This window comes from Canis aureus, chromosome 23, assembly GCF_053574225.1.
Source record: "Canis aureus isolate CA01 chromosome 23, VMU_Caureus_v.1.0, whole genome shotgun sequence".
In the NCBI taxonomy this organism is placed as follows: domain Eukaryota; kingdom Metazoa; phylum Chordata; class Mammalia; order Carnivora; family Canidae; genus Canis; species Canis aureus.
The window spans coordinates 3,153,343-3,218,004 of NC_135633.1; the positions used below are offsets into that span (position 1 = coordinate 3,153,343).

The 64,662-nt window shown below is 43.2% G+C and overlaps 1 protein-coding gene and 2 long non-coding RNA genes across 3 annotated transcripts; 1 reads left to right on the top strand and 2 right to left on the bottom strand.

The window, feature by feature from the left end:
- Positions 1 to 3,144: 3,144 nt before the first annotated feature.
- FIBIN (fin bud initiation factor homolog) lies at positions 3,145 to 6,002 on the bottom strand. The gene has a single exon (XM_077866163.1). The coding sequence runs from the start codon at positions 5,412 to 5,414 to the stop codon at positions 4,779 to 4,781; it is 636 nt and encodes a 211-aa protein (XP_077722289.1). The 5' UTR covers positions 5,415 to 6,002; the 3' UTR covers positions 3,145 to 4,778.
- Positions 6,003 to 6,701: 699 nt separating this feature from the next.
- On the bottom strand, positions 6,702 to 7,824 carry LOC144294505 (uncharacterized). The gene is made up of 3 exons (XR_013361868.1): positions 7,596 to 7,824; positions 7,379 to 7,488; positions 6,702 to 6,990 (listed from the first exon to the last, which is right to left on the bottom strand). It is a non-coding gene; the product is annotated as an uncharacterized LOC144294505 (long non-coding RNA).
- Positions 7,825 to 19,024: 11,200 nt separating this feature from the next.
- Positions 19,025 to 33,989, top strand: LOC144294506 (uncharacterized). Its single transcript, XR_013361869.1, has 3 exons — positions 19,025 to 20,176; positions 20,868 to 21,019; positions 32,895 to 33,989. It is a non-coding gene; the product is annotated as an uncharacterized LOC144294506 (long non-coding RNA).
- Positions 33,990 to 64,662: the final 30,673 nt, after the last annotated feature.

Here is a 64,662-nt window from a genome sequence, read left to right on the forward strand (position 1 = left end):
AACAGTGTGTTACTAGGGTGCTAGTAAAGCCACAATGGCATTTATATTTCACAACCAATTATTATTTCTTATCAAGAAGATTCTAATAATCCTCCTCTGAAAAACGTCCCAAGGAAATGTGAGCACGCTACCTATTTAGGGTGACTTCCTATCTTTAGTGGTTTTCAAGGACATTTTTATTACTTGCTAAAATGGTTTATAATCTAAGTTTCGAGGCTTCGCTCAGAAAGCGTTGAGCCTATTTCCTTAGCAGAGTTATTTATAAACAAGAGTTTAAAAGGCAATGCGAAGTATGTGAGCTATGGAACAGCCTCTCCGTGCTGCCTTTCGTCACACACCTCCACCGGCAGGCTTTTGTGGCCTTGGCCAATGCAGAGGCTAGCCTCATCTGGTGTCCTTTATCGACAGACGCGAGATAGATACCCATGGAATGTCTCAAAGTAGGTATACGGAAAATTTCACGTGATCGGACTGGGAGAGTGGGGAGTCATGGTATTTATCAATGCATCACACAGAAAGTTTCAAAATTCTGTAAACACAGGAGCCATTCACCTTCGGCCACAGGTCAGACACCTGAACTGCTGTAAGATGCCGGTTGACTGGCCTACAGGGACAACGTTTGCAGTAGAGAGCTGGTGGTCCCAGTGGACCCCTACCCTCCACATTCTTCTTTTATTTGATCTGTACTCCGCTAGATAACCATCAGTTTAAAAAGTGAAAGTATAGAAGACATCACACAGTTTGCACCTTGTGGCAATTACCTTGGCTTTCTGGGCCTCAGTTACCAAACTAACGATAATAATAACTAACATTTATTGAGGATTCACTCTGTGTCAGGTACTGTTCAAAGCACTTGGCATTGAATAATTCCTTTTCTTTCTTTTTTTAAGATTTTATTTATTCATGAGAGACACACAGAGAGAGGCAGAGACACAGGCAGAGGCAGAAGCAGGCTCCATGCTGGGAGCCTGACGCTGGACTCGATCCCAGGACCCCGGGGTCACACCCTGAGCCCAAGGCAGATGCTCAACCACTGAGCCCCCCTGGGGCCACAGATTAATTCCTTTTCTATGCTACTTTCCTTACACAGCTTGTTGCTAGAATTAAGGGAAGTAATTCAGGCAAAGTTCTTAGCACAGGCCCTGAGCTCTCAAAAAATTTAGCTATTTTCTTGTTGTTACAACTAACTAGAAATTATAACAATAACAAAAATGCCTTCTACTCAGATAAAACTTCAAGAGGCTTTTTAAAACGTTTAGTTGGGTTAAGTCCCAAAGGCTTGGTGATATCCCAGAAGCACCCACAACCTAACTCAGCACCAGACACATGTTAAGTGATTGATTAATATTATAAAAATAATAAATACCCTAGATTGTATGGACATTTTGGTAAGATTTCTCAGGGAAGAAAGTATGTAGCTTTCTTCAGATTCTCAAAATATTATTTCATGGTCTGAGAAATCAAGAAGCACTCCTGAAAAGAAGTTGTCACCTGGCCAGTAAGGAAGTCCTAATAAGCATAACAAGGAAGTGGGGAGGAAGGATCCAGTGGAGCTGGCTCCCCACCATGAGAGGATTTGGAAAAGCCTGTGGATGCCGGCCTCTGGGCCTCTGGGCCTCTGGGCCTCTGGGTCTGTGTCCAGGATGGCTCACCGCCACCCCCACCCCCCAAACTGGGAGATTCTCATTTACCGTCTACGGCCATTTCCAGGAGACCCTGTGGGATTACTGGCTGTACGTCTAGCCTCGAACGGATGATTCAATGTCAGATCATTTCGTTCTGGTTTTGCAGGAATCATAGAATGTTCGCGCTGGAAAGAACCTCATACATAATCTGTTTCAGGGTTTTCAGATCTGTAGCAGATGTGCCACTGCTTCTCTTTCTGCACCCACGGGAGGCCTCTCTGACTGCGGACACACTCTTTGCATCCCTGCCTTTAGGCCCTTAGCATAATCGTGCAGCTCAGCGGGCACCGATTGATTGAAATCAGAGGCACAGGGCAGCCGGTTCTCCAGCCGCATCCTGTGCTCAGTATTCTCCTACTACCGAGGGGAAAACTGGAGAGACGGCATTTGACATGTCCACGGGTTGGACGTGAGTCCTGTGAAGTGAGTGACAGGAAAGGTTTGAGTTATTTTTTTTTTTTTTTGGTTTGAGTTATTAAGTGTTGTGACTCCCAGCTACAGTCATTTGAGCGCCAAACACTGTCTCCTTTGCCTCTGCGGGTTTCCCCTCATCGTTCATAGGCTACGGACGGAAACCCTGTCCAACCTTCTCCTCGCAGCCCAGGATAGGGGCAGCTAAAAACAGGCTCCTGAGGGATGCAAAGAGCCTACAAATGATTATTCTAAGTATTATCCCATGTGTTGTTCTTTTCTCTTTTAAACAATGAGGGAGCTATGCAAAGGTTCGGGCCCCAGCATCCTTGCAAGGAGCAATGTGGGAAAGTTCTGTACTTAAATCTAAGAGACCCGGAGCTGTTACAACACGTTGTCAGTCACTTTCTGGGCCTCAGTTTCCCCTACAGTAATAGGAGGATATTAGGGACACATCATAGGGGCAGAAAACGGGATTCTTTGTGTATGAGAGAGAAAAGATGGCTCACCGTCGAAGGGGAGATTATGAACATTTATTTATTTTGCTCTGTGTGTGCGCACATATGTGTGTGTTTGTGTGAAAGGAAAGCATATTCAAGGCGAGAGGGAGGGGCTAGGGACAGACATGAAATAAAGTGCATTTCCACCTTTTAAAGGCATCAATAACATAGGCCTGGTTTCAAAATTATGAAGCCTCGTTAGAGCTCCTACAAGCAAGAATGGAACCCTCCGTCTGCATTAGAGGGAATATAACTTATGAGCCTTGTCATAAACTTTTCCAGGTGCTTCTCTGGGAAAAACGGGGGGTGGGGGGTGGGGGGAATGGAGCTTTTAAGCAGTCCAGCAGAGATCAGCTTCTCGCAGGACCTAGATGTTTTTCTTTCGAGTCTGGTAAGGGTGGCCAGGGAAGAGAGGGTGGCTCAGTGGGTAGCCGCCCGCCATACACTCTGAGGCAACTGGCTTAAATCCCACCCTTCTGGTGCCTCGTGCACTGCGCCCCTGTCTGCAATAGGAAAGTCACGGATATCAATTAGAAAATAAGCCAGTCTTACACGAGAACATATTTATTGGCTGAATAATAAAACTTAGCTCAGGAGTTACTAGGATGAGAATCCCCCCTTCTCGGAGTACAGGTTTCCCATAAGCACACAGAAGCGAAGCCCCCAACGCAGGCCCGGTGCATGGGTGACCCAGGCCTCGGGGTGTGTTCAAACGAGCTATCTACTTGTCTCCCTAACGGGCTGCGGCTCTGAGGGTGCAGGATACAGCGAGCGGCAGGCGGCGGGCCCTGCGTCACCTGCGCCCACCCGCAGCCACCTGCGCCCGCCTGCGCACCTGCGCCACCTGCGCCACCCCAGCGCCGGGCCTTCCACGTGGCCACGTGAGCTTACGCGCACCCAGGCACCCGGGGCGTCTCCGCCGCGAAGGGCGCATAGAGTTTGCAGGCGATGCGCCTACGAAAGCCCCCAGAGTTAAAGCCCAGCAACCCCAGAAAGCCCCCACACTAGACACAGAACCTTGGAGACCCTGGTTAATAAATAAGAGAGCCGAGGAGAAGGCGAGGCGGCGGGGCGGGCGCCCGGGAAAGGGCCCGGGGCGCGGGGAGCGGGAGGGCGGGAGGCGAGGCTGCCCTGCGCGCCGCGGGGTCCAGGGCGGGGGACGGGGTGGGGGTCCGGCGCTCCCCGCTGCATCACCCGTGTCCTCGGGTGCGTGGCTGCGACGGGTGCGTCTGCGGAGCCCCGGGCCCTGGGGGGAGGGGGGTGGAGCCGCTCCCCGCTGCATCACCCGAGTCCTCGGGGACGTGGCTGCAACAGGTGCGTCTGAGGAGCTCCGGGCCCTCGGGGGAGGGGGGTGGAGCCGCTCCCCGCTGCATCACCCGTGTCCTCGGGTGCGTGGCTGCGACAGGTGCGTCTGCGGAGTCCTGGGCCCTGGAGGGGGAGCCGCTCCCCGCTCCATCACCCATGTCCTCGGGGACGTGGCTGCGACAGGTGCGTCTGAGGAGCCCCGGACCCTTGGGGGGAGGGGGGTGGAGCCGCTCCCCCTGCATCACCCGTGTCCTCGGGTGCGTGGCTGCGACAGGTGCGTCTGCGGAGTCCTGGGCCCTGGGGGGGGAGCCGCTCCCCGCTCCATCACCCATGTCCTCGGGGACGTGGCTGCGACAGGTGCGTCTGAGGAGCCCCGGACCCTTGGGGGGAGGGGGGTGGAGCCGCTCCCCCTGCATCACCCGTGTCCTCGGGTGCGTGGCTGCGACAGGTGCGTCTGCGGAGCCCCGGGCCCTGGGGGTGGAGCCGCTCCCCGCTGCATCACCCATGTCCTCGGGGACGTGGCTGCGACAGGTGCGTCTGCGGAGCCCCGGACCCTTGGGGGGAGGGGGGTGGAGCCGCTCCCCGCTGCATCACCCGTGTCCTCGGGTGCGTGGCTGCGACAGGTGCGTCTGCGGAGCCCCGGGCCCTGGGGGTGGAGCCGTTCCCCGCTGCATCACCCGTGTCCTCGGGTGCGTGGCTGCGACAGGTGCATCTGCGGAGCCCCGGGCCCTGGGAGGGGGGGAGCTTCCCGCGTCCTCGGAGCCCCGGGTCCGCGCAGGAGCGCGCCCGCCCCCGACGGAGCAGGTCCCGGGGTGGGGGTGGGTGGGGTCGGGGCGGGGGTCGGGGTGCGGGGGAGCGCCCCCGCGGCCGCCCGCACCTAGGCCTTCAGGTGCTCGTTCTTCAGCCGCCCGAGCCGGGTGCCGTGGCTGCGCACGGTGAGCGCCAGCAGCTCGTACCTGTCGCCGAGCCCCGCGGCCACGGCGAGCGTGTCCTTGAGCAGGGCGGCCGTGCGGCGCAGCATGCCCAGGAAGTCGTCGCCCAGCCTGCCGTCGGGCCGCCCCGCCTGCTCCTGGCCCTGCCGGAACTTGCTCTCCAGCTCGGCGAGCGAGCGGTCCGAGAGCGAGTAGGCGTCGCCGATCTGGTGCGACTCGCGCCGCAGGTACTTGCCGTAGCTCTCCTCGCCGTCCAGGTCGTACGAGATGCTCTTGCTGAGGCCCTCCAGCACGCGGCCCGCGTCCTCCACCTGGCGGCCCAGCACCGTGAACTCGTCGCGGAGGCTGAGGCTCAGCGCCCCGCGGCCCGGGCCCGCGTCCCCGGGAGGGCAGCGCCGGCGCTCGCTCACGCGGAACAGCAGCTGGCACTTCTCGGGGTCGTCGTTCTCCTCGTAGTCCCCGTCGGGCACGAAGTAGTGGTGCAGGGTGCCGTTGGACATCTCGGGGTACAGCGGGCCGTCGAAGTAGCCGCCGCACAGGTGCCAGAGGACGCCCACCCAGAGGAGCCCCAGGGCGCGCATCCTGCCGGGCCGCGAGGATGCTCGGCGCGCGGAGCTCGGGGCCCCGGAGTCAGCGCCGCCCCGGGACGGCGGCCGCCGCGGTCCCCGCCGGCTGGCTGCGCCCTGGCCCCCCCGCCCCAGCCGGCCTCATGTGGCTGAGCCCGGGCGCCTGGGTCGCGCGGCCCCGCGGCGCGGGAGGCGCCCGGCTCCGCGCCTCTAGCCGCGTCCCTAACCGCGTCCCTAACCGCGTCCCTAACCGCGTCCCTAACCGCGGCTCCAACCGCGTCCCTCTGCGCGCCCCTGCGCCTGCGCGTCCGCTCGGGGCTGGAGCTGAGCCTGCTCTTCCCCGGGCGGCGGCGGGGATGCGGGCAGGAGGCGGGACCCCTCCTCCAGGGCTCTGCAGCACCCCCGCCCCGGCTCCCTGCCCCTCTCTATCTCTGGGAGGTCCCCCCTCGCTCCTGAGAGATGGAGCCTCCGGCTGCACAGGAAGGCTCTAGTCTTCTGATAGGACCTCAACCTCTGCACTGGGTGGGAATGTGGAGCTTTTCCTTTGGCTAATGATATCCCGAGGATCTCTCCGCTCTCGAATTACAGCTGGTTTCGTCACTTGGAAGCCAGGGAACAAGTTTGGAAAGAAACCTCTCGCCAGGTCTCTGTTATTAAAGGTACAGAATCTTTTTTTTTTTTTTTTGGAAGACTGGAAGGGAAAATAGAATTTAAATAGAATGAGAAAATAGAAACTTAAAAATAGAAAATAGAATTTAAAGCAGAGAATGAGAACACGGTAAATAGAATTCCCACAACAGGAAGACTGATTTGCTATTAATGGATGAGGCGGGGGGGGGGAAGGGGGGTGACCCCGGAGAAATTCTACTTCTCATTTTATGTAAGGACCGGTCAGGTTGGATTCGTTAAGGGTTTCTATTTTTATTTATTTATTTATTTATTTATTTATTTATTTATTTATTTATTTATGATAGTCACACAGAGAGAGAGAGAGGCAGAGACATAGGCAGAGGGAGAAGCAGGCTCCATGCACCGGGAGCCCGACGTGGGATTCGATCCTGGGTCTCCAGGATCGCGCCCTGGCCCAAAGGCAGGCGCCAAACTGCTGCGCCACCCAGGGATCCCAGGGTTTCTATTTTTATCATGAAAATGTTGGTGACTTTGAAGGCAAGTTTGCAAGGTTGTGTGGAAATGCTCACTTAGTTAAAAGTCTCAATAGCAATACTTTGGAAGCAACAAAATATAGAAAACTGAGTGATGCACGGTTGCCAGTATGTACAGGAACACAGGCTGAAACGAAAGTTTGCCTATTTATTTTATTTATTTATCGCCAATTTAATAAGTAAGTTGACAACGGAGATAACTGTTGCATCCTGTGCAACCCCATCCACGCTAAGCGTCCGCAATGCAGCTTTAGCCGGACGCCTTTGCGGCTACTGCCTCTCTAGAGATGCCTTTGGAAGAGCGTAGGCCTGGCACTGTCATGTCCATTTTCCAGGTGGAGAAACTGAGGGACGTGATGGGAAACAAATTGTTCGTAGTCGCAGAGTCAGACTGCAGTGCAGCCAGCACCAGGGCCTTTTCATTTAACCTAGAAAAACAAGGTATTTTTTGTGTCAGCAGGCCATATTAGTTTCTGACCTATGACTTAGTGGCGACCTGCCACCCAGCAGGCTAAGTCGTGTTAATGAGGACAAGCTATTGAGCATCTACTCTATGCAAGAGTCTATTTTAGATACTGCTAACAGAGCCGTGGGCGGAAAATATATAAACAAACACTTGCCCTCTTGAAGCTTATATTCGAAAATTAAATGACTGTAAATAAAGAAGATAGACTGCACGTTGACAGCGATGGGGTTGGAGAAAAGACAGGGAAAGGATGGGGAAGTGAAGGCGGCGTTCCTCTTTTTGTAGTTATTTCCCGTCTGCCTTGGAATGTGGCTGAAATACTCATGTGAGCGGCCTGTGTTAGCACTTACCTTCCTGTCCACGTCATAAGGGACTGGTGTCATTCAGAGCTTCAGTGCCCTGCAGTTCTGGGACTGTCGTGCTTGTTTCCGTCACTTTCTGACATAAACAACCCAGACGCCTGAATACACAAATGAGAAGTCTGGTTAAGTTACTGGATTTTTTGTCACTGCGGTGCCACAGGCATAGATTTTTTGAGACACGTTGACTGCACATTTTGATTCTTACCCAGATATTTGGCATCGTGAAAACAATGACAAAAGGAGTTTTCTTAGCGACTAACGCTAACCAAAAACACCATGACTTATTTTACTGCATTCCAGCAGGAAACTACCACCTTCTCCATCGGAGAGACTGGACTGTTGGACTCAAGAGCCGTATGACTTCATTCTTTTTTTTTTTTCCTGGGACATTCACAAATGACAACAGATGGATTCAACTTGGTTGCTTGGCCAAAGAAAGGAAGAAGAATTTACTCGGATTCACTCCACTTCTTGCACAATCCTTCCCTGGCTTACTAACCAATTCAATTAAGCAAACCTAAATTAAGCACTTATTACTACGAGTCCCCCACTCCGTGCACGTGTTAAGTTAGCTATAGATGCAAAGATGCGCAGCAAGAAGTTTCAGCCTACAAAGAGTTTGCTCGCAGGTTAAAGAGTCAGGCATATATACACAAATAATCATGATGAGAATGGCTAAGAGTATTTATTTTTTCCTACAATTACCCCATCTAAATATATAAACTCCATGTCATGTATCAGGAAGGCATCACTCTGGTACAAGTAACTGAAAGTCTAATTCAATCACACTAAAGTGAAAAAGGAATTCACTGACTTACAGAAAGTCTGTAATTAGATTTTCAGTCTATGCCTGGTCCAGAATCTAGTTTCCCTCTCGCCATTTTTTTTTTTTTTATTCTACTTCCTCAGCTTAAATTCATTCTTGGGTAGTTCTTTTCATTGGAGGTTCCAGGACAGCTCCCAGTGTCTCCTGGGGCTACGAACTTCCTTGTTCAGATATAATAGGAATGAGGGGTTATGCATGGCAGGTCCTGCCAATCAACCTCAGTAGCCTTGTTGGTTTGATGGGACTCATTAATTCATCCTTGAACCAGGCTGACTGTAGTCAGGAGTTTGGGATTGGCCACTGGGCTTAAGACAATAAGGGCCCGGGTCAGTAGCTAAAGGCAAGGTACCATGAAAACTACATGGATGAAGAGTTGAAGGTCTTATTTAGGAAGGGGGTAGTATGAGAATGGATTCTGGGGAAGTAGCTACAAATATTTCCCCTAACCCGTGCATTTGTCTTTACCAACCACTTTTGAAAGATACCAGCACTCGTTTGTAGTTGTGTGCCTTCAAGTATTTAACAGCCAGCTGTATGCTCTTTGTAGCATTTGCTGATTTCCATGGTGTGAATACACTCACCATGCCTGGGTCACTGAACACACAGTCAGGAGGATGTGTGCAATGGCACACCATTACATAGCATTTCTATCATATGGGTCCCTTAGATCCAGGTAACCCCTAAAGCATAGAAAATAGTAAAATAATTACAAAGTGGTGAGTTTTATATATGCATTCCTTTAATTGTAATATAATTTATTTAACTACAAGTTTAAATAACAGAATTTTTAATAATGACTGTGTTTAACAACTGACTTGCAAAATTCCCAAAAACCTAACCATTGGCTCTCATGAGCCAGTGCTAGTCAGCTCCAGCACACCATGGCCTTTTGCACTGTTGCTTCATCTTGTTCATTTTTAAAAGTTACTTATTATAAGGGTGCCCCCATATGTGCCCAATCCCATCTTGGGCTGGTCTCCTAGAGTCAGAGTTAAAGTGGGCTTCTAAGGATTGGCCTGAAGTAAATGCAGCCAGAGGAAATATCCAAACCCAGACATGCAAGAGAGAGGACTTGGAAGAGTAAACTCGAGAAGTACCATCTGCTGATAGGGACGATAGTTGAGTCTAGGGCTGAAAACTAGAGATGAAGTCAAAGGGCAGGAAGTGGGTAAATTTAAGAGTAAAGGAGGACCCCAGGGCAGTGGCCAGAGTCATGGAAGTAGGTAAGCGCTGTCATCCAGTACCAGCTGCTGATTTGCGATCCTCACCATGTGATGCAGCAGGGTTGGCTAGCTCACAGCTTGTGTATCCTTCCTTCTTTTCAGTGAACTTTAAACTCGTGTTCCTTTGGTCCAGTTACCACTTCAGAGAAAGAAGCAGGAAATCAGGCTGGGACCATCGCTAAAGACCTCTAAGACTTCTTAAGCTCCACGATGTCCCCCTGCCAAAGAGCTTGGTGATCCCCTGACCATTTCTGATTATGATACTAGTGGAATTTTTATAGAAAAGAGGCTTGTATGAGATGAGGTCCCACTATGAGGTCTGGAAACCCAAAACGTGTCTCTGGGAAGTGGAAGCTCTCACTCTCAACAGCTCTCCTCTCCCAAACCATCAGTCTGAATCCCTGGACCATGTCAGAGAAGAAACAAGAACAAGGAGTTAGCTTGGACCAGAGTAGAAGTTTTGGGGTCGGAAAATGGAGAAAAAGAGGACAAAGAGGGTAAGAAGTCCCCAGTACATAGCACTTTGGGTATTATCTTTTCAATTAACAGCTAATCAGTAGCATTTATGAAATCTTCATTGTCTACAGAGGGTGGGAAGGAGAAAAGAAGAGAAATAGATGAGAAGAAGGAAAAGAGAAAATTAGGGAAGGAAGAAAGGTAGCAAGCAAAGGAGGAAGAAAAGACAGAAGGAAAAAAGAGGAGAGCGAGTGGGAGAAATTCTGGTGATCTAATCTCCTGTTTGTCCAGTTGCTCAGTGAAGTGATTATTAGTATTTGCTGTAAGAACATTGATGAGGGCAGAGCATTATTTAACAAGAACAGTCACAAAGTCCCTATGAAATATGGTCAATAAAACACACCCATGAAAACGTAACGGGAGGACTTGCACGGAAATAAGTGTATTGTGGGAAGAGGTCAGTTCTCCCAGTCGGTCTCCATCGGTAGAGCAGGCTGTGATATGCTGCGTAACAAACATCACCGACTCGCTACCACCAAGTTCAAGCCTGCTGCGAGTCAGGGTGACCCAGTGACTCCCCTCTACGCCTTAACTATGGTGGCATTTCCTCTGAAAGCCTCTCCTTCGTTTCTCAATTTTAATCCGTTTTCCCTCTCGGTTTCTTTTATACCACTCTGGTTTTTCCCTCAAGGCACTTTCCATTGTTTATAATTGTAATTTAATTTATGTGTTTGGTTGTTCTAGGTTCCTCTCTCAAGCTTGATTTTCCCTACGGAAAGACAGGGGCTATGTTCCCTTCCATCTCCCCGGTGCCTACTACAGTGCCTGGATCACAGGAAGTGCTGAGTGACTATATGTCAACACCCGAGGCGAAGGTGGTCGCTTTCTATTGTGTTTCGGCAAGTTGTTTTTTTGCAGCTAGTGTTTCTTCTTCTTTTTTTCTTTGTCTTTTTTTTTTTTTAATTTAGATTCAATTAATTAACATGTAGGGGATTAGTAATTTCAGAGGTAGAGTTTGGTGATTAATCAGTTGCACTGAGGTTAGTGTTTCTTTTTTCTTTTCTTCTTTTTTTTTTTGAGGTTAGTGTTTCAATGGCACTTTTTTCTTCGTTCTTCTATTATGTGTGTTGCATTGCATTGGATTGTCTCTGAACTAGTCTGTCTTCCTCACTTGACTGTGAATTCCTCAAGGGTAGCGGTGTATTTTATTTATTTACCTTTATATTCTCTGTGATCAGCACAGAGCCAAATCTTGGTTGTTGTGAGAGTTAAACTGTAGAATTTAAGGAATTCTATTATTTAATGATGGTCAGATAATCTATCTATTTGAGTACATATTTTGTCTGGCAAACAGTCAGGCAGTGATGTCTCACACTTAATCTGGCAGGAGGGAAGGGAAAAAGTCTTGCAAATTCCAATATTCAGAACATTCAGAAGGGAGTATCACTCAGAAGGGCGACTTTCGATCCATCCCAAGTAAACTATGCAGCAGTCTGTACACACGGTCAGCGAGTGTTCTGGTCTGTAAGCTACAGAAGCATCAGACCCACCCTGCAGAGTAATTTGCTATTTGCCTGGTAAAGATTTTCACTTTGCTTCACTACTGGAAGTGCATGTCCGGGGTTATAATCCAGCCAGGTCGGAGAAGAATCAAACCTTGTCTGCTTCCCCTCTTTGAGCAGTGTTTTATTTTTCCTCATCATCTTAATTATAAAGACCAGAAGAATTGCAGGAGATGAGAAAAGGCAGAGAGATGGAGAAAGAGAGAGGATATACCAGCTTCACTTTGATTCTGCAAGCACTTAGTTCAGCAACCACATGGGAGGACGAGGAGGAATAGAAGCAGCTCTACAATCTGCTGAGGTTGTGGGGGACTTGGGGTGCAAAGAGTATGCAGGTGGAAGTATACGATGAGGGTCAGACGAGAGGAACCTGCAGAAACTGTGATAATTTGACAGAGTGAAAGCTCACGTCTGAGCTTGGGAATAGGACAAGTGGCATGAAATGTTTAGGCCGAGAGCCACTGACTGAGGTTACTGAGGAACAATGGGGCTGAGTCAGTCCCCTGATTCAAGGAACTCTGCTAGTTCTGGTCTTAATAAAACCCAGAAAGGAGTCCACAAGATGGCCAAACAGATGCCCCTCTGAAATCAGTTGGGGTGTGGTGTGGAGGGATGTGGCAGGATTAGTAATAGCGTTTCACTGTCTTTGTCAGAAAACAGGAACATCTTCCCTGCTTGTGTTTCTTGGTTCTTGGCTGCCTTTTCTCAAGATCTTGGAGGTTTTAAAGTTGTCTCGCAGTGAAAAAGTCCTTGATTATGTTTTGAATCCAAATCCAGTTTTTAATTCTAGAGAAATGCACTGGAAACAGATGATAGGGGCTATTTTGAAGACGAGTCAAAATGGGCTTGTCAGTGTTGCCTTTGGGAGGAAAAGTCTGAATGCATTTCAGAAAGCTTATTTCCAGATCCTAGTCCCAGGCTGGACCCAATTTCCTCTGCTTCTTATTTTGCAGTTTTGTTTATGCTGCCTAATGAACACCTACACTTAACTTCTCACCCCTGTTACCTCCTCCTTTGGTCCTTATTGCTGATGACCCTAAATGTTGAACAGATGGAGGCAGAATAGTAGCCTCATAGAGACATTTGCAATGTAACAATTTACTTAATAATGCCTTCAGGCATTGAATCTGTTTAGGGCATGCACGTTCTCGGTTAAGACTAGGATGCTCTTCCATCTGAACTCAGCAAATATTTGTTGTTGGAGGTTTTTAAGCCAACGATTATAAGTGAGCTTGTCAATTTAATACTGATCGTATGTTTTGAACCATGGACGCAAGAGGGCTCAATGGGACAGACTTAAGATACAATTCATTAGTGTGGTTAAGACTCTTCAACAGGGTCTACGGATCGTGTAACTAGAGATTATTTAGATGGGGGAAACATACTCATTGGCTGATGACCTTTTCTGGCAAAGGTTTTGTTCCTAATCAACAACTCGGTTTGTCAGGAGTGAGTCTGGGTCACAGCTTGCCTTGTCTTCAGCTTGTTGTTGCAGCTCTGCAGAGAACAAACAGCAAATAAAACCACGTAAAGTTCTACAAAAGGAAAGTATGGTGGATTTGGTTATATACAAAAGCATACGTGAGAACTGGTATAGTCACGATTGTGAATTGGGACATGTGCAACACATTTTGATAAGAAATATTTAATATTCTTAATTCTCAATAAGAAAAACACTAGAACCTCAGGAGATAAATGAGCAAGTGACACGAGTAGGCAGTTTTCAGTGGAGAAAATTACTTTCCTATTTAACATATAAAGTATAGAGCTTTGTAAGTAATAAAAAACCAGAAATGAAAATAATAATGAGATAGTATTTGTCCTCATATTAGTATAAAATAGATATACCTCCTCTTAATGCTATAATTATGTAGAAAGACAAATCTCATATATTGAGGATGGAGATATTAATGGGTTTGACCTTTCTGCAGAGCAATAGAGTTATCGGTATTGAAAGATTTAAAATTTTTCATATCCTTAGACCTGGCAATTTTGTTTCTAGAATATATGCCAGAAACATAAGTACATACAGAAATACATTGAAAGATTTATAAACAAAGACATCCACTGCTGCATGGTTTTTAAGAACAGAAGGTAGAAATAAGCAAAATATCCCAAAAAGAAAAAAAAAGGAATTAAATACATAGTGTATCCTTATGTTAGAAAGATTTTATACCTTTGAAAGTTAAATTTTTGTTAAGACTTATTTATTTTAAGGGGAGAGGGGCAGAGGGAGAAGAAACTGAAGCAGACACCACGCGGAATGTGGAGGCGAGATGGTGTTCCATCTCACAACCGTGAGATCATGGCCTGAGCTGAAATCAAGAGTTGGATGCTTAACTGACTGCACCACAAAGGTGCCCCTGAAAATTAGATTTAAGATAATTTTAATAAAATGAGAAGGTACTGCCATATAATACTATATGAAAAATGATTTAATAAAGAAAACAATAAAAACACTACAAAGCCAAGATGGCAATATGACAAAAGATAACATACTTTCTTCTATGGAGGTACTGGCTGTTTATACTTTAATGTGGTCTGGTTTTCTCACATTTTCCATAATACGGTATAATATGAAATTTAGGAAGAAAAAAGAGAAAGAAAGGAAAATAGTAGTGAAAGGTAGACAATATTAGGCCACATTCTGAAAGTCCCTGCCTTACAGAGTTCCTGACTTTACATTCTTTAGGCAGGGTGCTTCTCTCACATCCTGATTCTGGGTCTGCAAACAGCAGACTTTGCATTGGTCTCCTAAACCACTTGGTGCTGGAGCCAGATACCCAAATCCTTTGGATTTGGGAACCTCTGGTAAATTCATCCCCCTGTCAAAATAACAACATGTTCTATTACTACGGATTTTGAGGTTAAATTCCTAAATTTTTTGGATTGGAATTTTTATTGCCAGTATTAAGGGATGGGCTGGAGGGCAAGGTGAGGGGAAGTGCATCCCTATGTGTTGCAGAGTGCTATTTTGTGATAAAGCTTCTCTACACTTGGGTAGGATTTCTAACCAGAAATCCTAAAATCCAGGAATTACAGTCAAGCTAAATAATTCAAGACAAATGGATTTTAATTTTTTTCCTTTCTCAAGTCCAGGTCCCTTGTATATTTATTAAGACTGCTGCTTCCCAGATTTTGCCTCATACCACCATCTAAATGGAAGGAATTTCTATTAGGTAGCTTCAGAGACTAAATCAGTAATATACACAAGAAAATTAAAAAATCTGAATAATAGATACTTACCATTTCTTTTAATGTAAATGAAGTTTTCCTTCAGGGAGAGTTAAACCAAATCTGAGGATGTGTGGTTATCTACATGCAAATGTTATCAATAAAGTAGGAGAAAAAGTATGATTTCCCATTCTCAATGATGAAAAATAAAGAGGACAGGTTTTAATAAACTACAACAACAAAATCTGTCTGGGTCCTAACACAATTCACAGAAAATATCCTTTGAAGTATTTTCTTTAAAGCTGCATAAAAATAAAAATGAAGTTTGGATTTTAAGAAAGTTTAAAAATACAGCATATGCCACCAGGGAGGTCTGTCAAGTAACCAAATAACTGATGATGTTTAGACAGACTCTTAACTATATTTAAAAAAAAAAATAGAGAATCTCTTTTTTTCCCCCAAAGTAGGCCAGTGCCTGGTACAAACTGACAGCAAATTCTAATTTATGAATTGTGGAAAGACTTGTGACTCAGAATAACATTGTTGTGACAGCACAGTAATATAATAGGATTGAAGATATTTACTATAGAGAGAGCACAGAATAAAAATGTTCTCAGTTTAGAGATTTTAGTTAGTACTACGTATACTGAGCCACTTCACTGTGGGGTGTGTCACTGGATCCATGTATGTTTGGATAAGATGAGCATGAGGCTTTCTGCCTAGGATAAGCCATCTTCCTTTTTTCTCCTCTCAAATGGTTTATTGATAATGGCTTTATCTCAAAAGTAGAAGCCAAATGGAAAAGGACAAAATGATCCCCAGAGAAGACAAATATTCCTGTCAAGAATAATATAAACAAGCTTAAAAATAACTAAAAGTGATTTGTCATTTAAATTTTGCTTTCCACTTGTAGAATGATTTTTACAGTCTCCAATTAGAGACAAATATTTCTTATTTTTAACCTCTTGGACCCTGCTTGGCTTAGTTATGGCTACATTCCAAAGCTACTTGAAGGCAAGAAAGGGATTAGCTTTGGAATGGTGAATTGTCTGTGGTTTGCACTCATGGATACCGAGCTCCAACAGCTGACAGGAAAGAGGAAAATGTAAGCATTCAGATGTTAGGTCTATATGAAACCAAACATCAGGCTACTTGGATATGTCTAGATTTTAGATACTTGGCAACGTGTAAGCAAGATGTTTCTGTGGTTGACTCTTCCTCTAGATATTTTAATACATCAGGATCTTAGCTTTAGAATCCTAAACATGGAGATAGATGTTTACAGATACTTCAGTGTGAGGAAGAAATACTGTTGATTGAAATGTGCCATCCCAAATCACCTCAAACAGAAATTATCAGAATATTTGACCTCAAATATTACCAGTAAACTTAAGACTAGTTCTGGGATCAAGTCCCACATCGGGCTCCTCTTAGGGAGCCTGCTTTGCCCTCTGCCTGTGTCTCTGCCTCTCTTTCTGTGTCACTCATGAATTAATAAATAAAATCTTAAAAAAATAATGTCTAATATTTAATGAAATATTACCAGGCATACACATTTACCAGGCATTCCTCATTTAGGTAAACAGAACCCATGATGAGGAGAAAAATCAGTCATTTGCAACTGAACTAGAAATGGCACAGACTGAATTATTAGACAAGAACATTAAATTATTAGACAGGGGCATTAAAACAGGACATTAAACCAGTTATAATTGCTTCTCTTTTATTCAAGACACTAGAAGAAAGATTGATGATACTATGTAGAGACATAGGAAGTATAAAAAAGAAACAAACTCAACTACAGAGATGAAAGTTAGAACGCCTGATATATAAAATAAACCCAAATGGATGAAAGGTAGAGATAAGTCATGGCAGAAAAAGATTAGTGAACTTGAAGACATAAAAAATATCCAAAATGAAACACAGAATCACAAAAGACTAAGAAAGCATGAAGACAGCATCAGCGAGCTGTGGAATAGCAGCCTTCTGTATATGTAATGGCAGTTCTTGAAGGAGAACAGGAAGGATAAACAGAAAAAATATTCGAACATACCATGGTCAAAATTTTTCCAAATTTGATTAAAACTATAAACCCTCTGACCCAAAAAACTTGAAACAATGTAATACAATAATCATGACTCATTCTACTTAAAATTTGTGGTTAGGACAGGGACGCCTGGGTGGCTCAGTGGTTGAGCATCTGCCTTTGGCTCAAGACATGATCCCGGTATCCCAGGATCGAGTCCCACATCAGGCTCCCTTCAGGGAACCTGCTTCTCCCTCTGCCTGGGTTTCTGCCCCTCTGTGTGTCTCTCATGAATAAGTAAATAAAAATCTTTTAAGAAACAAAACAAAACAAGCTTGTGATTAAGACAAGACCTAAAAATCAACTGAAGGAAAAGGACAAATTATGAGCAGAGGAACAAAGATGAGGGTGGCAGCAGATTTCCTTTGTGGTAAAGGCTGTAAGCCAGAAGACAGTAGAGAATCTTTAAGTTACTGAAAGAATAAAGACAAACAAACAAACAAACAAAAAACCCAAAAAACTATCAACCAAGAATTCTGTATCCACCACAAATATCTTTAAAAAAAAAAAAAAAAAACGAAGCCAGGGAAGACATGGCCTGGAAGTAGGATCACGCTTGCCCTGATGGTATAAATCACTGGACTCACAAACGTACCCCATAGTAAATCCAGCAGTAGGCTGTCGGTAGAGTGAGAGGCCAGACATGGTAAGGACACTAGAAGGTCGGTGTAACACTGGCCATTTACCCAGATGCCTTACTCCCCTGTATATGCGCTGGTAGTGTGGAAGCTTGTAGGGCCTTGCCGCCCTCAATACCTCCAGAGGCAATGGGCCCCCCTGCCACATCTCCTACTGCTGTACTGGCAAGTGTCAGGTATTTCTTTTTCTTGGGCTGCACCCAAGAAAAATGACCCAGGAGTTTTCTACTTTGGGATTTGGGATTTATATTACAGGTTCAATTGTTTTCCCTTCCTCCTATCCCAGGGCTCTCTTCTTGGAGTGAAAGATATGTAGGCTCACCACATTCTATCTAACTCTTTTACTTTCTCTGAAAACTTTCTTCCTATTTCTTCCGGCCCATAGAAGTTCCGTGTGTCCTCTCTATAGGAGGAAACTCTGGTTAGCTTCCTGTGATTCTGTTGCTTAGAATTCTGAACTCCTGGGAGCTTAAAAGCTTCAAGTTGAGTTATTTTATTTTTATTATTTGTGTTTCTTTCACTGCATCCCTTCAGAGAGAGATTGTAGAAGACCAAAAAAAATACCACATGTACCCAGGTTACCATTCCGTTAGAATCGTAAATATTTTCTCCTGGCACATTGCTTGTGTGTAGCTTTATTCTGTTATTTCACAGCCAGCTCAGAGTCAGAAAAGTACTCTGTGTGTATGTGCATGCACAGGTGGGCACACTTACCATGAGTTATTAAGGGGAAGGAGGGTGACACTCAAGACAAATTCAGAAGACGGGCAAGATTTTTTGAGGGCTATCCCTGGTAATGATCTTGAGAACCTTCTCTAATGCCTTCCTTGGTCTATAGACCATTACTGGGTTTGGGAGCTTACAGCCCTGGCAGGAAGTTCACTGGGGAAAAAAAAATCTATTGAATCTTTTCTTGGATTAAACAGGCAAATCAGTCACGTGTGTGAGCCTAGAAGTGTTACCAGAAGTTCCCCAGGAGAAAAGTCACAGGAGGTTACCAAACCTAACTTGAGATGAAAGAGATACGTAAGTGGCCGAATTTTTAATTTCTGTCTAATTGGATGGTCGCTGTTGTACATGTTATAAAATGGGCCCTGATGGTTATGGAGCAATTTTAAAAGTGTAAAGTGGCTCTGTTTTTCTATGAATAAATATTTTGGGGAGAAATGTTGCTGACGTTAGAGCTCTCTAGCTATCACAATAGCTAACCCTTACCATAGTTCATCCATTCTGTTACCAGCTTTAGGATGTACCATCATTTTGTGTACCAGAAGAAAAAATAAGTCAATAAAACTACAGCAGAATGGTATCTTATTTTTTAAATAATTTATTGAAAAAGCCCTTTTTAGCTTATTTAAACATAGGTTTTTATCACTTATCCCTTTGAGGCGTACATTAAAAGAAACGAACAAGAGAAATTCCTTCCTTCCTTCCTTCCTTCCTTCCTTCCTTCCTTCCTTCCTTCCTTCCTTCCTTCCTTCCTTCCCTCCTCCCGCTCTTGTTTTGGTCTTCATGATCCTAAAGCTCTAGAAGTTAAGTTCAAAGTTAGAAGGATATATATATATATATATATATATATATATATATATATATATATTTTTTTTTTTTTTACAAATTCTTGTTTAATACCGTATTGTGCTATGTAAAATATGAATTGGTCGTATCAGCTTGTCATTTCTTGAAGATTCCTTTGGTCTCTTCCAGATACCAGTTTATCCTGCCTTATTTCTACTGCTTGGTGTGTGACAGATGATACCTAGGTAGCAAATCGTTCACGGCTTCGCTCACTTGCAGGTACTGGCCCGGTTTGGAGTTCTGAGGTCCAGAGCCAATGGCCAGGAAGGAATTCTTGAGATGACTTTGGTACAAAAAGATGGTTTTACTAAAGCACAGGGACAGGACTCGTGAGCAGTAAGAGCTGCCGGCCCAGGATTACGGAGGAGCAATTTATTATACTCTTTGGAGTTGGGGAAAGGAAAGATAAGGGGAAATTTCCACAAGGATTTTCATATGCTAAAGAAGATCCCGGGATGCTGGAGGCCTAACTATTGTCAAGCTAATGTTTCTCCTTCCCAGAAAAGCCTTCACAGGAAGATGGTTGGGAGTTTCTGGAGGAATGTTACCCGCTGCCTGCCTCAAGTATTTGTGAATGGGCTGCAGGTCATAAAAACATTCCATTTTACCTGCGTTTCTTTCTGCCTCTGTTCTCCACATCAGGGATCATTCTCTCTTAGGTCTTGATTGTTGCTTTGCAAGAAAATATGGAATTTTGTGGGTTTTTTTTCAACAATGATATTTGTGTCCTTAATATCAAATGTCACAATATTCCTTTTCTGTGACCTCAGGCATACGTTTTAACTTTTGCGTCAATTGGAATCATCGTGCTGTCTTTTTAAAAAACACTGAAAGAGCCAGTGACGCTCAGCACCTATGCAAACAGCTATGCACATACGTCAGTTGAAGTGACCATAAAGTGGGCATCCGTGGTTGAAATCACACAGGCGCAGAGGGTGACATTGACCTCACAAATGCTCCCTAGTCAACAGGGACTACAAATTACCTTGTTTTGGGTTGCTCTGAGCCTCTTGACAATAATGCTGTAAGGTAGAAGTGCCTGGGGGCACTCACCTGGGCCCACGCCAGGGTGAACCCTCACAGATGTTTCCTGCTTGGAGACAATACTCTTCCTGGACTGGCCCTTGTGGTTCTTCATGTGATTGCAGAGCACACCTCAGAAACAACCATTAGGGAACTTTGATCAACAACAAAATGTATTTACTCCCGAGTCCTGGAGGCTCCCTGGCACATCCAGGGCCATGGGGTAAGTAAGGTAGCGGAAAGAGAGGCAAAGAGAGGGACAGAGACCGAGAGACAGACCTAGAGTTTTCCAGATTTACTCTAAAAGTGGATTTAAAACTTAGAGTGGGAAGTAAGCCCAGAGAAGGGAAAGCAGGGTTACTCAGACAGGGCTTTCTAAAAGGGGAAATTCATGGGTGGGGAGGCCTGGCTCTTTATGGAGTTGTGCAGTTGCCAATGTGTTTGAGATGGATGTCTTTGAAATGGACGCCTTGGCAACCAAAGCTTAATGTCCAGCACTTACATTATAATAAAACTAGCTAATTGTCAGGCATTTACACTACCCGTCTATTGTAAGTCACTTCCTAATTTCAAGAGATGTTAAAATGTTACAGAAAATGTGTTTTGGGGCAGCCCAGGTGGCTCAGTGGTTTAGCGCCGCCTTCAGTCCAGGGCGTGATCCTGGATTCCGGGGATCGAGTCCTGAGTTGGGCTCCCTGCATGGAGCCTGCTTCTCCCTTGCCTATGGCTCTGCCTCTCTCTCCGTGTGTGTCTCTCATGAGTAAGTGAATAAAATTAAAAAAAAAAAAAAAAAAAAAGAAAATGCATTTTGGAACTGAAGGAATGCAGCACTGAGCATTTATCACTGGCTAAGTACATAGCGCGCATTTAATCATGGCAAATCCGGATTACCACGTTTCATCTCCATTTTGCAGACGAGGGAATTGAAGCTCCCGTGGTCATAAGACTAGTAAATTGAGGAACTGAGATTTTAACACAAATCTGCCTGACACAAGCACCCACGCTCCAGACCACTGTGCTAACCTTTCTTTGGGGCCTGGAATGAAGGGTCCAAGGCTGCTTCAAGGTTAGTATGGCTCTCCCAAATCACTTTGACATTATTTTTGTTCTAAACTATTTGCTTGCTCTCAAAGCAAGCTTCATTGTCTGGCTTCGGGTAAGTATTCACTATACATTCGTAGAATGAATAAAGGCTGTTAATCTGTTCTGAGCATGGAATGCCCATAATAGGCCAAAGTTATAGGAAAATACAACTTTTGAGAAAAGACTTGTCATGGGAACTTACTTTCATAAAGATGCCTGCAAAAGTCCAGATAGTTTGGATAACTCCAGTGTCCAACAGTGTTAGCTATTACTGTTATATTAAAAGGTATTAAATACCACTTAAAAGGTAGTACTTGACAGCCAACAAATAATAGACCATCTTGTGATCATCTTTATTTTGATTGTGTCTATTTTTTCTGTTTGGCTATAATACCAAAGGCAATGAGCATAGATTCTCATGCTCAAAATGGAGTGAGCTGGGCAAAGGAGAAGAGCAGAGTGAGAGAGCGAGCCACATGCACCTGTCTGAGCACATCTGTTTCTGGGAGGCCAGGTCCAGATGTGGTGCAAGAGACTGCTATTCATTAAAGACCTCAGGGTTATGCCTCCTCTATTCCTTCTTTGATTCAGTACTGGGTTGGGGTAGCTGCTTTCTTTTTTATTTTATTTTATTTTATTTATTTTATTTTATTTTACTTTTTTATTTTATTTTATTTTATTTTATTTTATTTTATTTTATTTTATTTTATTTATGATAGTCACAGAGAGAGAGAGAGAGAGAGAGAGAGAGAGAGAGAGAGGCAGAGACATAGGCAGAGGGAGAAGCAGGCTCCATGCACCGGGAGCCCGACGTGGGATTCGATCCCGGGTCTCCAGGATCGCGCCCTGGGCCAAAGGCAGGCGCCAAACCGCTGCGCCACCCAGAGATCCCGGTTAGCTGCTTTCTTACCCAAATCTTTGCAATGAGAATCACATGCTCTCTCCCAGCCATCCCCACCCACTGGGAGGTTCCAGGAATGTAACTGCAAACAAGTAACATCTTCTCGGGATACCAAGGCCCCTTTTATCATCTCTCAGCTCTTCCTTAGGGATCAAATAAATAGAGTCCATGCTGGGGTTTGCACAATACAGAGTGGGTTAAAGTCTGGAGATACTTTATTCACTATGAAAGATACGGTACATTACTTGTGTCGTGTATGTGACATAATACTAACCAACTTGATTTTTCTTATGTTATTCTATGGAGTCAGTCAATCATGGAATTTTATAGCTAGGGGGTTTCTGAGATATCATCTCATCTAACTCCCAGTGCAACAGAGGAATAGTCTCAATCATATCACTAGCAAGTGGCCACTGATGGCTACTGGAATTTCTCCAGGGATGGAGAAAAAAGCAGTTTATTCTATTATTGGAGAGTGTTTATTTTTGCTAAGCTAAACTTTATATCCTGCCATGATCCATCTGGTGGTATTAGTGCTATACCCTCTAGTATATCTTCTTGCTTAGACATATTTGTACTGGATTTGTTAATTTTTCTTTTTAGTTTAACCCCTCCTGCCCATTGGGCAACAGATGACTGAGTTAAGAGCAGACAGTTGACCCAGGAATTAAACCCCCTTGAAAAGTTGAACCAAAGGACACTGAAACCATGACTGATCATGGAGCACTTCACAGTGGATCCTCCAGGATTTAAAGTGTTAATGTCCGTGGGGTCTACTAGAGAGAAAACAAAGCCCAAGTGGAAGGACTGACTGTATCTTGAATCACCAGGAAAAAAAAGGTAGAGTCCGTTGGTATAGAGAGAGTCCTGAAGAGAGTCTTGTCAGGTGGCATTAATATTGTTTTCTATTATTTTAATTAAATCTTTCAGTATAAGTCTATTTCAAGAGTATTAGCAAAGTGGGATGTGACAAAAGAATACATTTCTTGTTTTAATGGACATCAAATAAAGCGGGATATAAATAATATCCTTTATCTGGCCCATTTGCTGCAGCAAAAATTAGGATAGAATTGCTAATAGCGTCAACCTCTAGGTCTTGCTGGACAGGGGCCAAGGGCTGAGCTCCACAGAACGCCACCTTAAGAGGCAGTATATTGGTCTTTGGGAGGACATCCCTGCATGGAGCCTGCTTCTCCCTCTGCCTGTGTCTCTGCCCCTCTCTCTGTGTATGTGTGTGTCTCCATGAATAAATAAATAAAATCTTAAAAAAAAAAAAAGATGGAACCTCTCTCAGCCTGTTTCTTCGAGTGACTGGAATGAGCAGAAGCCACTGCCAAGCCAACTGGACACTGGGCATGAGTGATAAATAAACTTTAGGTCTGCTTGCTGCTGAATTTTGCAGTTATTTGTTACCACATCATAACCCACTGTATCCAGAAAGACCTGAGAGAGGTCAATTTCTGCCTCAACTGTTGTCTTTGTTCAGTGCTGCGTGTGGGAATGTGAAATGATTAGGGTATTCTGAGAGGACTACATTAGCAGGTACTCTAGTTAGCATACCCCAAATGCAAGATACGTTAGCTGTAAATATTTTGAATGTTTAACCGAGGCGCCCATCCCCACATAGGGACTTACCTGCCCGAAGAGGACTGGGGAAGCCGCACCTTTAACCACTGCACCATCTTCACTGAATGGTCTTCAATCAGCACTGTTGAGAACTGCCGCTCTGACTCGCTCCTTTCCCATATTCTTTGTGGACAAACTCTCAATCTCCTGCCTCTTCTGAGTTTGAACATCTGGGATGTGACCACGAGTAAAGCAGCCAACCCTTGCACATTTCAATCCCTAATCTCCTATTGTGTCTTTATTTTGCAATTTGGCTCCTGGAGGCCAATCTATTTACGCCAATGTCCCCATTTTTTAAACCTCATTTTCTCGCACAACTTGCCTGTTAAGCCAGATTTAAGGCTAAATTAATCTGGCCTCCAGGACTGATGTCTTACTACAAGATAGAAGCTATAGGACATAGGCTGTGCTACAGCCATGGCCTACATCACGAATCGATCACAACACGCTTGCTATCTTAGCCTTACATCTTTCTCGGCAGGGTTGTAGGCAATTACTGCCAATAAATTCATTCATTCATCTGTGGGTTCATTACCTCAGCAAGAATTGTTAGTATTGTTATTCAAAGATGTTTATAATTTTCGAACCTCAGCAAGTATTTATTGAACACTTACTATGTGCCAGGTCCTGCTCTGGGCACCGGATATAAACTAGAAATTATAATCCTGAACTTGAGTTTCCAAGATGAAATAAGACAATGCATATAAATACCCTTGTGAACTCTAAAGCTCTATCCAAAGAGATTGGAAAGAAGTTCCCACATTCCTCAATTTCTAATTTTCTCGTTTAGTAACATTTTTGTAATGGATGGCACCTAATTTGTCATTGATATTTTACGTGGTAGTAAACCATAGGCAGAAAGTTGCACAGGCTCAGAAATCTAACTGATTTGTTTTAAGAAATCTGAAATGTTTGCGTGGTCAGGCCATTTAACTTTTTGGGGTCTCTGTTTTTTTATTGTGGAGATATTTAACATAGGAATAGATACATAAGGATTCTTTACAAGTATTTGTAAAGTGTTTAGCATTGTGATTAGCACATGGTAAGATTTCAATAATAATGTTGATTATTGTTAGTACCCTAAAGTCTAATAACAAGCGTTTTTCTCCATAAGGTTCAATAAAACTATGAATTTTGAAGAAAAAAAAGTGGCTTATAAACATTTTTATTTTCTTTAAATTATCCCTTGTGAAAAAAAAAAAAAGTTGCTTACCAGGGATTAAGCATTGTTATCCCCTGAGGATTACTATAAATACAGAATTTCAGAACCATCCCTAGGCCAGATGAATCAGAATCTGCATTTTAGCAAGGTCCCTGGGTATCGGGATGCACACTAGCTTTGAAGAAGCTTTAACTGGGTGGAGAGGTGCATAGAAGTTGCTCATGGCTGATCGGATTCATTTTCATTCCTGTTCATGCTTCAGGTTTGGGTATATCAGATTCACTATCCCATTCAGCTTTTTAGTTTTCCATAATTAATGTCCAGAAACAAACAAAAAAATGAAAACAAAGAAGGGCAGAGTATAGAATGAACTTTAACTTGTCATCCAGTTCATGGTGTCAAATTCAACCATGTACTCCACACATGAATGCTTCATCTAAAGTCTATTTAGGGGACGCCTGGGTGGCTCAGTGGTTGAGCCTCTGCCTCTGGCTCAGGGTGTGATCCTGGAGTCCTGGGATCGAGTCCTGCACTGGCCTCTGCCTGTGTCTCTGCCTCTCTCTCTGGGTCTCTCATGAAGAAATAAATAAAATCTTTAAAAAAAAAAAAAGTCTATTTAGTCCACGTAACAAAGATCCAAGATAGGCATTATTAGCTTCATGTTATAAGAAATGAAACTGAGTCTCAGTGAAATTACAAATGCTTCAAAAGGAAACAGAGCCAGAGGTGGAAAAGCTGGATTTGAATCTAGGTTTGTTTTTTCTCTAGATTAGATCTTTTGTTTTGTTTCCCAATACACCAGTGTGCCATTGCATCAGTTGCCTTACATTTCTGCTCTGTAGGTAATGGATCAAAAAGGAGGCTTTCTTCCTTTCCAACAGATTGGAAACACAATACGTCCATCTATCCAAAAGTCTTTATCTTGCTACATTAGTCCCCTCCCCTCTGTTTTTATTGGGTCTTAAAATGGTACACATTTTGCAAATGTGAATTATTGAGCCAACATATGGTTTCAATTGAACAATTCCAATATATCACTGTGGAAAAAAAAAAAGGAAAACACAAACTAACCCTTGTACTTTTGCAAATGCATTTTAATAAAAATCTATAAAGAAAGATCCAGATTTAAGTAGAGACACATTTATAGTTGTTTATTTTTACCTTCACTGTTGATCATGCCTAACAGCCAGAGCACTGTAGACACAGCTTTCATTCATCTGCTTTTATGATTTCCCCGAAGTTTGGGGCACTATTTACCAGAATTCAGACTATAGCTTACTGTGCCTGCCTATGGCCTGGTGGTGGCTCCGGAGCTGCCAACTTGAGTTGGGTATTTGTTCCAGAAAGATTGTAAGGATTTAACACACTGCTCCCATTTTACTGAAAGAGAGATTTATATCCTTGGATAGGTCTGACCTCAGAAATGTTTTAGATTAGGACTCACAGAATTTCCATTAGATTGTGGTTATCCACACCTGACACAGTTTGGTAAAACCTATGCGGGGAGGTGGGTTATGGGAGAATTCGATCTTTTCAAGCAGATTTGGCACAAAGTGGAGGAATCTTTGCGCATGACTATAATGATAACAATCACTGTCATCGTTTGTGTGGGGCTCCCAGTCTTTCATATCCACTTTGCATTTCACCTGTGTAATGGATGTTTTGAGGTAGGTACTACCAATATACTAACACACAGGTGTGGGAAATGCAGTTCCGCAAAGTTGTGACTTGCCTTGGTGACAGTTGGTGACTAATGTCACAGGTCATAAATGACACTCTTGTTTCATATATTTTTTAAGATTTTATTTATTTGAGAGAGAGACAGAGTGGACAAGCTGGGGGAGGGGCAAAGGGAGAGGGTCAAGCAGACTCCCCGATAAAGAGGGATCCCAATGTGGCACTTGATTCCAAGACCCTGAGATCATGACCTGAGCCGAAGTCAGACACTTAACTGATGGAGCCACCCAGGAGCCCCCTCACTTTGCATTTTGAGACTTTGCTTAGCTTTTCTGCCGTCAAATTCTCCTGGTTTTCTTCCTCTTGTAGCTGTCACTTTCAAAGGCCTTCTCATATTTTCCTCTGGTTGACTGGGGCTGTATCTGTTGAGGTGCCCTGGGGCATGTTCCTTGCACCCTCTCCCTCTATTTTCTCATAGATGCTCATGCTCCTTCTAATGTCTTTAAATACCATCCATATTCTGATGAATCTCAAATCAAGCAGAATGGATTTATTACTTCCGTTCTTTGATAGATAAAATAGTCGTGACTTCCCCATATTCCTTCTCTTTCTCACACAGGTTTGAAAATAAAGAAATCCAAAATGACAAAGTCATGAGCAAACGAAGCTCACCATTGCCTCTACCGGCATACTATATCACCCAACGAATAATATTCGTATGAATAATGCAGTGCATGACCATAGACTACAGAAACTGTACTTTCCGTGAACTTCGTAAATGCATTAAATCATGTCTTTTCCTGCTCCATCTGTATTTTTATCATGATTAGTTGTAATACATCTTAGCAGATTCCACTTCATTTTATACTTAGTTATATATTTTCTCAGCTTTGAAAGCATTCCTTCCTGCAGTTATTTCACACAGATCACTCAGGCTAATTCTTCAGTCACTTCAAACTCAGTATTAACTCCTTGAATAAGCAACAACCCAGGAGTGTTGGCAACAATGCTATAAGAGCCGTGAGAAGCACATAAAAGCACATAAAAGTTGTTTTGTTTTTGACTATTGATATCATTCCCCATGTTCTCAACTATTTTTGAGCAGTGGTTTTAGTTATTAAAAGGGTAATAACTAAGCAAGTGTACTCTGCACACATCTCTTGGGCCACTGCAATCAAACCTGATTTAACTCAGCATCTGTAACTTTCCCTGCTTAGCCAGCTAACAAATGAGCCCCTTGGAAATATACTTTGGTTGTAGCCTTACTTTTATTTATTTATTTATTTATTTATTTATTTATTTATTCTTACTTTTATTTATATCTGTGTGAAGAAATTCTGCTGCGAGGAGATATTAAGTTTTAAGCTAACTGTTGGGACTGTTGATCTCCTGTGAATTGGGAATATTGTGGTGAATGCTTGATACGGTCACATGTCATCACATAATGCATTGTCTAGCTGCAGTGTCATCGCATAATGAACACACTGCTTTGCAGTTTAATTCGATATCAGAATAATCCACGCTCCACTGTGTCTGAAAAGCATAACATCTGAGGTCCACTTTTCTCTTTCCTGCTTTTGATGCGGTGGGTATTCACTGGTAATAAAAATTGCATAAAAATATCACATCGTGATAATACACGTGACATATAGTATTGCTGAGTAGTAACTATGCCGCCGTGATTTATTGTGTGCTGATGGGAAGTGTGAGCTTGGTGTCACATGTGGTTTCTGTCACAAAAGCTCAACCCTGTCACTGCAGTGGGAAAGACAACGTGTAAGTGAATGAGTGCTGCTGCATTCCAACAGGCTTTCCTCTTCACACTGAAATTTGGATTTCACATAATTTTCCCATGTCACAAATATTTTTCTGTTGATGTTCAGCCGTTTATGAGTGTAAAAACTATTCTTAGCTTATAGGCCATACAAAAACAGGAGGCCAGTTGGATTTGGCCTAAAGTCCATAATTCAATTTCTGATTTTGAGGAGTACAGTGTCCATAATTAAACCACTGTTTGTAGTTCCCAAACCTATTATTCTTCCATCCTCTTCACTTCTATGAACAACAACACTACAATTACTTGAGGTAAAACTTTACTTCAATCCTTAGATTCTTCTACACACAGATACTGACTATATTTTACTATTTACTTTTCATCTGTTTATATTTAGAATAAACTTCTCAAAAATACAATTTTTTTTCTTTTAAATTTGACAATCTTTGTCTTTTAATTGAGGTGATTGAGACAATTTACATTTTATGAAATTATTGATGTAGTTGTACATAAACTTACCATTTGGTTATTTATCCTTTGTCCCATTTGCCTTTTGTTTCTTTTTCTCTTTCTTCTTTTCTCAAAAAAATGAATATTTAAATATTTTATTTCCATAACATTTTGTTATATCTATAAGTATTTGCTCTACTAGGGTTTTTGATATATATATTTAACTCATAATCATCTACTTTCAAGCAATATACCACTGCACATTTAGAAGAAGAACCTTAACACATATATTTCTAATTCTTTCATCTTATCATTTGTGTTATTGTTGGCATACATTTTACTTCTACATATTTGACGTACTCCAAAATATATTCTTATTGTTTTTCATTTGGTCATTGACGATCCCTGAAAACTATTAAAATCAAGAAAAAGAGTGTGTTTTAATATTTACTCTCCTTTGGACCCTTCTGGCCCTGATCATTTCTTTGGGTAAATCCAAATATTCATCTGGTATCTTGAATCTTCTGCTTAAGAATTTTCTTGAACATTTCTTATAGTGCAGGGGTGTTGACAATAAATGGTCTCAGTTCTTGTTTGTCTAAAAGATATTTTTGCTTGATATAAATCAGTTCTTGTTTGTCTAAAGGATATTTTTGCTTGATATAAAATTCTGGGTTGACAAATTTTTTGTGAGTACTTGAAAGATGTTATTTTTCTTTTTACATGCTTGTCTGTATGAATTTTCTTTGCTTCTATGTAATATACAGATTTTCTAACTGCCATCAATATTTTCTCTTTCTCTTTCTTTTTATTTTTTAAAATATTTTATTTATTCATGAGAGACACAGAGGGAGAGAGACGCAGAGACACAGGCAGTGAGAAAAGCAGGCTCCATGCAGGGAGCCTGATGTGGGACCTGATCCCAGGTCCCCAGAATCAGGCCCTGGGCTGAAGGCGGTGCTAAACCGCTGAGCCACCTGGGCTCCCCTCTCTTTCTTTTTCAACAGGATAACTCCAATGTATCTAGAGGTGAGTGTGTGAGTGTGTGTGTGTGTGTGTGTGTGTATTTATCCTGTTTACTGTTCTCTGAACTTCTTAGATCTGTGGATTATTAACTTTCCTTTTTTTTTTGGAAATTCTCAGCTGTATTTCTTCATATATTTCTCTTGCCCTCTTTTCTTGAGAGACTCCAGTTACACCTGGGCTAGACAGATACCCAATAATTTGGATGCTCTGTTCTGTTTTTCATCAGTTCTCTTTCCTTTCCTTCCCTTCTTTTCCTCCCTTTTTTCTTTCCCTCACCCCCCTTCTTCTTCCACTTTGCTGCTTTTATTTACAATGAGAATAAAATTTCAGGTTATCAAAATTAGCTACACACTCTTTGTTTCCATATTAAATACAATGATCAAGCTTTAGTAGATACCGCCCTTATTGCTTTAGCTTTTGGAAGGCAGGACACTTTACACTCTCCAAGTGCCCTTTGTCCCAGAGTAAGTGTGTGCTTGAAGTGAATGAACACAGAGGAATTTCTGGACTTTGTACTGGAGATTCTGCAGGCTTTTTGGCCTTTTCTCTGGCACTTCCCTCTTCACAATCCTTTGGAGAGTGGCGGAGGTTTGTTATCTCTAATGCTAGCTCACAATGGATGTTGTATAAGCAACTGTGTTAGATCTTAACAAAGAAACCAGCCTCTTCCCAAGTGTATTTAGAAGGGTGAGCAAACAAAACCAGCAAGCAGTTATACAGTTTGTAAACATTAAATATTTTTCTCAGTGCAAATATGCAGACATCATACATGAAAATATGTAGCTCACTGTGGCACAACTTGTTTAACAACGATGGCCAGTGACATTAATGCTTTATGATATCACACACACACACACAAAGTCATCATACACATGGTTTGTGCCAGGAGAACTTAGAGTTATTTTTTCCTGTCACTTTAATACATCTCCAGTTTTCTGCTGTTTATCTACACAACCAGTAGGTCATAATTCGTCCGTTACCACTAGTATACAGTTTTAATCTTTTTTGAAAGATTAAGTCACTCTTACATTTGTTCTTAAAATATACCATAAACACACACATTTCACCCCTGTGATCCTAGCACATAGCACAGACACTGGTGCATCGTTGGCAAATCTCTGTCCAGGGAATGCATCAATGCCAGAAATCTGAGTCTTTTGAGCAATTTAATTCAGAAGCTGCCTACCCCCCTTGCACAAAGCCGATTTTACATCTTGGGCCCCTGAATCCAGTGCTTCTCTGGTCTGCTTATATTTGAGTTGAATCCCCAGGATGTATGCTTTCTAGCTTATATGCTTCCTAGCCATCAAATCCTTCCCAGGGAGAATAGGAACCTGGCACTGCTTTTGATGACACATCAATGACGTGATGTCTAGTTTCTATTAAAAATTGAAAAGCAAAAGATTTAATGCCAGAAACAAAAGTATAGACAATGTCATGTGTAAACCTTAGTATATTGCTTAATATACTAAGCAACCAGCCTTGAGGGCTGCCAGGAAGTCCTGGACCAAAGCAGACGACCATACGAGAGGCCTAGGCAAGTACGGCTTATCCCAAATACCACAGGCACATGGCACAGGCAACCACGGGCTTCCATTACAGTTTTTTTGAATTTCCTGTTAAATAGTCTTTGTTAAGTTAGCTAGAACTGTGGTAACTACCCAGTTAGAAACAAAGTAGTTTCCTGATAGGGGGTCATGCATCTTTTGAGTTCAGAGTTTTAAAGTGAAGTAAGCCCAATTGCCTAAATTTGGGACACATATATTATGCGTTCAGATTTGCCACATGTACAGAGTGGGGCGTGGCCCCCTACAGACTCAAGACTTCACTGTATTTGCGCTATGATTTGCACTAGGTTCCAAGGTCTCCTCTTTCTGGAAATGAAAATAAATATATTGTCCAACAAAAGACTGAGTACCTACTGTATGCCAGGCTCTGCATGTGTTCAGGGAGAAAGAGATAAATAAGATTAGTGTTTTGCTCTCTAGGAGCACACAGCATAGTGGGAGAGAAAGATATGTAACTTGAAAAAGAAGCAATTCCGTATAAGGAGAGTCCTTCTGGGGGATGTACAAGACAGGACACTGAACAAACCACGGAAAAGGTCACAGGCATTTTCGGAGATGATGGCTGTCAGATTCCAGGTGCTCACCAGGGATTACGATTCATTCTTCCTTGGCCCAGGAATTGGAAAAGTTCAAAATAAAATATAATGTGTGGGCAGGTGTTCCAGACTTAATGTTTGTAACCCCCACCCTAGGTCATGTGTTGAAATCCTGTGTTACAGTGTGACGGCGTTAGGAAGTGAGGCCTTTGGGAGGTGATTAGGTCCTGAGGGGGGAGCCCTTGTGAGTGGGTATAGTGTCTTAAACAGAGACCCCACAGAGCTCTCTTGCTTTCTTTCTTCCACATAAGGACACAATGAGGTGGCCATATAGGACCAGGAAGGGTGCCCCCACCGGCCACCAGATCTTTGACTCCCTGATCTTAAACTTGCCTGTGGGCAGAACCATGAGAAATAAATGTTTGTAGCTTAAGCTACCAACCCTATGGCGCTTTGTCATAGCAGCCCAAACTGACTCGGATGACAGGTGACCCACCAATAGAACAAAGAGTAGAAGGGCCATGGGGTCCCCCAGGGAGGAGATTTTTTTTGCCCATAGATAAGGAGGGGTATTAATATTTAAACATTAATATCTAACACTTCATTCTATTATGTGTTACGAAGCATTCTGAGAACTTTACATGTATCATCTCATCTAATCCTCTAATCATCCTACACCCTCAGGATCATCTCAAGAATAAGAATCTTTCAGAGAAAAGAGAAGGCAAATGTTGTGGACCAAGGAAAGGTGCTCCATTGCGGAAGACAGAGGCCAGGGGTAGAAACTGAGTGAACTCTGAAGAAAGCGTCTGAGGGAGGGTCTTACAAGGGGACGGACTTCTTGGACTAGAATCCGAGGCAGCGTAAGGGGACTTTGTCGTGCTGAGGTCTTGCTCTGGAGCCTAGTTTTCCTCTGTGCTTAGTGTCTTAAGAGGACTAATTGAAAGAGCCGATGGGCACACGAGGGCCGGTGGGTGATTATCTTTTTCTACAAGTGTATTTCAAATCTTGGCCGTCAACAGTTTGATAGGGGGGTCTACCCTCAGATTTTTACTTCCTTGGGAAGATAACTTACCTTCTCCTTCACATGGATACGAAGTAATAATAATTGTAATAATTGGTGTTTTTTTTTTTTTAGGGGGTCTATGATGTGCCAAGAACTATTTCAAGCTCTGAGCAGACATTATTCATGAACTCAAATAAGGAGTATAAGAGGAGTGAGCAATAATCACTCCCATTTGATAGATGAGAAAACTGAGATTTGGAGAGCTGAGGGCATTTGCCTCAGGTTCCTGTCTCTTAGCAAGTGATGGAGCCAACAGCGAACACTGGAGCCCTGCGATTTCCAGAGACTTCCACTGGAAACTGAGGAAAGGGTTAGAATAGAAGTCAAGGCAAAACATTTCAGCTGTGGTGGAAAAGTCAAAGAAGTAAATGGTAGCAGGATGTGTTCTTTCAAACTCAAAATATGGTTTAAGTGTTTAAAGATTTTTGCTGTGAGGCGTTGCAGGCCGCTGAGAAATGTGCAATGTGCGCTGTCTGGGGCAGGGATGGGAAGCCCCGCCGTGGAAGCTTCCGGGCGTCACCCTGCGGTTCCTGCAGCTGCGGTTTTCCAGGAGGCAGCCCTGGACCAGCTGGCAGCTGGCTTCTTGATGCCAAAGCCTCCCGAAGGCACAAGTTCCTCACCAGTTGGGTCTCCAGTCCCTGGAGCCTCAAGGAGTCTGGGTCACCTGCCTCGCACCTGCCCTGGGTCCCCTGTTGTGCCAGGACCTTGGCCTGCAGGTGACTTTTCCTCACGTCAGTGGTCTCATTCTTGCCCCAAATCGTTTTTATCCCGACGGGGGTAGAAGATCTTTTGATGACGTGGTTGATGTTTCACTGGAACAGGCCTGCACTATTCCTTTTCAAAATGTTTTAGATGGCAGCAAACAGCCTGGGAGGTTTTGACGTGCTGGGGGCAAAGAAGGAACTCACGGGAAAGGAGTTTCAGGACATTTGCACAGAAAAAATATTCAAGCTGTTTCAAATGCAGCGCTGCCTGCCAAAGTGGCCTTCCCAGGAGCTCAGGTCCCAATGGTTTTGGGTTGAAGACATTATTATTAATATATTCTTATGATTTTATGAGTATCTTTTCTTCTCCAAAATTGACATTAAAATAGCAACTTTAGTAGTAGTTTTGATAGAAATATTATATTTAGTAAATTTAATAAATTTAATAGTGAATTTAATAAAAAATAGCAATCTTAATAGTAAAATTCTCTGTGTTGATATTGACTCTTTCTTCATTAAGAAGACCCTAGAAGACTTCAGCCTTTGTCTACCGGCCAGGTCCCCTGCCCCTGTCCCACAGGCACCGCCAAGCGCTCAGGACTGCTGCGGATGAGCAGCTCAGTCTGGTCCATGGGGGCTTGAGCTAGCCCAGGCTCTTCCAACATCCCGGTCCTAAGTACTGTTTTGGAAGCACTTCTACCCATGGCTCTCAGTTTGGCTCCCTGGGCTGCCTGGGAGGGTGGATTCCCCTTTCCAGGTGAGAGGTCCCCAAATAATGAAGATACTGGGCAAGTTCTGAACCGCTCCGGGTCTCAGTTTACTGATATGTAAAGTGAAGATTGTTGTTTCATACCATGGGGGTTTCCTGAGGATCCAAAACATACGTGTTTGAAAAGAGCTGAGCGTACAGCAGATGCTCGATGAGGGGGAGAGTGTCAAAGCCAGTCTGTTTCCCCAGCTTCTAGGAGTTTCTGTCTGTGTGACTAATTATTGTTGAGGATGATTAGGCAATCATCAGTTGCTCTCCTGCAGGACACAGATGGGGAGGTTCCGGTCTTCACTGAGCGCCTGCAGGCCTCCCTGGTTTGGGTCCGGGCCATGTCTCCTTGGCACTCTCTCACCTTTCCTGGTCCCTTGTGTCCCTGGCAGCCCTGACCTGGCGATGCCTGGTCTCACCTCTGACCTCTGTTGCAGGGTCTCCCTATTTCCCTGGGGTTCAGCAGACCTCGAAACTCACTTGGTGCCCACATGTGTGCGTTGGTCCGCTTGGCCAGGTCAAGGAGACTGCTGGGCACAGGCTGCGGATGCGGCCAACGGTACCCAAGGGTTGGCTCCTGAGGCTGTGGCTTACAGTGTAAACGTCTCCACTGCTGTCTTGGTTTCCAGCTTCTTCGGGCCAGCAGGGATGAGCCTGAGGTGTGCGAGAGTCAAGGTCCCGGGGGGCACCCTTTGACTACTAGGGGCTAAGGGCGATCCCTCCTTTTTACTCCCCGACAGCCAGTTTTGGAGAGAGTAATTGCAGGCAGCTCTCTGAAGATGCCCCAGGAGACCGAGCACTTGGTAGTGCTTGTTAGGAACGTGCTATAACACTCCTTCTCCTCCTTTCCCTGCCCTACCCCTCTTTTTCTCTCATTCTCATTTTCAGGGATTACGATCCCATTACTTTTGGGGAGCAGTTAGTATGTAAACTTTTGTCTTTAGCATTTTTGGGAACCTTGACAAAGAGGTAACATTATTATCATTGCCACTACCCTTCCTCTTGCTCGGATTTAACTTGATGATCAGCTCTCTACTCTCCTACTCAGAAAGTAAAGTTTATTTCTCTGCTTTACGAGTCAACGCCTTTGGCCCAGATCATTCTCCTTCTTTGTCCCTGCCAGAGTTCTTTCAATTCTCACTCCCTGCTTCCAAACGTCCTGTGGTGATTTGGTCTAAGATAATACAGTAAAAGGACAAGTGGCTTTGTTGTGCGATGTGTCACTTATTGGAGGTAGCATGTGGAACTTTCACAAGGGTTTTCTGAAGAAAGACAGCCTTAGCTGGAAGCAAGGAGTTGGCAAACTTCTACTAAAGGGTGACAGAAAGGGTCAATATTTTAGGCTTTGTGGGATACGGCCATAAACGGGCTATTGCCATTATTTGATTCTACACGTCTAATGGAAAAGATACCATAGCAAATATGTCAAAGAATGGGCATGGCTGTGTTTCTAAAACTTTATTTATGAAAACAGGTTCAGGGTCAGATTGAACGCATGGGCTATAGTTGCAGACCTTTGCATTGGTGGAATTACAAGAAAATGAGGAAAGCCCAATTTTGAGAAAATACGGCATATTTAATATCTCTCAATTTCTTTAATTTCAATTCATTTTATTTCAGTAAAAATACATCAAGGGAAGGAAAATGAACAAACTGTTACGGAATGAACCAGAGTCTAAGCTGGGGGTTTCCATATGATATAAAGCTCACTGTTCTTGGCAATCCTATTACTATGATTATTAGTTTTTTAATGAGATGAAAAAAAAATAAAACGAGAGACATCTCTTCATCAAAAAGTAGTGTCAAGATTCACAAACAGGCCACCTCTCTCTAGCCCGAAGGCCCATATCCTAATTAAGCACCTGCCCTGGGCAAAGTTCTGTACTTCTGCTGCATAAAATACAAAGATAAGCCAGTTCCATTTTTAAGTCTAGAACAGGAAGAAGCAGTGCCTACTGGAGAGGTGCGCACCATCGAAGATAGGCCTTGCCTTCTTCATAAGTTGGCCCAAAGTTTTTTTGCTCAGGCCTCTGCCCCCTCTGAGTCTAGCTCTGGCCTGGGCTTGGTCGTTCCTTAAGTGAACTCAACCTCGTCTAAGCTCTTGGATGGGTGTCTCATTGACTACTCAGGACTAAGAAAGAATTTTGATCAATAGGAACAAAAGGTCACAGAGTGAGCTAGAGGGTCAGAGGTTGAGTAGATGCCAGAGGAAAAGAATGCAGAAAATAGTCACAGGCAGGACACCAAGGACACAGAGAGCAACGAAGTCTCATGATAGAATGGGCAGGCCAAGATCGACTATGTTCATGTCATTGACTCTTCCTACGTTGTGAGGTCGATGAGGTCAGGGACCCTGTCTGTCCCTTTCAACATTTTAGTTTTTTCGTCTTGCACATTGTACCTGCTCGATAAATATTTGGCCATTGCTTGACGGAATGAATGATTGAAGTCAGCTAGAGGCTCCTTTCGCAGTTAGAGAGCTAAGGCCCAAATCTTGTCCCAGCCTCCCTCGGCAGGAACTGCCCCTTCCACAGAGTCCTATAATCCACTGGTGCTTCCCACATGCTCCTCCCAGTCGACGAAGGCTCAAGGCCAGGAGGAAGTGCTCAAACCACCTAGAGTAACCAAGAGTCTTGCATCATCCACAGAGACAGGGAGATGGTCCAAGTTCTTGTTGCTGTGGAGAGATGAGGTCAAATTGTAAGAGGTCAGCGGTGTTCTTAACACTGCCTTTGTGTTGTTTTCATATAAATATTTTTACTGGGACATTTTTTGGCAACCAAGGCTAGCTCCCAGGACTGTGGAGAGAGGGGAAGCTTTGCTCACCACATGCCAATGGTATGCACTTGAGTCAACTGAGGGCCAGTGTGATTTGATATCGTGTCCTTTTTCACTTTTGTCTTGATGCTTTCCCACTGACTCAGTGTCTACCCTTTATCCTTTCTTCAAATGGGAAACAGCTGGGCTAAAGTTAAGTTCAAGTCCAAATTCCCCGCCCCCTCCTCCTTCAACATCCCCACGTCCTTCCCGGGCCAAGAAAGCAGCAGCTGTTTCTGAGACACTAATCCTATTACAGATGTTTTGCTAATTATCAGAACGCTCACTTTGGAAGCCTGTTGATGGGTAGTTAATCAGATTCGCACACTTAAACATTTTTGTGCCTCTCACCTACGGGTCTGTGGCAGGACTGTTACACAATTTGGTTGGAGCAGCTCTGAGAGGGCGGCTCTTTACTGAAGTAAGTGAGTTTCTTTAAGAAAATTCAAACGACGACCCCTTGATCCTTTCAGAGAGTGTGTGGTGGGTTCATTCACGTGGGTGCCTCCACCCTGCAATGTCCCACCCATACCAGTGTTAAGGATGATGGTCGGAGGTGCAAAATAACACGTTCGAAACTATATGTTGCATATTTCTCTTGGTTGTGGTTCTGCTTTGTCCACAGCGCATTTGACCTGCTTCCTTGGGCTAAAGACTAAACTGAAATACTGTCTAGTAATGAGATCCTGTGAAAATAAAAATACCTTACATAGTAAAGAGTTTTACGTCTTTTTTTCAGATACTTTCCTAGCCATAATCTTAGTTCATTTGTTCTACCCTATAAGGTGAGTGAGATGCATTATTTTTTATTTCTGGGGTTTTCCTTCCCTTTAATTGCCATATCCAATATAAATCCAAGCCATCAATTCTACTTCTGCAGAGGTTCCCAAGTCAATTCCTTACATGATCCTACAGTGTTATTGGATCCAAACTGTCATTTTTCTCTCATAGAGAGCCTTGCAATTGTAGCCACGCTGGTCGCCTTAAGTTCTGATTCTCCTACTGACAAAATTGTCACGAACTTTGCAAAGTATGGAGTTGATCTTGCCACTGCCCTTCTTCTGGCATGCCAGTAAATCCCCTCTGCCTACTGGGGCAAATCCAAACCCATTGGTGTGATGCATAAGATCCTTCCTCAGGTCCTTGCCCACCTCTGCTCAGTTTCCAAACAAGTGGTGATGGCTGAGACATCTCACGCTCCTTCACATCTCTGTGCCTTCGTGGACTGCGGCAGAGAAAGTGCTAACAGGTTTTGGCAACCTCACCTCCTTTCCAGAAGGCCCGTTTAATAAAGAATTCGAGCGCTTGGGTAATCCTTGATATGTTTAGAAAGTAGGTTGTATCAGAACATTCTCTGAGCCCTAATTAAATTAATTTTCCCTTTTTGCTTCTGTACATAATAAGTGTAAAAATAAATACTTGTGGAATGAGTACATTCTTAGGCTTCTCTCTAGCCAGCAATTCAATTGGCAAGCACTGTGTTCTCTCTGGAATGATCACCTACTCACTCTAGCACATACATCACCTCTCTCCTGTGAGCTGCCTTTGCTCCCTGACTTTGGAAACAGTTGACTGTGGGGTGTCATTAGATACTTCTGAACACACATGTGTGTCTCTGAGTAACGTCCAAGTCCCTTCGGCAGGACAGGCCCTTGTTTGTCCCATTGCACTGGTCAGCATTCAGTAGCTACTTAGTAGCCCTGGTAAGGTAGTCTCTAAAATGAGAATTTTAGGGACAAGAGAAGGAGGTTTATAACGGTATTGGGGTAATATAGGTGTGTGCTTTGTGTACACAGACCTATAATCTCAAGAATACAGGGTGAGACAATCCCTGCATTGGTGAGATAATATGTTATATTTAGTTCTAGCCACTGTCTTCTGACAAATAAGGACAATCTGGAGCACAATCAGAAGAGAGAGACAAGGTTGGCGACTGAATGGAAAGCATGTTATGCAAAGACTGGTTCAGTGCTCTGGAGGCATTGGCTCAGGGTAGAGAGGGATTAGAGGTGGCATGATAGCCGCCTGAAAATACCTGAAGGGCTGCCCTGGAGCAGCAGGGTTGGGTTTACTGTTATGTGTCTTCACAGGGTAAAACTAATCACAGAGATTAGTTGGTGGAAAATATAGGCAAGTGTGGAGAGGGATCCCTCTTCCCTGTTCCCCAGACCAGCTCCTGCTTGTCTCTTGAGCGTCTATGTCTGAAATCACAAAATCCCCAAATCGGAATATGTTTACTGAGTTCAAGGATGTGCGTTGATCCCAAAGCATTGTTTTTTGGATGAGATATAGGGTCACGTACTGCTGCATGAGGACAAATATTTGGGGCTTATCCCCTGCTTGGAAATCTTCCACCAGAAAATGAATTTGGGAAGGAAAGTATGATACTCAGCAAACAAACCCAAGTAACTACATGAAATCTAGACCCCAGGACTTGGGTCCCCAAATCTGGTAGATCCATGCTACCGCCCTGTGAAGGCTCTGAAGTATTTTAATAACTAGAGCATCGGATATATTCAAAGTTTGAAAACCATTTGACTGATTCCTTCCATCATCATTTATTTCTAACAGAGGCAGCGGTAGTGGGCTCTTGAAATTAGGGGAAGAATCTGAGCCTCCCTGATTCACCAGTGACCTAAGGCTGATCTCATTATAATCTTCTATTGGAAATTAGATTTCCTAGGGATGTCTTCCTAGGAGCTGGAGTTGCCAGAAGATGAAATGTATTGCCTTGATGCATGATAAACTTTCTTGACCTCTTCAAGCATGAACTAAGCAAACAGTCTCCTGACTGTTTCTGACCCTACAGAGAGCAGAAGAGCTAAAGGCATGGGACTTGCAGGGGTTCGGTTCTACCTGTGTCACTCAACCACTCCTGAGCCCCAAACACAGCCGTTGGGAAGCCACCGTGCACACGCTTGCCATTTTCCATCTTTGTTCTCATCCACTTTTCTTAAACCATTCCTTGACCTACTCCCATCTGACATGTCTCCCTTCAGTAATGCATTTCACTATTAATTCTCCAAAAGCCATCCCAGTCTTACCCCTAGGACTTGATGTTTTGTCCTATGACTCTGACTGTCGCATTGCTTCTCTAACTCAGCAAAGCTGCTTCTGAGCGACTAAGGTAAGAACAGCCCTTGGTTTCCTTGGCCTGGGACCTTCTATCGGAGATCTCTTTCCCCTGATCTTCCATCTGCAAGTTGCCTTTAGCTCCCATCAATGGTTATAGTAGCAACCTAGAGATTTCTCAATTCTCCGAATCCTTTCCTTAATGCAAAGTCAACTGGTTCTCAAGATTGTGGACACATGCACTGAAGAAAGAAGTCAGATGCTCTGCCTTTTTCCCAACCACTTGGAAGGCTGAGTTCCTCCATCTGGCCCTAATTCCATGGTTTCCAAGTGCAGAAAAGAGCCCTTACTAAAAAAGCAATACAATTAGGTATGCTTCTGTCCCTCAACATCTGTGTCTCCCTCACTGAACTATGCTTCGTACCACATAGCCTAATTAAAGCACTTTTACACGCAGCGACATATTAGATTTAATATTTTTTTCAAGGAAAAAGTGAAACCGAGCAATAAAGGAAAATGAGCTGTTTCAATAAAAAGCATCTGAGCTATTTTGCAACTTTTCTAATTTAGGCTCACTAGTTGGTAAAACAATTGTACTCTTAAATTTTCTTCACTAACTTGCCTTTCAAGCCCACCCTAATGGCATAAAGTAATGTCTGTCTGGATATAATTTTTAAAAAACTTTTCCATTTTTTAAAACTCATTTCATGTGACATCCTGGATTTCTCATGCATCCTTGACTCCCAGAAAGCTGGTTTTTAGATACATCAGTGCAATTAACAGAGATGCTCCAGCTCAGAAATGTTTTTAAGGATACCTCTTCATAATTAAATACAAACTAGGGATCCCTGGGTGGCGCAGCGGTTTGGTGCCTGCCTTTGGCCCAGGGCGCGATCCTGGAGACCCGGGATCGAATCCCACATCGGGCTACCGGTGCATGGAGCCTGCTTCTCCCTCTGCCTGTGTCTCTGCGCCTCTCTCTCTCTCTCTCTGTGACTATCATAAATAAATAAAAATTTAAAAAAAAATTATTAAATACAAACTAGCAGAGCATTTAAAAAATATATTTCTAAAAAAAAAATAAATAAAAAATATATTTCTCTTTGGATAGTAACCGGTACACCCACAAATGAATCACCTGGAATCTGGAGCGTGAGAGTGAAGCTGAAATGTAAATTTGGAAGTGAGGAGCAGTGCCAAGCAATGGGGCCACAGTGTGTGTGTTTCTAGGCACTCACCTGAGCCAGACCTTTGGATAGAAGAGAATAAACAGGTTTGAACAACTCTCTGGTTTCTTTCATTCAACTGACATTGCTTGGACCAGTGGTTCTTAACATTTTTGGGGTCACAGACTTCTTTGAGTATTTGATCAAAGCCTCGGACAACCTCCTCAGAAAAAGACTCACTCCCACAGGAGTAATTTTGGTTATGTAGAGATCAGACAAGAGCCTCAAGCAAGGAGGCTGGGGGTGAAGAACTCAGTGTAAACTTGAGGTCTAATTTGAGCTCAGAATTCAACTAGCACTATTTTAATTAATTAATTAATTAATTAATTAATTAATTAATTTATTTATGACACACACACACACACACACACAGAGGCAGAGACACAGGCAGAGGGAGAAGCAGGCTCATGCCGGGAGCCTGACGTAGGACTCCATTCCAGGTCTCCAGGATCAGGCCCTGAGCTGAAGGTGGTGCTAAACCCCTCAGCCACTTGGGCTGCCCAACTAGCACTATTTTTCACACGAATTCCCTTCTCTGGCTCCAGAGTTTCAGACACATATTTTAACAACTTGCTAAACATCCTTACTGAATATCCATCTATATGTGTCATCAGCAGTTCAGATTTGATCTACCTAAAATTTAACATTCAAGCTCAAAATCTGAGTCATTATGATTTGTTCCTCTGCGTTCTTTTTTTTTAAATAATAAATTTATTTTTTATTGGTGTTCAATTTGCCAACATACAGAATAACACCCAGTGCTCATCCCGTCAAGTGCCCCACTCAGTGCTCGCCACCCAGTCACCCCCACTCCCCGCCCTCCTCCCCTTCCACCACCCCTAGTTCCTTTCTCAGAGTTAGGAGTCTTCATGTTCTGTCTCCCTTTCTGATATTTCCTACCCGTTTCTTCTCCCTTCCCCTCTATTCCCTTTCACTATTATTTATATTCCCCAAATGAATGAGACCATATAATGTTTGTCCTTCTCTGATTGACTCATTTCACTCAGCATAATACCCTCCAGTTCCATCCAACTTGGGACTTCATCAAGATAAGAATCTTCTGCACAACGAAGGATACAGTCAACAAAACTAAAAGACAACCTACAGAATGGGAGAAGATATTTGCAAATGACGTATCAGATAAAGGGCTAGTATCCAAGATCTATAAAGAACTTCTTAAACTCAACAGCAAAGAAACACACAATCCAATCATGAAATGGGCAAAAGACATGAAGAGAAATCTCACAGAGGAAGACATAGACATGGTCAACAAGCACATGAGAAAATGCTCCGCATCACTTGCCATCAGGGAAATACAAATCAGAACCACAATGAGATCCCACCTCACACCAGTGAGAATGGGGAACATTAACAAGGCAGGAAACCACACATGTTGGAGAGGATGTGGAGAAAGGGGAACCCTCTGCACTGTTGGTGGGAATGTGAACTGGTGCAGCCACTCTGGAAAACTGTGTGGAGGTTCCTCAAAGAGTTAAAAATAGATCTGCCCTACGACCCAGCAATTGCTCTGCTGGGGATTTACCCCAAAGATACAGCTGCAGTGAAATGCCGGGACACCTGCACCCCGATGTTTCTAGCAGCAATGTCCACAATAGCCAGACTGTGGAGGGAGCCTCGGTGTCCATCGAAAGATGAATGGATAAAGAAGATGTGGTTTATGTATACAATGGAATATTCCTCAGCCATTAGAAATGACAAATTCCTCTGCGTTCTTCCCAGTAGTCAGTCAGTGTGTTCCTCTACTGCTCTCCTGCTCCCTCCCCTACTGCCTCCCCCCCCCCCCCCCAGGATCTCTTACAGGTACTCCCTCACTGCTGCTCCCTCTGCTAGCTAGGCAGATCTTTATCACCTCTCATGTGGTTTGGCAGTAGATTTTCAGCTGCTCTTCTTGCCTGCATCCAAAAGTCATGCTTGCTTGCTTGCTTGCTTTATTTATTTATTTATTTATTTATCTAGACTCAAAAGCATTTCATTTTCTTTACTATCTCATAGATTACATCTAAAATTCTTAGCATGAATTTAAGACTCACCAGCCTAAACTTTGATTCCTCTTTTTATTAAAATGCTTCTGTCTACCTGTGACTTCATGTCTGCTTGCATATATCATATATATACATATATATATGTATATATACACACACACATAGTTTTATATATAGCTTTATTGAGGTACAATTTACATTTCATAAAGTTCATCCTTTTTAAACGTGCAATTCAACAATTTTTAGTAAATTGACAGATTTGTGTAACCATCCTCACAATCCAGTTCTGTATTTATGGCAACTTCTTACCTCTGGTGTCAGGCACGATAGTCAGCATATTACTCTCATAATTACCAACATTCTGAAGGTAGTAATTATTTCTAGTTTATGAATGAAGAACTGAAGATTTAGTGATATTAAGTAATTGTCTGAAGTCACACCACCATCAAGAAGTCATGTGAGGATTGGAATCCAGTTCTGCCTAACTGCAAATACCGTATTTTTAGACTCTACGACATAATGTTACTCACATAAGAAAAAAATCCTACCTTAAGACTATAATTTACTAAATAAAATGTAGATTAGTTTTATCCATGGTTGTATCTAAGCTCCTAGCACACATATAAGCAAGCAATAAACATCTGTTATGTGACTTATGAATCTATACCCGTGTTTCTCGGTGGGGTTACTTTAGGATCATCTTTCTGTTATTTTTGCTCAAATGATAGGCCACCGATTGATTGAGGTGTTGGAATAATTTGTGTAACAAAGGCTGAGGGTGAGGTGGGGGAAGGTGTCATTCATCAACTTTCAGGTGAGCGAGATGTATAGGGTCACTAACTATGCCACCCTTGAGCTAGATAATCTCTCAGGGTTTTAGCTTTCTGACCTCTAACATGGGATAGCAGTACCCTCTGTACTCACCTTGCAGAATGATAATAACGAGAAATTTGTGAAATAACAGTGGGAAAAAATTAAGAATAAGGAAGGTGGGAAGGAAGGGACACAGCTAACTACGCTGAAGGAACGTTCACCGCCTCTTTCTCTCTTGCTCACGTCCCAACAGCAGATCTATCTCTTTTCTTGACAAAAGTAAAGAAAAGAGACTCACAGTTCTCTTGACTTCCCTGAAATGCGAGGATTTTTCTTGTTAATAGGGATCTAGTGTAGTCACGGTTGATTGAAGCATTGTCTGGGCTGGCTTTTACTTCATTTTACAAAGAAACTTTGCCAAATTTGACTATGGAAAGAGGGAAGAAGTGAATAAAGAAAAGGTAAAGAAAGTAAGGGAATGATGACAGGGAAGGAAGAAAGGAATGGTCAAGAAGGAAGAGTAATTGAAGGAAGACAAGAGAAGGAAAAAGGGAAAAATAGAAAGCAAAGAAAGAAGGAGGAGAGAGAAAAGAGAAGAGGGAAACAATAGGAATGTGGAAAAGTTTGAAAGGCAGAGAAGAGAGACACTAAGCTCAAAGGATTCCAGGCAGGCCTGTGCATTTTGAAGCAATACTTTTTGAATCTATGCTTTAACCAAGAGCCTTGAAATGCAGTTTGAAGTGGAAACAGCCTCCACCCTGACATTTCTCCAAATGTTTTTCTGCTGAAAAAACTGCCTAAAGCATGGGGTCCTTCTGCGTCCCAGTCTGTGTTCAAAAGCAAACCCGAACGTCTTGTTCTTTCATTTCCACAAGCAGAGAAGGCTTCCTGCCTTGGGTTAGCCAGACAAGGGACATGCTCAACGCACAAACACGTGCTGGCCAACGGAGAGAAATTGGAGTTTTACATTGCTGCAGGAGGGCCAGCTTGTTTCATGTCTTTCCTGGTCCCGCTCCAGCGTGATCTCACCCATAGTGACAAGGATTCTATCTCACTCAGTGACAGTGGTCCTCATTAAGTGAACCTCAGAAGACTTGGCAAGGCAGAAGAAAGATGGCATGGGACACAGAAAGGGACTGTCTTAGGGACTCGGGACACAGGAAGGACGCTGGACTTTCGCTCAAAATGCTAACGTCCAATTCTCAAGATAACTCATCAATCATACGATCCTTCTGGATCTTCCTTGCAAATGATCTGTGTAGTCTATTTATTTGGGGAAATGAACATAGCCATTTCTGTCCAACTGCTGTGTTTCTCAAGACAGTGATTTGTTATCTGTTTTATATTGTGGTAAAATGATAAAACACACGAGTAGCTTCCAGAGAAGGTTGTTTATAGTGTAGACATTTCTACCGTACTCTTCACCAGTATACTGGAGATACTGATTGGGTCATCCATATTTGTCAGAGCTTAATTGTTTGCTAGATGAAGTCAAAGCCAACCACAGAACATGTTTATTTAATTGTGATTATACTCAGCCCATTATTAACTAGAAATTCCTAGCATTTCATACCATTTCAGAGGGAATCACGGGAGTATATATTTTTTTTATGGCCTAAAAGTTTGTGTCTACTGCCCTCCTGCCCAAATTCATATCCTGAAGCCCTAACCCCCAGTGTGGCTATATTTGGAGATGCGACCCATACAGTAGTAATTAAAGTTAAATGAAGTCAGAAGAGTAGGAAGTTGATCCTATAGAATCAGCGTCCTAATATGAAGACACACCAGAGAACCATCTTGTTCCCCCCACCCCCACCCATCCTCTGTCTCTCTCCATGCACTAAGGAAACCTCATGTAAGGATGTAGAAGAAAGTGGCTCATCTGCAAGCCAGAGAGACTGAGTGGGTTGGTGCCTAGATCCTGGACTTCCCAGCTTCTAGAACTTCGAAGAAATAAATTTCTGTTGTTCAAGTCACCCATTCTGTGGTCTTTTGAGTCTGTGGTCTTTTGATACGGCAGCTTGAACTGACTAATACAGTATTCTTTACTTTTTTGCAAGGTAGAAATGGGATGCATGTGCAATCAAGACATGACCAAGTAAGAAGGAAGTTCCCTTCACGATAGTCAGTAGTTTCTCCTTATTTCTGAAAACAATACTTTCATCTTCTTAAAATATTTGGGATTATGTAACTATTCCCAGAGCATTTTGACACTGATCTACTGATGCCACAGTAACGTACAAATGTGTACAAATGAAATACTCCAGATACCACGTTTTTCCTCAGAGACACTAGTGGCCTCACACTGAACGATCGCCTTCAAAGCAGAAGAGGAAATTCTATGGAAAGGGAAGTTTCACATTCTCTTTAGCTTATAGACTCAATGTACCGATTCACAGAAGCTCCAGTATTCAGATGACTGTGATATTTGCTAAGTGTTTCAGTCTAAGTCCAAAGCTTTCTGAGGAATTGTTAGACATTAAGCACTAGGAGCCTTCAACAGATCTTCCTTCCCTTTGTAGAAGTTTATGATCTAAACCTGGTGGACCTGCCTCTGCTCCCAGGAGATGGCTTCCATTGAGGTCTTCCCTTCTACCCACCTGCTTTTCTCTGGGTCCTTTCTCAGTACACACCCTTGTTCCCTCTTGTCCTAAACATACTAACTGCCTGCAGGTCCCTGAAGGCTCCAGACTCACTCACATCTCTGGCCTCTGTACTTGCTAATCTCTCTGGGAAGTGATTCTCCACTGGGCTAATCTTATTATCCATTTTAATTGTGTGTATTCAATTCACAGTGAGAGTTTACAATTGGACGGGTGTGTCCTCAAAGCTTCACAGACATCGACTCATTTAGCCCTCATCATACTCTGAATTTTCCAATTTTAGAGATTAGTGAGGCAAGGGTTAAAAATCAGTTGTCTGCCTACTGTCTCTGGTGTGTAACGCTGGGATCTGAACCCAGATAGATGGACTGATATCAGTCTGTGCTCTTAAGGGCACGCAGTTCTCTCACCAAATCACCCACAGATGTCACTTTCTCTAAGACTTCTCTCTAAGGCTAGATTTACTGTTTTGTTTTTCCCGTGTGTTCCCACAGCCTGTGGTGTTCACTATTATGGCATTTGCCACTGTGGTAGCATCACTGATTATTTCCTTCCACTATCACTAATATATGGTGAGCTACGGAGAAAAGACATTATTTCTTTTGTTTATTGTCTTTTTTTCCCCACTTAGTGCTTGGTCCATGGTAGGCCACACACGAACGTTGAGACAACGAATGAAGTTGGTGTCTATGCTATTTCTGTAGTTCTACTTCTCTAGGTTGGCTGGTTTATGGTAAAAACTGATGGGGGTGGGTCTGTTGGTTTGGAAGTTCAACTCCTTTTTTACAACTATCTTACTTTGTTCTTTGGCATTTGGCACCGAGCAGATAAATCCTTATATAATCATTAAGTATTCAATGAAGAATTGATTATCTGACAAATATTGTTCTAGGCACCAGGAAGCTCTTGATATATGTGAGTAAGACAGACAAAGATCCTTGCTCTTAGGAATATCATGTTCTACCTTAAGTCACAGGTTGGGTTCCCTGGAAAGCACACTCTGATGTGGGGTTTAGGGGCCAAGAGGTTTATTATGAGGTGCTCTCATTGTCAAAATCTGTGGAAGGAAAAGGAAAAAAAAAACAAAAAACAGGATTAGAAGGAGGGAAAATGAAGCCACAATGTAGGCTCAAGTGACAGTTCCAGTCACCAAAATGGGGATGTTGGGAGCTACAACAGCCAGTCAAAATTGTCCCTACTGAAATGACTCTATTGCCCACCTTGAATAGTCATTGTATGTGAGCTTTTCCAGGAAAGGAATGACTTTGGGCAAGGTGGTTGTCTGCAGTGGAAACAGTCCCTAAGAGGGAAAAAGACTGAAGGCTCTGTGAGGAGCAGGAGGTGTATCCGACAGCGCGTACCATACCAATGCATCACGTGTTACAGGCTGCATAGTATACATCATATAATCCCAGGATAGGTGTGCTTAAAATTATACAAGCCCGAATCCCAAATCCATGGATTTTTTTCTTTATTTTTTTGTTAATTATTAGCAACAAACTATTGTAAAAAACAGAAACAGTTGATCGAACTTACATACTTTGGGAAACGAGAGAACATTAGAATGCTAATTATTACATAAGGGACACGCAAATAGTATAGACATGTGATGATCCAAATTTCATATAATTTTCTTATTTTTAGCACATGTTTAAAAAATAAATGGGAGCTTTAAATCCTTTTGTATACAAGTGGCATGGGAAATACATAAGTACATGCTTATGTACATACGTAAAAGAGGATGCTTAATATTATTTAGTGTTTATCAGATTATAGACTTCAAAAATATCAATCCTCCAAGAAGGAAAAAAAATCTGTGAAATTCCTGTACCAAACTTTGGTGTAGAACATATAGTCACTACGCAACTTGGTCTACTCTAATGTTTGGGGATGTGTAAACTACTGAAGATGCTGAGACCCATCAGAGAAAGGCTCTTCTTGCCACCTGTCTGATCTCTGATATGCTTTTGTGTTATCCCTTACGTTTGGTGTTTGGCTAATTCTAGAGACAGGTTTTTGGTCATTTTTATTGTCTCTACTTTCCCTTCATGTAACTCTATGATTCTAGGAAATAATTCTAGCTGTCACTGCTCAGCATCATGGACACTTTTTTGCCCTCACTTTCATAAGCTTCTCCGCCTCCAACTTTGAGGCTAGACCAGAATATATGTGCACGGTCATCATCCATAATCTTTAGCTGTCTCTAGGGTCAGTCAAGGTGACCAAGAGACGTAGAAGCGAAATACCATACTAGTTAACTGCCAGGTACCTATATTAAACATATCTGGTTAGAATTCCAAATGTATACCTTCCTAACTGTGTGATCTTGGGAGAGGGACTTGACCTCTCTGAGCTGTAGTCTCTTAGCTGTAATATGGGAAAAATAGTAGCCACGAGAGGGATGCATTAAATAGTGCATGTAAAGTGCCGAGTGTAGTGTTTCATGAATAATAAGCACTCAATAAATTATTATTTCCTTTAAAAAATCATTTCTATTATTATTATTTGTTAACACCAGCATGAAGGAATTGTAGTTGATGTAAACAAAATGGTAAGCCACTTGGCTGGGTTATAGTGTCCACAGGAGGACAGTATATTAAGAGATTATATTAACAATTAGTATGGTATATAAAATACAGGGAATCAAGGTGCAAAAATATACCTGTACATCTCCAGTTTCTTCAAGGAAAGGGCACAGTAGTTTCTAGGCATAGTCTCTTTGTCCCTTGAGAGGAGAAGGGATAATTTATGAGGCTCTTGTAGCTTGATGGAACTACTGCTTGAAAATTCTCAATTTCCAATTCTTTCCCAATATTTCAACTTCCTCTCGGTCAAAATTTCTCTTTCTTAAAATGAAAACCTTCTTGAAATGCCATTTTATTGTCAGGCACACTTGGAAAATGTTGTAAATGGTTTACTGCTCCGGGAGTTATATTAGCATATTAAGCTCTAAGTAGGGGCACATGGGTGGCTTAGTCGGTTAAGCGACCACCTCCTGGATTCGGCTCAGGTTATGATCTCAGGGTCCTGGGATTGGCCCATGTTGGGCTCCGTGCTCAGAGCAGAGTCTGCTTGAGAATTCTCTCCTTCCTCTGCTACTCCCCCCACTCTCACCCCAAGCTTGTGATTTCCCAGGTACACACAGATCTAGGACCAATAGGGGTTACCTGCCATAGATAAAGGCTTATTGAACTTCAGCCTCTACTTGCCTTGGCAGGCACATGCCAAGAGTCCAAAACAACAACTTGTGGCCCTGACCTGTGGCAAAGTAGACCTTGTCACAACTAGACCTGGGTAGCTCTCTGATTGAATGAAATAACCTTTGCAGTATAGGATGAGACGAAGGGAAAATTTGGCCCTTTCACCAGGAACCCAAGGTAAAGTAATGGGAGAGAGAGAGAGACTCTCAAAAGACTCTCCACTGAGCAGAGAGCCCAATTCGGGGCTCAATCTCATGACCCTGAGATCCCGACCTGAGCCAAAATCAAGAGTCAGATGCTTAACAGGTGGAGCCACCCAGGTGCCCCAATGGGTGTGCAGTCTTACAGCAGGGCCTAAGGCACCCTGGGTCCCTCATGGCCATTGCTTTCAAGAAGTGACAAAGTGTTTACTCAGGTTAGTACACTTCACACAGTAAGTGGAGAAACAAAGAGAAATGCAGGGGCACATGTGCGCACGCGCACACACACAAGACTACACATATTCTCTGTTTTGTGTTTTCCAGGGAACTCCAGAATCTCCCGGGCAGATAATTGTCCCTCACTCTAGAACCAGGGATGTCTTCTCCCCAGCCCAGCTGAAGTTAGTCTTTGTGAATGGGTTCAGCACACTTATCTGCCAAAACCCAATAATCTTTAAAGTGTTAAAAAATCTAGTTTCTGAACCTGCAAAACTAAGCCCGTTAAGTGGCCCCATAAGTAGCAGATGTAATGGGGTGGACAGGCAATGAGAAGATGAGGATTTGGGTCCTCGTTTTGCTATCAGGCAACTGTCCTTGGCAAGTTATTTATTAAGCTCTCTGCTCTGCATTCCCCCCTTCCTGTAGTACGGGGATGATAATGCCAGTGTCGCACTTGGTAGTTGAGAAGTGCTACGGAGGTTCATGGGTTTCATGACGATACAGAAACCCTTGAAATCATTATTCGCATAGCTGGAAGGCATTTGAGAGATTGTATCTTCTAGGTTCTGCCTTTAGAACAGTGACTGTCTCAATCAGCACTGAGAGAGCCCCTGACTGATTTAATTCCTAACTCAAAGGAAAAAAAAATCGCACATGGGAAAAATATGGCTTTCCAGATATCCTAGCAGTCTCTCAACAAATACTTGTCCAAATGAATTAAACTGAAACATTTTATGCAGCAAGCAGCTGATGTTAAAATTTCAAGTATGCAAAAACAAACTGTATTTTCCGTGCAATTGGTCTTTCGTTCCCGAACCTCTCTTCCACTTGCCACGGATCCCTTGACCTAGTCACTTCCAGGTGATCTTGGTCAACTCAGATGGCCCATTCATGATTTTCCTCTAGCTCTCCAATCTGTTCCCCCCAGTTCCTGGGACTGATGTCCCTACAGTGGTCATCTGCACTGGTATTTTCCGGGAGGGACAGTCGTCCAGTTGCTCTTCAGTCATCTCCTGAAGAGATCGAAACCTCTCTGACTTATGATGGGATTACATCCTGTTAAACCCATTTGAAGTTGAAAATATCCTAAAAGGAAAATACATTTAGTAGCTTAGCCTCACCTACCTTAGGTGTGCTCAGAACACTTAACAGTAGCTAACAATTGGGCAAAGTCATCTCATACAGAGCCTATTTTATTTATTTTTTATTTTTTTTAATTTTTTTATTTATTTATGATAGTCACACACACAGAGAGAGAGAGAGAGAGAGAGAGAGGCAGAGACACAGGCAGAGGGAGAAGCAGGCTCTATGCACCGAGAGCCCGACATGGGATTCGATCCCGGGTCTCCAGGATCATGCCCTGGGCCAAAGGCAGGCGCCAAACCGCTGCGCCACCCAGGGATCCCCAGAGCCTATTTTAGAATAGAGTGTGGAATATCCCAGGTAATTTATCAAATACTGTACTAAAAGTAAAAGACAGAATGGTTGTGTGGGTATGGGGTGGTTGTGAGTGTATCACTGTTGACCCTGGTGATCACGTGGCTGACTGGGAGCTGGGGCTGCCACTGCCCAGAATCGCGAGAGAGGATCCTAAGTGCATATCGCTGGCCTGGGACAAGATCCGAATTCAAAATTCCAAGCATGGTTTCTACTGAATGTGTACTGCTTGCACACCGTCCCAAAGTTGAAAAATCATTAAGTAGAACCATCGTTAGGTCAGATGGTCTATATTTGCATCTATTGAGAGGTCCTTTCTCCACCTGGCTTCCATGGCTCATGGTCTAGGTGCCGCCTCTTCTTCCTCCTTCCCATATCCTTCTTGCCTTCTCTCCCTTTCCCTTCTCCTTCATTTGTTTCTCTCTCTGTCGCTCTCCTTCCCTGCTTCTCAAACACACACACATACACACACACCATTTATTGAACACATAGTGTCAGCCCTACAAAAGCTGCTAAACTGTGGTCCTTGGCCTTCAGGAGCTCTCAGATAAAGGGACCTGTATTAACAAGGTAGGGCCAAAAATGTGAGCTTTGAAAAAGCTCTAAATCTCTCAAAAGAACTTTTCCGTGAAGGAGGCCAAATCTCCAAGCACCAAAGATACTGAATCCTGAAATCATCTTGTCTCTGAATCATCTCAGACCAAATCCTACCCCATCACCTGCCTCACTGCCAGAAATAAGAGCCCTGCAGGAGTCCACAGGCTCCCTTTGTTTGAGGATAAGCAGGGAGAGACTCATCTTCACCATCTCTTGTTAATCACCCTCGCTTGACTGTGGTTACCGATGAGGTAAAGTCCCTCGGCAAGCTGAGGCAATATTTTCCAAAGGAAAGCAAGTTTTGTTTTGCATTCGGTCCTCCTCATCATCACAAGCCACGCTCAGGTTCCCAGCCTGGATCTGCCCACAAGCGACCATCTGGCCCGCAGCTGCGGTGTCCAAGTGGAAGGCCTCCAGCCTGAGCCCTCCAAGGGCTCCTTTTACTTCTTATAAACGGCAAAGCCTGCATTGTAGGTGACCCCCATCCCCTTCAGGGGAAGGGCAACAACTGTCATTTTCTTTTCTTTTTTTCCCCCCATACATGGTTGTTTATCGTGGGAGCACATGTGTCAGGCATATGGCAGGGGCGTAGTTGGCTTAAAGTACAAGCATGACCAGTCGCATTTCATCAACTCTGCGAGAGCAGCTCTCCAGGAGGAGCTTAGAAACTGAACTTGTAAGGTTGGAGCTGTGGAATCCAGCCAAATGCATGTTCATTTGGTCGGGAGAGCCTCCTGGTTGAGTGCTAACAGAGGGCTCAGCACCAAGGAATAACCCATCCCTCCCATTTTCTTGCCCTGACCAAGCCCAGTGACGTGGGTCAGGAATAACAATAGTTAATATTTATAGAGTGCTTGTTATGTGCCTGGTGCTTTGCTGAGTGCTTTATACTCATTATCCTATTAAATACTCTCAACTACCCTAGGAAGTGGTTATAAATATTACCCCACTTAAAAATTTTCAAGCTTCAAGAAAGTGAGTCATGTGTCTAAGGTCACACAGACTGTCTCAGTGGCGGGATTATTGTAAGCTCCTTGGGGGCAGGAATCATGAATTGTCCCACACTGAGTCCTCATTGCTTTTAGCACAGAGCCTCACTCACAGAAGATGCTAAAAACAAATACAAAAAACCCCCACAAAAACCCCAAACCCAAACTCCTCCAAAACCCAGTACTTGTGGAATAAGTAGTCGAATGAATGGATCATGAGTTTGTGCCTTTACAATAAGCTGTCTGTTTTCTCCGCTACAAACAGGGATCTCTCCAGTCAACGTTACTGGAAATCGTCTACACTCAGAATGATGGTGGAGAAAAGGGCCACCGTGGCCCTGACCTGTCCAGGGACTGCTCTCAGCCCACACGATCCAGCAGCTGGCCCTTCTTACCTAAGAAAGGTTACGGTTAATGTCATTTATTCGGGCCTGCGGTTTTCCCTTTGCTCATGCAGTTTGCTTCATGAACATGCCCTCTCTGTTCGGCTTGTTCCATCCTGTCCACCTTCAAGTTCAGTTTAGACTCCATCTCCTCCTAGAGGCTTCCTCCACGGTTCCTCGATCTCGATTTGCTATTACGGAGATTTATGATTCTTTAACACCAGTGAGAGTGTAGGGATTGATTGCCAGGAACCCAGCGGTTATGTGTAGAGACTGAGGCCTTAGGTCCACTGGCTGCAGAGGGCTCTAGGCAGAGACCGTCCTGCGTCCAGACCCTTGCGGGGATGATGCTCAGTAACACCTTAGTGATCTAGCCTTTGTGGTCAGACCTTGGTCCCATGTCCTTCTGGCTGAAATCATTCTTTCCTCCATGTCTTTACATCTGTAGGGTTCAAATTGTGCCTCTTGTACAAAGACACACGCTTTGTGTGAGAGCCTTTTTTTTTTTTTTTTTCATACTGAGATTTTAGACAATATTCCAATTGGCAGTCAGGTATCTACTCTATACCAGCCAGTATACCTCCACCGTAGCACGAATCCAGAACTCCAATAGCAGGGCTGATCTAAACCCAAACAAAATACACAAGTTTCCAGGGCTGGGGTATTAGGACCATGGAAGCCTTGTGAATTCCTTCTTCCTGAATCTTCTTTCTCACTGCTTGCTCCTTCCCAAAGTTCCACTCTTGGAATCTTGTTCTCTTGGTTGGTCCTATAAAGAGGCAATCATTTGGGTTTTAATGGCCATAATATTATTCCTTGGCTTTTCTTTTTCTCTGGCCGTCCAGAGACTTTAGCTGTCAGGCTGGCTATGAGCTTTGCTTTGCGGTCTTCCATGACACTTCTGTGTCAGAACCACGGTCAGAATAACCTTGGAGCTGATATTTGGTCAGAGTGTCACAGTTTTCAAAGTGCTTTCAGAGAACCCCTTTTGAAGCTTAAAGTTCCCAATAATGAAGAGGAAGATTCTTAGCCTCATTTTGCAAATGAGGAAATCAAGGTTTAAAGAGACCTGGTTTCCGATCCAAGGTCGTACAGCCAGTACATGAAGGATTAGCATGTTCCACGTCACCAGCCTTTCCCCCCATACCGTGCTTCCCATTCTTAACATTCCCCCAGACACTGCTAACCACATCAGAGTCACCTGGGATGGTTTTAAAAATACCAATGCCAAAGCCCCACCCCCAGGGATTCTAATTTCATTGGTATAATTGGAGCCTGGCCATCATTATGTTTTTCAAGCCCCCATTTCTACAATGATCTATACAGTCTTTATTGCTGTGATGCTTGGTGAACTGCAAAGGATCCCACAAACTGATGGCAGTATAAATATTAGTGTTTCTTCCTTTGTAGCAGTGGCTGAAAGCCAGATCCTTAAAACCACCGAGTCCCTGAATAAATTTTCTGTAGACACAGGAGCTGCAAAATCCAACTCTTGGGTCATTCTAGAAGACAACTTTGTGCTCCAGACTGCATGCCTCCCCAAGTGAAATAAAAGACAGGGGTTATCTCCTTTAACTGGTCAGCTGTTAGTATTTATAAAGCTGTTTGTGCTCTGCAATTGCTCTGCCACGGAAATCACATTTACAAGAGCTATCACCAGCTCACTTTTACATATGACCAGCTGTCCAGAGGAAAAATGTTAACTAGTTTACAGTTTATACTTTCTCAGAAGTTTTATGGCAAAACACATTTTCCAGTAAGTACATTCCTCTCTTTCTCTGGGTTTTGAGCATACCACTTTAGATGTGATCAGTGGCTTGGACCTGGGAGCAGTCTGCTGTTCCTGGCCAGTGAGACCAGCGTACTTTGCAGCAGCAGGCCCAGGGCACAGGCGTCTTGAGCGCTCACTCCTCCAGCTCAAAAGGCTTAGGGTTAGCTCTTCTTTCTGTGCCTCTGGTGCAAGGTGGGTCTGATGTGCTGGGCAAGTCGTAGGGAAAAGTGAAAGGAGGCCAAGAGGGAGAGACTTTTTATCTTCTGAAGAATGAAAACCCAGCTAATCAGTAGCTTCGATCAATCAGAACTAGCCTTCCATCGGAGGAAGAGATAAACCCTTACAAGATGTAGGTATCATAGGCCATCTAAAAAAGAACATCTTTCTATGCCTTAGGTTTTTTTTTTTAAATTTATTTTTATTTTTTATTTTTATGCCTTAGGTTTTATTCGAGTGTAAGAGTTTAAGATCATTGATGGCCTTGATTGCTCTCTGTAGCTTCCTCCCCTAATATAGTGTCTGAAGTGTATTTGCACTTAGTGTATTTGTTTTTAAATTCATTTTCGTTTTCATCAAGTAAACATATGACCATAGGTTTTGGTTTTTGTTTTTTAAAGAGTATACTTTCAAACTTCTATAATGAGAAACAGCAGCCTCCAGCTTTCTCCCATTACGTCTTGGTTCCATTTTCCAGCAACTTGAAAATAGTTTGACTTTTTTTTGCCTGACATTTTTCTTCTTGTTTCTAAATAATACATTAATGCTGACTTTTCTGGGTTTATCAATTTTAGGAATTATTTACTAGCCAGGTGTCAACTTTGGAAACGATCTATGGACCTACTATGGTAGATGGGTAGATGGGAATCTAGCTGTATGTCACTTCCTTTCCCTCTGACTTCTCCAGCCCTACCTTCCCCTTGAGCACAGTTTATGTGACAATTCTGCTCGGTACCCATTTGCGTTACTCTGTCCATGTGAATGCGTATACTTGCTGCTGAGCCAAGGGGTTATTCTCTAATTCTATTTTTTTCTCTTGTATGTTTTGTTTTCTTTCTCAACTTAAACGCCTGTTTTTATGTTTATTTCTTTCCCTTTGCTGAAATTGTCTCAAAGTTTTCAATAATTCCTTCTACATGCAACACAATTCCAACATGCACGTCAATATTATTTTTCACACATCCTGATATATCGTCCCAGGTATCAACTAATCTCTTAGTTCCATTTTGGTATTTTTCCCTTGGAGACTTCTTGCTCTGTTTTTGCTCAAATCTTGATGGGCTGTTGTATACAGCTGCTGAACAGCTGTCATCTGTCTCTAGTAAGAAGCCTCTGGGATGGCCCCCAGGGATCCCAGCTCTTGGAGTTCATGTTCTTGTGTAATCTTGTCTCCCGGAGTGTGGATGGGAACTATTTATTCACTTCTGACATACTTATGTGCTAAGTGTTCTTTAGAAATAACATAAATACAAAGCACGTAAGTATTTGAGAAATACTGGAAGAAGGGGAAAAACAAGGAGAACACCTTTCATAATTCAGATGATAGTCTTGATTTGAACCAAACAGTTAGCATTGGGTATAAAATAAATGGCGGGACTAGAGACCTCTTAGAATAGTTGGAAAACCATCCTGTGTGATCAGTCTATGTATTATCTGTTACGTATCTATTAATATAATCTACTTAATTAGATCGTTAGCTTCTTAAGGGCAGAGAGGAGTCCTCATATAAGTTGATTATCTGAAGTTTTCGAGTTAGAGTTGTATAGAATGTGAATGTCGTTGGTACGCGTTGTCTCCCACTCGTCCCCCACTGGCCGTGTCCAGGCCTCACCTTCTCTCTCGGGCTCTGCTAGATGACTGGGCTCATTAACACTCAATCATTTTCATTTTAACCTTACATGGGGGACATTCAGTCTATGCCATGTGTCTCCGGTGACTTGGACTATTGGAAACAGAATACACATAGGGAGTAGGGTTCATGGGGCAGGATGGGGCGGGGAGGAGGAGCGGGAATGGCTGGTTGGTGAGATGCTCCCTCAGCCAGTGGCACGACATCCCTGGCTGCTTCTCAACAGCGATCAACCATTCCTCTCTCCGAACACAGGCAATCTGTCTTAAGCTAGAAATAGAATGAGGAGACCAAGTTTTCACAAATGAAAATTATATTAGTTACACAACATCTAAGCAGTTCATGCGAATCTGTGAAAAAGGACTCTTGCAGGGACCTGTATTCCCTGCAGTTGGACACACAGCACAGATGTGCTTTGTCCTTCATCCACGCAGGGTATGTACTCATGCTTACTAATTGGAAATACTTCGGACAGGTGTTCAGGACACCCGCACAGGCGTTAGACAAAGGGAACACAATAGCAACACACTCTGTAGCATTGCTGGTGTCATACTTCACTCAGACACCCCTAGAATATTTATGGTCTAATTTCCTACTGGGTAAATGTGTAAAGAAAACATATATGGCTTTAGAATAGATCGTTAAAAATAGGGGGCACTGGGGCATCTTGTTGGCTCAGTCACTAGAATGTGTAATTCTTGATCTTGGGGTTGTAAGTTTGAGCCCCACATTGGGTGTAGACATTACTTAAGAAAATAAATCTCTCTCTCTTTTTTTTTAATAGGAAACACCATCTTCTCCCTCCCTCCTCTTCTTCCTTCCTTCCTTTCTTTCTTCTAGTATCTTCTTCCTGCCACCTCTCTTTGTTCATTAATTAATTGAGTGACTGTTATGCTCTATCCACTAGGCAAGGCCCAATTAGGAAGAGAATGCCTGATGGGACGCCTGGATGGCTCAGCAGCTGAGTGTCTTCCTCAGGCCCAGGGCGTGACCCCAGGGTCCCGGGTTCGAGTCCCACATCGGGCTCCCTGCAGGGAGCCTGCTTCTCCCTCTGCCTGTGTCTCTGCCTCTCTCTGTGTCTCTCATGAATAAATAAATAAAATCTTAAAAAGGAAGAGAATCCCTCTGATAGCTTCAGATCTGGGAATAATTTCTTCCCTTAATCAGGCCCTAGGGACATTTAAAAGCAGTCTCTCTCACAGGTTAAAACAGTTTTGCAAGGGAATCTGCAGGCTGGTGACTTCCACACTGTTGAGTTTCTTGTTCATGCCGTCCCTTTACCTCTACCGTCTGCTTCCCCTTCACTGTACTTGACTGTGAACTCCCCATGGACAAGAGAACTGCTTTTCACTGGGACATCCTCTCCCTGCCTAGCTTCCTCAGCTTCTCCCTCCTCTCCCAGCCAGAGACATTATCCTTCATGTGGTGGGGCTCCCTCAAGGTTGGCAAAACAGTCATTCTCACCCAACAAGACATGGCGCCGGAGAAGGACGGAGAAATGGCTTTGGGAGTTGGAGGAGGAAGTGTCACAAGGCCGGGGAGTGGAGCCAATCAGGGAATGAAGAGGAGGAACCCTAGACTGGGTGAGCGCGGTAAAATCTGTCCCTCCTGGGACTCTGAGGAAGTTACCTACCCTCGGAGCATTGCACCCTACTCTTAGCAAAAATAGGCATAATAATATCGGTTTTTCCTACCTCCCTGGACTGTGGGAGCATAAACTGAATAACCTGTGAAAGCAATCAAACTACTTGGAAGTCAGGAGTGACAGGCCCAAGGCGTGGCCGTATGATTTTCTTCCTGAAAGCTGCCGTTTAAAAGAGTGACTCCAATAACATTATTTGATATTAAAAGAATTGGTGTATTTCATTTACGATGATCTTTTAGTTGCAAGAACCTAAAGACGTATAAAACACTGGTTCAAATGGCCATTAAAAATGGGATCAGATGGTTTCGTAATTAAAGTAGTCGCCTCGCTTTATTAGTCAGGAGAGGCTAGGCTTGCGCTGTGGTAACAAACATCCCTGGTGTGTTGGTGCTGTAACACCTCAAGTTATTTCCCACTAATGCAAGATCTGCTGGAAGTCCAGGCAGTTCTCCGGGGCACTGCCAGCCGGGGATCAGAAGCCCGTCCTGCTTGGGTCTGGGCTTCAGCACCAGCCCAAATGAGCCTCTATCCTTGACTGGAGAGTCGTGCAGAGCTTTTCACCGCCTCAGCTGGAAAGGTGGAGGTGTCACATCCCTTTATTTATTCTATGTATTTGTTTTTAAGATTGTATTTATTTATTCATGAGAGACACATACAGAGAGAGAGAGAGGCAGGGACACAGGCAGAGGGAGAAGCAGGCTCCCTGCAGGGAGCCTGATGGGGGACTCGACACCACAACCCCAGAATCACGCCCTGGGCCAAAGGCAGATGCTCAACCACTGAGCCACCCAGGTCCCCCCCCCCCATTTATATTTTGTTATTCAAGAACTAGGCAGATGTCCCTCTCTCCCCCTTGAAGTGCCGGGAAGTGTAGTGTCCCTCATACACCCAGAAGGAGAGAGGAGCTGGGTCTTCGGAAGCACTAATAATGTTTTCTTTACTAATACTGTGGGAGCATGCTCCAATTCCATGGATAATAAGGCACAGCAGTAATAAGGTTGGAAGGCAACCCAGTACTAACAGTTCCTTCTTAGAGACAGAGAAACAAAGGTGTTGTGTCCGAAGTCTTGAGGTTGGTAATGATGAGTCAGGACTAGAGAACCCTGAGCCCCTGATGCTCGGTCTAGAACTCCCAGTCTAATGACGTTTCCCAAGTGCTTTCCTTGGGAGGTTAAGTATCTGTGTCTCTCACTCACAGAAGTGATTCCGTGGTCAAATTAATCCACAAAGACTATTTAAACACTAGGATAAACAAGGTTCACTGGGCTTGTTTGCAGCAGAACTCCTCAGAGCCTTTAACATTGTAAAGAAGATTGTGAATCTTTAGGTGCCAGAGTATCCAGAAATTACTTGCCATTTTCGAACACAGGAAACATCCCTTTCCCTGCAATATTTATTTTCTTGAGAGGCCCTTGTGAGGATCACACTATCATAATACGTTTGCAAACTTGTTACGCAGACAAAGTTAATCTTTGGAAGTTAGCCTCATCACCACTGTTTAATAAATAGATAATTTTTCTCTCCACCCTTCCTTAGGCAGCCATTTCATTCATCATTCAAAACGATTCTGATTTTAAGAGCCATAGCCCACTGATACCCACCATTATTCTTACATTCATGCATTGTCTCCAGTCGTACAACAAATTGTAGTGCGCACGCACTTTATGCCAGCTCTGATATTGATGTTCAACATTTAACGATGGACAAGATATGATCATTGTTTTTTTTATTTTGCACATAGACTAACATGGTAGACAAAACTCAAATAACAATATGACAAAATGTCCTAAATGCCATTATAGACACAGGAGCAACACTGTGTGGGCATGCAAAATAGAAATGACTGCATTCTGTTCTTTTTGGTGGATTAAAACTCCCAGGGGATTTTTCTCAGAACTATTATCAGGTCTTTCCCATCTGTTATCTGAACAAGTGATTTCCTGGGTCTCAGTGCTCAGTTTTTCTCATATACTAGTGATTCTGTATCTTACCTACTCTGGCCTACTGGGATAAGCGGACAATGTCTTTTAGAATCTTGGCTTAGTGGCTCATGCAGTAGCTTTCCCTCCCTACTCCCATCATGTGCAGATTTGATAGCCTTCCTTGTATATTTTCATCCAAGTCCATAACAACTTTGCTCAAGGCAGGGCCAATGACCCACATAGAGAGCTACTCCCACTATTACTCCAACTTCATGCCCCTAGAGAGTTATCTTCTCTCTTTAAACCAATTTAAGTCTAAGTGAAAGTTCTGAAAGAAACAAGAAACATTTAAATTGTTCCAAATGGGCCACTGCCTTCCAAACATTCTTCTTGTAGAAATTTGCAACAGAGAAAAGAGACCTTGTACTTGTTACTGATCCCTACTTGTTTACATGTCATTTTCTGAACATTAACTGAGTTCCTACTAGGGTGCCAGAGATGGTGATAGACAGGGAAGAGACATTCAGTTCAAGCCTCATGGTGATTTTCTAGTTAGTCCTCCTACTCTCCTTTTATAGGTGCAAAAACTGAGACAATAAGAATTTATATGTCTTGCCCAGAGATAAACAGACCAATAGGTAAATGAGCTTGAGATTGAATCTGGATTTATTTATTGGATCCCAGATCCAAAAAGTTGAATTCCAACACATACTGTGTTTCACCTTGAAGCCTCATTAGTCTCTGAATGCAAATATGCCAACCATTTTATTGACATCTGAATCATCTTTCCTTATTACCTGCACGGCCTTTTCCAATTATCTTTGGGAGTCCACAAGGATATATTGCATATGTTCTGCTCTACTGGTTCCTAAGCCCATCATTGTTAGAATGATCTGGGATTTAAAAAATGAGATTCCTGAGTCCCACCTCTAGAGGATTTTGATTTTATATAGGTCTAGAGTAATGTCCGGGAATCTGTATTTTTATGAAGGTGTCCTGACTGATCAGGTTTTGGAACCAGTCAGGTTTTGGAGCACTGGGGACTTTTTCTTTGTTTGTTCTTACATCTTTTTTTTTTTTTTTAAATTTTTTATTTATTTATGATAGTCACACAGAGAGATAGAGAGAGACAGAGAGAGGCAGAGATACATGTTCTTACATCTTATCATACCCCGGGATTGGAGATTGAGGCCCAAGTAGGGCATAAATGATCAGCAAAGTATCCTGAGATAGTAAAGTTCAAGAAATTAAATAAAGCTATTAGCTCTCTCTCAGTGGTTCCTGGTACCATCTTCCCTCCCCAGCAGTACAGTCCAGGAATCAAAACACTTTTCTCCTTCCTTATCTGCTAAAGAGGGATGAAGAGGATAAAGAGCCATGGTGACTGTAACCATCATGACATAGTTGAAATGTGAACATACCACTCTACTTCACTCCTAGTCTAGTCTAATCATCTGTCTGAGGGGCTACAGCAAGCTCCTTCTAATTTGGTCCCCCTGCTTCCACTCTTACCCCTTTACTCTGGACTTGAACTTGAATATAATAAACTGGCCTACTGTAATTGGTAAAATACGTTTTCATGCTTTTGTCATCTTTAGCAGGAGATTGTGACCTCCTAGAGTATAAGTCTGTAGGCTTCTAATTTATTTTTTCATTGCACAGAATAGTGCCTGATACTCGTAGGTGATCTGCAAAACTGAAAAAAGGAGGAGAGGAGTAATAAATATTAAAAGGGGAGAAAGAGATGAATGAAATAGACAAATGAAGAAGATGATAATGGAGAAAGAAAGGAAAGAGAGAGTGGAGCAGAGACAAAATGAACGAGAAGAGGAAAGAAGGTGAGGAAGGATTGTGAACACTTGACAGGGAGAAGAAAATAGGGAAGGGGACTTCCCTGTTGTTAGGCAACGACTCTCATTTTCCAGATCAGACAGGTTGAGGCTCCCAGGAAGCTTCATCCTATACGCCAGGACACATCTACCTTCCTTGGAAAGCATTAAGTCACATGGTAAGCAACTCCGTAAAGCTCAGTGATCCCCCAGTAGTCTTCACTGACGAGTTCAGAACCCTTGGTGGAGAGTTCACAAGATGCAGTAGAACATTCTTACTTTTTATCTAGTTATTTTCATATTGGCAAGGTCGCGTCATGCTCAGGGAGGGAGAGAGGGGCTTACGCTCTCACACTCCTCAAGAGCTGCAGGCTGAGCTGCAGGTGTCCTGACTAGAAGGCTCTTCCATTGACATCCTGGAAGTTGACTGGAAAATATTAGAGATGTGGCGGGTTTTCTCCTTCCAGAAATATGAAAGAAAGTCTTTCTTTTTGCTTCCTTGGAAGATTGTCTTTTCTCTAAACACAGTATTGATTTTCCCTTTTTCTCAAGCATAAACCCAAACAGTTATGCCTTGTTTACTCTCCTCCTTTCATTTTCAACATCTATACTATCAGGACATCTCACCAACTTGTACTGCTAGAGTGGCGGCCTTCATGCTCATGGACGTAAACACAGCCAGGAATTGGCTCACGTGGCCTTGGCAAAGTCACTAAGGAAAGAAAAGGAGAAAAGATAGGTATTCATTGAATCATGCAGAGAAGTAGTCAGAAACTACCATTGGGCAGAAGTGCCCAATAGTCTCTTGGAAATGAAATACACACTACTTATAAAAAAAGAAAAAGAAAGAAAGAAAGAAGAAAATACACACCACTTTAGAGTTCCAGCGTACCGGGGCATTGTTTCCTGAGAAACACACAGCCGTGCTCTTCGGCTTAGGCGCCTTTACAAAAGACACTTTTCCATATAAATGACTTTTCTCGTAATTGAAGTTGTTTATCTCAAGTCCAAAACTGAAAAATGTTAACAGATATGGGTATACAAAATATGAATTCCTTACTCATTTGCCTTCTTGAGCAGGGAGTACTGAACTTGTAATAATTTTTCTGATAAATCAAGATCATTTTTATTGATTTTCATTATTGAATTTGATGGTGATAAAAGTTTGTGTTGCATTGCAGTTTTCTGTCTTCTTCCTCTTCCTCTTCCCCTCCTCCCCCTCCTCCCCCTCCTCTTCCTCCTCCTCCCCTCCCCCTCTTCCTCTTCCTCTTCCTCCTTCTCCTCCTTCTCCTCCTCCTCCTCTTCTTCTTTCTTCTTCTTCTTCTTCTTCTTCTTCTTCTTCTTCTTCTTCTTCTTCTTCTTCTTCTTCTTCTCCTCCTCCTCCTCCTCCTCCTCCTCCTCCTCCTTCTCCTCCTCCTCCCTCTATGTTAAATAATAAATTACGATATTCAAACCTCTTTTTCTCTCTTGCACTCTCTATTTCCTTTATCTCTCTGTCTCGGACTGTCCTACCCTTAGGCTTATTCTATAAGCCTGTCAAAGCATGTGGTTTTGGTGCTTGAACTTTGTAATGGCTCTTTCATGAAGTCAGGAGCATTTTTTTGCTTAATTTAAAGGCATATCTGGAGGATTGAGTTTGCTAGAAATATAAACTGGAGAAAATGGAACAATGCTTTATCTAATTTCACACATTGATTCTTAACCATTTCAAGAAACTTTCCAAGTAATCATTTATCACTTTTCATCAGACAGTGTTTTTATAGTTTAAATGCTCACTGAATTTCTATTTTAACTTTCTTCTGAATTA

Excerpts from the sequence above, each read along its gene's own strand:
- FIBIN (XM_077866163.1), bottom strand. The coding sequence starts at position 5,414 with ATGCGCGCCCTGGGGCTCCTCTGGGTGGGCGTCCTCTGGCACCTGTGC.